Below are 72,089 nucleotides of genomic sequence, written 5' to 3' on the forward strand. Positions count from 1 at the left end.
TTTCCTATCTCACCAACAATATATGAATATTGTTGATCTATTTCCTTGTGGTGATTTTGTGTTGTCAGACTTTTTTTGATTTTGATGAGATATTCTGATGAGTTTATAGTGGTATAACTGTTATTTTAATGAACATTTATCAAATAATTAATGAGACTGAACAATTTCCATAGTTTTATGAGGCATTTGGATTTCATTTTGTTTTTCAAAGTGCCTGCTCATATCACTTTCCTATTGTGTTGCCTGTTCTTTTTATATGGATTAGTGTGTTTTATATGTAAGTGATGCATATGAAAATTTTGTCATTTATATATGTGTTAAAATATATGTTTCATCAGTCTGTGGCTTGTCTTTGTGTTCTCTAATAGTGTAGTCTAATAAACTGATGTTTTTAATGTAAACATAGTCCAATTTTTCAAGTTTTTCTTATGGTGAGAAAAAGAAAAGTTGTATTCTCCAAATTTAAGAAAGGAAGTCGAAAAAGTTTGGCCCTGAATTCAAGCCCTAAGCAAGTAAACACAGTGCCTGTTTAACCAGCACCAATCAGTCATTAACAATTCTGCTTCAATATGCTTACTTTTGAATGTTAGACAATCCCAAAAGGTCATACTTCCTCTGCTCTCTTACTTTTTTTGTAAAGTCAGCCAGTCCTTGAATGTTGTACTTCCCCAAAAAGTCTACAAGGATTAGCAGTTTGATTTGTTCTGCAAAGACAGTTTTGTTTTGTTTTGTTTTTTTTGCTTGGAAAGTAATAAATTCAGCTTGGTTTCAGATATACTTGAGAAGTAATCTCTTCCCTCAGCAATACTAGCACTGATTGAAACTTATTTAAGAAATCTGACAAGTACAAATGTTATTGTTCACTCATAATTTTGATAGGAGCAGAGGGGAAGAACAATTACACCTAGGACTCTTAGACCAGTGAGTGACACGAAAAAGGCATGCAAAAGAGAGCTTCCCATTTCTAATTGCACACCAACAGGTTCTTGTGTAAAATGAAGAGATAAGTGATATATAACTTGTTCTTCAAACTGGAACATCTTCAGACAGAGATGATACAACCTCAACTAATTATAGAATTTTATCTACAGATTCTTAACTGGCTTCCTGCTTAGTGCAACTAATTAAGTTATTTTCACTGGACTAGAGGCAAAACAGATGAATCTGTTCAGCCACTTCCCCTGGTCTCCATCTCAGTTCTTAATTACCCTTCTAAGCATCCCAGTTCTTAATTACCCTTTTATACATGTATCCATGTATAAAAGAACCTGACCACTTTCACCATGCCAGGTTTGTGAAGAAGTGTAAATCTCTAACAGGCCAGTAAAAGAAAGATTGACACTATTGGGAGACATAAAGAGCTCCTTACCTTGGAAAAATAGTGTTTTAACCTCTTTACTTTGTATAATTCAAGCTCAGATACTATGTTTCAGTCATAAGCCTTCACCCTGATTGATAAAGGATATTTGAAAGGTTTGAGAGGATGCTTGAAGGGGTTGAGGGGACACTTGAGCTTTCTTAGAGGATGTTGATGCAACCTCCCTAGTTCTATCCTGTAAAATTTGATTATACTTATTTTTGTATATTGTAAAATTTCTGCTTTTTTAAAAAATTTAATTGTTGCAAAGTGATGTAACAGACAATTTTTAACCAAGTTCCAGGCTTGTTTTGAAAGAAGCTCAGGTCCACAAAACGGAGTAAGTCATACTCTTCAATGCATAGAACTCTATTATCAGCGTTTCTTCTAATAAACACAAAATACTTTTTAGATTCTTTATTATTCTTTTCATTTGCTTCCAATAGGCACAGGTATCTATGTATTTAAATTATATCCTTCATATTACTGTCCAGAGTGGTGACCATGGAAGTGCATCATCACGATGTCCCTCCAGGAAATTCTATTGGAGAAAGCAAGGCTGATTGACACCCTCCTGCTGCCACCCTCTTAGCTCAGTCATAACCTTCACCACAAGCCAAATTTTTCCTTCCAGTGACAGAACAAAGAGGGCTATTAAACCTGGACCATTATCACCTGATGTGAGATTTCTGTAATGGCTACACGTTTGGCCTGGGGACTCCCCCATATGTTTGTGGTCCAAGAAGCTTCTCACACTATTTCTCATTCTCCTCACCTTTCACAGGAACAGTTTTGCATCAGTCTGACAACTCTCCCTGAAGACTCCTGCATATTCCTCTCTTAATTTTCACATATATTTTACCAATAAATACCTTGGCTTCTGCCTCTTAGAAGATCTGAACTGACACTTAACAGAGAGAGAGAGAGAGAGAGATGCCTGAAAAAATCAGATCCCTGATTGTGTTTCTTGTTAGTTTTATTTATTTATATAAATGATATATTGCTATAGATTACTTTTGGAATTATTTTATTTTATTGTTTTCCTCAACATTATGTTTACTAGGGAGATTTATCTCTTTTTATCTATTTATTTTTTCTAACATGGACTATTCTACCATAAGAATATATCACACATTGCTTTTCATTCCCCTTTTCGTGTAACCCTAAGCTGTTTCTGGTCTTTGTTACTATAAAACATGTCACTTTAAGGACTCTAGTTAGTTTCTTCCAGTGAACTGGTGGAAGAGTTTTTCTAGGGTATTTGAAATACTGGTTGTATAATTAATTGAACAAACATTTAATGGTTTGTAATTTCCATACATACTAAAAACAGCTTTCCCAAATTCCTGCATCAGTTAAAACTCCCACTAGTAGTGCAGAGTTCTCTTTGCCTACATCCTTATTATCATTTGCCATTGTTTCCTTTTGCAATTTTTGCCAGTCTGGTGAGAGATATATCAAATTTCATCTCTCTGGTTATTAGTGAAGCTGAGAATCTTTCTATACATATATTTGCCACTTGGGATATCTTTTCTATGAGTTACTTATTCATACCCTTTATCATTTATTTTCTACTGGATTTCCTATCCTTTTAACTTTATAATTTCAAATTTCAGTTTCTCCTTTCTTAAATAAGTCTTTCGAATATGTGTGTGTGTGCATGTGTCATTTGTGCTTATTTGTTGTAACACGTTTATTAAGGTATATTTGGCATACAATATATTGCACATAATTAAAATGTATAATTTGACAACAATAGACATACTTATACACCCAGGAAACTATCACCGTAATCAGTATAATAAATATATACAACTCCCCTAAATGATTCCTTGTGTCACTTTGCAATTCTTTTCTCCAACCTCTTCTTTCCATACTTTTTTCTTTCTGCAGTCATCAGTTGTCCAGCTTTCTGTAATGATAGGTTACTTTGCATGTTCTTGCCCTTATACTAATAAACAATACATCATGCACTTGATCATGTACTGTGTCTCATCATAATAATTTTAAGATTTATCCATGGTATAGTGCCTACTAATGGTTCATGCCTTCTTATTTTCAAGTAACATTTTATTCATTTGTATATATCAGAGTTTGTTTTTCCATTCACTTGTTAATGGACATTTGGGTTGTTACCAAATTTTTCCTATCTCAGATAAAGCTGCTCTAAACACTTCTGGAATACACTTTTATTTATCTTATATAAATACCAAAGAGTGAAATGGCTGTGTTGTGTGGTAAGTGTATGTCTAACTTCTTAAGAAACTGCTAAAGTGTTTTCCAAAGTGTTTGCACCATTTTACAGTTCCAGCACCAGTGTATAAAATTTGGTCACTGTGCTTATACCCCAAAACTTTGCATGATCAGCGTTTTAAATTTTAGCCTTTCTAATTGGTGTGTATCTCATTTTGATGCTAGTTTGCATTTTCCTAATGAACAATGATTTCAAGCATCTATTCATGTGCTTATTTGAAGCCTGTATATCTTCTTTGGTAAAGTTTATTTAAATTTTTTTAACCTATCAGTATTAGATTATTTGACATTATTATTGAGAATTTATTAAGTATTCTGATACAAGTCCTTTGTAAGATTTGTAAATATTTTTATCATTTCTTTATCTATCACTACCAGTTCACATTACAAATTTAGTTTATTCTCTCTTTTTTGATATTTTTCTTATAATTCCTTCCTGAGAGAAATACTACTTCTTTTAATGTTGTTAATTTTGTTGAGAATATAGAATAGTATGTTCATTGCATTTCTTAGAATCATATTTTATCTAGAGTAGATTCTCAAGGTCAATTTTTATTTCTTCATTTACTTTTTCAACTTTTTAAAAGTTTATCTCTACATAGATTTAATTGTTTTTTTTATTTTCAAACTTTTTTTAAAAAATTGGGGAATACCTACCAGTTTTACAATTTGCTTAAAAATAATTGGATGGGCATCCATGAGAACTACTTTGGCCAAGAGATTTAATTTTTTATACATAATCTCAGAGCATTTGATCAAAATGTATTCTTTGACCTGTGATATAGGCATATCAATCAATGAAACAGAATGGAGAGTTCAGCAGGAGACCCACAGTTATATGATTAATTGATTTCAATAAAAGTACCAAGGTGATTCAATAGAAAATAATTTTTCACCAAATTTTGTTAGAGTTGAGACAATAAAAAATTTAAAAATGGGAAAGATACTCATATAGGTAAAAAGACAGAACCTTGAGCTATCTTGCTTTGCTTACCACATACAAACATTATTGGTATTGGATTACAGAGCAAAATGTAAAACCTAAAAATACAAACATCTAGAAGAAAACATGTAGAGAATCTTTATAGATTTGGATCAGGCAAAGTGTTTTTTTTTTTAATTTGGCATAAAATAAATGTGAAATGTAAAATTTAAAAAGTGGTGTAGAGCTTTATCAAATTTTTAAAATGATATTCAAAAGAATCTGTTGAGAAAATAAAAGATAGAGAGGAAGATCAAGATGATGAAGTAAGAGGACATAGAACTCACATCCCTCCATGAACACGTCCAAAATACATCTATATGTAGAGAGATTCTCACTGAAAACTAAGTGGGGACAGGCAGAAAGACTCCTGTATAACCAAGTCTGTAAGAAAGATCCATAGGGAATCAGGTAGAAAGGTAAAATAAACAATTGGGTCTTGAACTATACCCCTTGGAGGGGACTCAGAGGAAAAGGGCTATTACACAAGTGGAGATCCTTCCTGGGGAGTGAGTGGTTTGAGCCACATAGTGGGATCCCCAGCCCTGGGGTCATACACAGGAAACATGAGGCACCTTGGCTGGTTGGAGGGCCAGAGGGGCTAACAGAAGCACTGTGGAAAGCCTGGACTCTGCTCATGAAGAGCACATGCATGCTTGCTTTTTCTCAAAGCAAGGCAGAGAGGGAGAATAAAAAACTGCTCCAGTGACTGGCTGGTTTCCCATGACCGCCCAGGTGCTAGCCCAAGCTTGAGCTGGGTGAAGGTTCCAGCCCTGCTTGCTTTGCAATGTAGCTCCACACTGGGGTAAGGGCTTGGCTGTGAGATAGAGGGGCAACTGAGGCCTGAAGTGGCATCTGAGCAGGGTGGGGGCAACCATTATTTGTGCTTACACAGGTAATGCATCAGAACCAATCTGGGTCTAGGACTCTGGTTAGACCACCACAGCCTGTTCCCAGAACCATGCTGAGTGCCCACATCAGACCCTCATGCTCCAGCACTGCTCCCTTCTGGGGCGAGGGTGCCAGTTACAACACTTGGAGACAGTGGACTGATCCTCAGGGCTTCTGCTCCAGCAGCCTGGGACATGACTGTGCCTCCAATAGGGTGGTAGTGGCCACAGAGTAGAGGGGAAGCCCCTGTTCACACCTGGCTCTGGCTCTAGGCCCTTCATTTTCAGCCACACCTTCTACCAGGGTAATAGCTGCCAGCACACCCTGAGGAAAGATATGACTTGTGTTCACAGCAAATTCTTCTCTCCCAACTAAGCCACTGGACATACACAGACTGTATAGGAATGTCCCCAGCCAAGGACATCCCTTCAAGACCGTAATAGGAAGCTGTTTTACCTAATTTCATAGAGACAGAAAAAGTTAAGCAAAATGAGAAGACATAGAATTTTGTGTCAACAGAAAGAGCAAGAGAAAATGCCTTAAAAAAAAAAGCTAATAATGCAGAAATAAACAATTTACCAGGTAAGTAATCCAAAGCATTAGTAATAAGAAAGGTAACTGAATTACAGATAAGAATAACTGAACACAGTGAGAATTTTAACTAAGTGTTAGTAAAAACAAACAAACAAAATAACCAGTCAGAACTGGAGAATACAATAATTTAAATGAAAAACACACTAGAAGGAATTAATAGCAGACTAGGTGATACAGAAGAATGCATAAATGATCTGGAAGGTAGAATAATGAAAATCACCCAATCAGATAAACAAACAAACAAAAAAAAACCAAATTAAAAAAAAAAGAGAACAGTTTAAGGGGTCTCTGGGACAAGTTCAAGCCTACTAATATTTGCATTATAGGGGACACAGAAGGAGAAGAGAAAGAGAAGGGGGGTATAAAATATATTTGATGATATTATGGATAGAAAGTTCCTAAACCTGAAGAAGGAGACAGATATCCAGGTACAGGAAGCACAGAGCATTCAAACAAACAAACAAACAAACAAGCAATGAACCCAAACTGACTCACACTAAGACATATCATTATTAAGATATCAAAAGTTACAAAGAGAATTCTAAAGGCAGCAAGAGAAAAATAGTCATATACAAGAAAACCCTCATTAGAATATCAGTAGATTTTTCAGCAGAAACACTGCAGGCCAGAGGGAATGGCATGATATATTCAAAGTGCTGAAAGGGAAAAAACTTTGATTTAGGATACTCTATGCAACAAGATTATCATTTAGAACTGAAGGGGATATAAATAACATATCAGACAAGAAAAACTAAAAGAGATCATCAATACTAAACCTACCCTTAAAGAAATGTTATAGATTCTTATCTAAGTGGAAAAGTAAAGGCTATAACAAGAGTAAGTATCTATAGGATAGGAAAAATTTCACTACTAAAGGCAAATATATAGAAAGTTGAGAATCAACCTCTTAAATGAGCTAGTATGAAGATTAAAGGACAAAATATTGTAAAATCAACTATAAATACAACAATCAGTAAAGGAATAAAATGAAGATGTAAAATACAACATCAAAACTAAGGGAGAGGGGTATAAAAATATAGACCTTTTAGAATGTGTCTGAACCTAAAAGACTACCTGTTTAAAATAAGTGTAGTTATAGATCAACAAGTATGAATCCCATGGTAACCAAAAATCAAAAACCTACAATAGATACTCAAAAACTTTAGAGAAAGGAACACAGGAATACCACTAAAGAAAATCATCAAACTACAAGGTAATAAAGAAAAAGAAGAAAACAACGTAGAAGAACTACAAAAACAACCAGAAAACAAGTAACAAAATGGTGATAAATTCATACCTATCAATAATTACTTTAAATGATAATGGAATAAATGCTCCAATCAAAAGACATGAGTGCCTGATTGGATTAAAACAATAAGACCCTTTAAAATGTTTTCTGCCAGAGATTCACTTCTGAGCTAAAGACACACACAGACTGAAAATGAGGGGATGGAAAAGGGTTTTATGCAAATAGAAATGACAAGAAAGTGGAGCTAGCTACACTTACATCAGACAAAATAGATTTTAAAAGAAAGGCTACACCAAAAAACAAAGAAAGGCATTTTATAGTGACAGTGATACAAGAAGAGGATATTACATTTGTAAACATATAAGCACCCAACACAGGAACACCTAAATATATAAAGGAAATATTAACAGATATGAAGGGAGAAATTGACAACAATACAATAATAGTAGGGACCTTTAACACCACATTTACATCCAAGGACAGATGGCAGATAATCAATAAGGCTACAGTGGTCTCAAGAAACACAGTAGACTGGCTGGACTTAATAGTTATCAACAGGACATTACAACTCCAAACAGCAGAATACACATTCTTTTCAAGTTCATGTGGAACATTCTCCAGGAGCAATCACAGCCTAAGCCACAAAACAAGGCTCAACAAACTTAAGAGGATAAAAATTATATCAAGCATTTTTTCCCCAACCACAACAGTATAAAGCTAGAAATCAATTACAGGAACAAATTTTGGAAAAGCACAAACGTGGAGAATAAACAACATGCTACTAAAAAAAAAAAAAGACTCATGAAAAAATCAGAGAGGAAATGAGAAAATACCTCAAGACAAAAGAAAATGGAAACACAATTTTCCAAAATATATGGAATGCAGCAAAAGCAGTTCTAAGAGGAAAATTATAGCTATACAGGCCAACCTCAAGAAACAAGAAAAATCTCAAAGAAACAATTTAAACATTCACCTAAAGGAATTAGAAAAAGAGGAAGAAACAAAGCCCAAATTCAGCAGAGGGAAAGAAATAGTAAAGATAATAAAAATAAAGTAAATTAAAAAATAGAGACCAAGGAAACTGTAGAAAGGATCAATAAAACTAAGAGCTGGTTTATTTGAAAAGATAAACAAAATTGATAAATTGATAAACATTCAGACAGGTCATTAAGAAGAAAATAGAGATGACTGTAATAAACAAAATATACAAATAATATATTTGTATATTAATATATTTGTATATAATAAACAAAAGAAAGAGGACAAATAACAGCTGATACCAGAGAGATACAAAAATATTGTAAGAGAATAACACAAACATTTATATGCCAACAAATTGGACAACCTAGAAGAAATGGACAAATTTCTAGGAATATACAACCTGCCAAGACTGAATCAGGAAGAAATAAATACACAATCTGAGTAGAGTGATCACTAATGGTGAAATTGAATTTATGTAAAACAAAAACAAAAACCTCCTATCAGACAAAAGCCCAGAACCAGACAACTTCATAGGAAAATTCTACCAAACATATAAAGAACAGCTATACCTTACTTTCTTACACTATTCCAAAAAATTGAAGAAGATGGAACACTCTCAACTCCATTCTATGAGGCCACAATTTCCCCCACACCAAAACTAAACAAGGCCACTACAAGAAAAGAAAATTACAGGCCCACATCTCTGACCAATACAGACACAAAAATCCTTAGCAAAATGTTAGCAAACTGAATTCAACAATATAAATAAAAGGATCATATACCATAATCAAGCAAGATCACTTCCAGAGATGCAAGGATGGTTTAGTATTTACAAATCAATGAATGTGATACTCCACATTAACAAAAGGAAGAAAAAAATCACATATATCAATAGATTTGGAAAAACTATTTGACAAAGTTCAACATACATTCATGATATGAATGTTCAACTCTCAAAAATGTTGGTGTTAAAGGAACATATCTCAACATAATAAAGGTCATTTGTGACTATACCACAGCTAAGATCATACTCAACAGTGGAAAGATGAAAGCCTTTCCTCTAAAACCAGCACAAGACAAGGATGCCCAATTTTGACACTTCTATTTAACATAGTATTGGAAGTCCTAGTCACAGCAATCAGAAAAGATAAAGAAACAACAGGCATCCAAATTGTAAGGAAAGCAATAATACTGTTACTATTTACACATGACATGATATTATATATGGAAAACCCTAAGTCTTCACAAAAAAACCATTAGAACTAATAAATGAATTCAGTAAAACTTCAGGATACAAGATTAAGGTAAGAAATCTTTTTCTTTTTTATACACTAACAAATACCTAGAAATAAACTTAACCAAGTAGATTAAAGACCTATACTCTGAGAACTATAAAACACTGAGGAAGAAATTTGAAAATGATACAATGAAATGGAAAATTATCCCATGTTCTTGGAATAGAAGAATTAATATTTTTTAAATGTCCATGTTACCCATAGCTATCTATAAATTTAATGCAGTCCCTGCCAAAATACCCATGATATTTTTCACAGAACTAGAAAAATTATCTGAACATTTATATGGGACCACAAAAGACTCTGAATTTCCCAAGGAATCTTGAGAGAAAAAACAAAGCTAGACATAGCACACTCCCTGACTTCACAATATTCTACGAAGCTACAGTAATCAAAACAGCATGGTACTGGCAAAAAAAAACAGACACATAGGTGAATGCAACAAAGTAGAGAGTCTAGAAATATGATCAAGAAGATCAATTAATCTTTGACAAAGGTGGCAAGAATGTACAATGGACAAAAGACAGTCTCTTCAATAAGTGGTGTTTGGAAACTGGACAGCTATAATACATGCAAAAGAATGAGATTAGAACAGTTTCTCACAATTACATAAAAGAGTAAACTCAAAATGGATTAAAGACCTAAATTTAAGACTTGAAACCATAAAACCCCTAGAAGAGAACATAGGCAGAACACTTTTTGACATAAATCATAGCCATTTTTTCCTTTTTACATTTGTCTCCTAAGACAAAATAAATAAAAGCAAAAATAAACAAATGCAACCTAGTTAAATTAAAAGCTTTGATACTAAAAGAAAAGGAAACCATTGACAAAAGCAAAGCAAGCTACTGAATGGGAGAAAATATTTGCCAATGATCTGATTGAAAATGGGTTAATATCCAAAAATACATAAACACCTCACACAACTCAATAACAACAACAACAGAAAAAACTGATTAAAAAATGAGAAGACCTGAATAGACATTTTTCCAAAGAAGACATACAGATGGCCAACAGGCAATGAAAAGATGCTTAACTTCACTAATAATCAGAGAAAATAAATCAAAACCCTGATGAGATATTACCTCACCTCTGTTGGATTGGATTTCATCAAAAAGACCACAAGTAACAAATGTTGACGAGGATGAAGTGAAAAGGGAATTTTTGTGCACTCTTGCTGGGAATGTAAATTGGTGCAACCACAATAAAAAACAGTATGGAAATTCCTTAAAATACTAAAAGTATAACTACCATATGATCCAGCAATTCCACTCCTGGGAATACATGTACAGAAAACAAAACCAACAATTTGAAAAGATACATGCATCCCGATGTTCATAGTGGCATTATTTACAATAGCCAAGATATGGAAGCAACCTAAGTGTTCATCAACAGATGAAAGGAAAAAGAAGATGTGACATATATACAATTAAATATTACTCAGCTATAAAAACGAATAAAATTCTTCCATTTTCAACAACATGATTGGATATAGAGAAAGTATTATGCTTAGTGAAATAAGTCAAGCAATGTATTCTATGATTTATGTGAGGAATCTAAAAATATAAATGGAATGAATGTAACAAAACAGAAACAGACTCACTAATATAGAAAACAAAATATTGCTTACCTGTGGGGAGAAGGAAGGGAGAGGTTCAAGATAGGGGTATGGAATTAAAAGATACAAACTACCATGTGTAAGGTAGGTAATCACAGGATAGATTTTACAGTGGAGGGAAAAATAGCAGTTATCTTATAATAATTTTAAATGGAGTATTTTTGGGAAAACTAATAAAGTAGTCTTTTTCAGGCTTCAGAGGCAGAAGCAGGCTTCTGAATGACCTGTGACCCTGCCTGGACTGCTCTCCTGCTTGCACACCTAACACTTGCTGCTAGCAAATCAAAGGCACTTACGATAAGAAAGGGAGTGAGTCTTGGAATTTCTTGAGCCCTGGGGACATGGCCAGTCCCTTGGGGTCTGGAAAATCTTGGGACCCACATGGTAAAATGAAAAGCATTGTTAGAGTGAATCCAGAGAGTTAGAGTAAATCCATTTTGCCAGCAAAATGATATCAGTTTGCAGCCTGGAATTATAAATGGAAGCCCCCAGAACTCCACTCGGAAGTCTCACCCATGCGCTGGATGCACTGCCTGGGACCATTCCCAAATGGGGTTCCAGAATGCTGTCACTCAGGACTTCCCAGCTGGTGTTTGGATCTGGAAGTAGCTGTCTGCCGAATTCTGTGATGTATACCCAGTTATGTTTCTCTAATATTCTTATTCCTTTCCTTCTAATGATTGTATATTAAAATTAAGTCAAATCACCTTTCATTAAAGAATTGATTAAAGCTGTTTGTTTGTGTGAGATGAGTGGTTAATTTGTCAGCAAATCTAATGAAACTTAAAACCAAAAGAAGGCTTTCAGCAAAACAAGTATAATCTATAAAAATGTTGAATCGCTATGTTATACACCTAAAACAAATATACTCTTGTAAATCAAGTATACTTTAATAAAAATAAAAGAAAAGAAAAGAAAAGAAAAAGATAAGGCACAAATGAGAGAGAAAATTTCCAAAACACATATTTGAAAAAGGACTTTTGTCCAGTATATATCAAGAACTCTTAAAATTCAATGAGAAGAAGAAAACCCAATAAAAAATTGGTTTAAAAAATGTGGGGCTGGCTGCAGGGAGCAAGGACGCAGATACCAAGCTTAGCAACAGGGCTCTCCCTGGTGATGGCACTGTAACAAGATGGTGGATGACAAAGAGGGAAGGCACAGCCGTGTGGCTGACAGGGTCTTGGTGTTCCAGCCAGGTGTCAGGCCTGTGTCTCAGAGGTGGGAGAGCACCTAAATAGACATTTAGACATTTAAATAGACATTTCTCCAAAGAAGATATAGAGATTGCCAACAAACAAATGAAAGAATGCTCATCACTAATCATTAGAGAAAAGCAAATCAAAACTGCAATGATGTATCACCTCACACCAGTCAGAATGGCCATCATCAAAAAATTTACAAACAATAAATGCTGGAAAGGGTGTGAAGAAAAGGGAACCCTCCTGCACTGTTGGTAGGAATGTAAATTGATACAGCCACTATGGAGAACAGTATGGAGGTTCCTTAAAAAACTAAAAAGAGAACTACCATACAACCCAGCAATCCCACTACTAACATATACACTGAGAAAACCATAATTCAAAAAGAGTCATGTACCACAATGTTCATTGCATCTCTATTTACAATAATCAGGACATGAAAGCCACCTGTGTCCATTGACAGATGAATGGATAAAGAAGATGTGGCACATATATACAATGGAATATTACTCAGCCATAAAAAGAAATGAAATTGAGTTATTTGTAGTGAGGTGGATGGATCTAGAGCCTGTCATACAGAGTGAAGTAAGTCAGAAAGAGAAAATCAAATACTGGATGCTAACACATGTATATGGAATGTAAAAAATAAAAATGTTAATGGAGAACCTAGGGGCAGGGCAGGAACAAAGACACAGACGTACAGAATGGACTTGAGGACACAGGGAGTGAAAGTGTTAAGCTGGGATGAAGTGAGAGAGTGGCATGGACTTATGTATACTACCATATATAAAATAGATAACTAGTGGGAAGCAGCCACATAGCACAGGGAGATCAGCTCCATGCTTTGTGACCACCTAGAGGTGTGGGTTAGGGAGGGTGAGAGGGAGACACAAGAGGGAGGAGATACGGGGATATATGTATATGTATAGCTGATTCACTTTGTTTTAAAGCAGAAACTACCACCCCATTGTAAAGTAATTGTACTCCAATAAAGATGTTAAAAAAAATGTGAACAAACACTTCACCAAGGAAAGAGAAATGGCAAATAAACACATGGAAATAATTTTCAGCCTCAGAAGTCATTAGGGATGAGCAAATTAAAATTGCAATGAGATTTCACTGCACATATACTGGAAAGGCTAGAATTTAAACAAAATTAAACAGGCTGTACAAAGTTTTGGGAAGGATGTGACACAACTGAACTCCCACACACTGCTGGGAGAATTCAAAATATATTTAATAATAAAAATGGAACAATTTTTTTTTTTTTTTTTTTTTTTAGTATGCAGGCCTCTCACTGCTTTGGCCTCTCCCGTTGCGGAGCACAGGCTCTGGACGCGCAGGCTCAGCAGCCATGGCTCAGGGGTCCAGCTGCTCCACAGCATGTGGGATCTTCTAAGACCGGGGCACGAACCCATGTCCCCTGCATCGGCAGGCGGACTCTCAACCACTGAGCCACCAGGGAAGCCCGGAACTAACTATTGATGTATACTCCAATATGAATTAAGTCCAAAAATGCTAAAGAAATGAGGCCAGAACCCAAAAAGCTACAGTGTTTCCATTAACATGTTAATTTGGAAAATGCAAGGTATAGGAACAGATATAAGATCATCAGTTGCCAGGGACTGGGTGTGGGGTGAAGGGGTCTGACTACAAAGGGGAATCAGGTAATTTTGGTGGGTATTAGAAATATTTTATATTTTAATTATGTTGGTTGTTATACAACTGATTGCATTTCTCAAACCACACACACACACACACACACACAATTTTCATAGATATAAATTAAATATCAGTAAGCCTGAATTGATAAAAATATATGTTGTGACAACTGCTTTAGTGGAATGTCCTTCTTCATCTCTTGATGTATCTTACTTCATAATCTTAAATTGTATTTTTATTTATTTATGTTTATTGGTCAGTCTCCCTACTAGAATTCATGCTTCTCCAGCTCACTCCTTGTTCAATATGATATTCCTGAGGTTTAGACTAGTACATGACATCCAGAACATGCTTCTGTGTTAAGTTTCTTGTTCAACAATGAATACTTTAAAGATACTTTACACTGTTCAGTTCTGTTTTCAATAGTTACAATAATAGTTTTTTTTTTTTTCTTCTAACATTGTTTCTACTCCAGAACTTAAAAAAAAAAAAATGTATAAAATGACTTAACTTTCCAGGGTGGAGTGGGGGGTGTTTCTTCTCCTGCCTAGTCCCTCCTGTCACACTGTATTGTGAAACGGGGTCCCTAAAGAAACTTACCTTCCTTTTCGATGGCCAAACTTATTCTAGATGCATGCCTCTCCAATAAGGGAACTCCTGGGACCTTATGCAGTTTCTTACTTTTGGAGAAATCAGCATTGTTTTAAAGACCTGAAAAGTGTGTTCTCAAGATTCGGTTTCTCATTTGAACAACGTGTCTAATATTACCTACTCTTCAGGTTTGTGGTAAGGATTAAAATTAAAAAAGGGTATATAATGTGCCAGGTCCAATGCTGGGTGAAAATTATTATTCAATACATATCTTTCTTCAAAAAATATTCAATATATATTTTCCACTTCTGGACTAAATAAATAATGCCATTAAATTTTATAAGAGGAAATCCAGTACTTTCTGTCCAGATTTCCAAACATATAGAAAAGACTTTTATTTCTTTTCCCATAACTTTAGTGAACACAAAGTTCAGTATTATCTTTATATCTTATGAAATCCAAGACAGATTTTCTGTACTGGTTAATTGGTATTTTTGTTTTTTACTGTATTATTGTTGGTGCTTTCCTACATATATATAGAAAATTCTATGTCCAGCTAACTGCCCCACCCCCTACTTCATTCTATATGCACCTCAAGGGCAAGAACTCTGCTTTATACTCCTTTGGATCTTGACCTTAATACACTGTATATTGTAGGTTTTCCAAAACATGTTGTCTTGTTGACTAAGCTGTGGGAAGCAGCTCAGTTATACATTCAGAAATTGATGATCAAAAAAAGATGAGTGTTAAATATCCCCATAAAACAAACAAACAAAAACAGCAACAAAAGACTCCCACTATATTTGAAGTTTTGTTCAAAATTTAGCTGGGTTAATTCATTTCTAAGATCATTTAGTAAGCATATCTAGGAAATTTCCCCAGTAGTCAATATAATGCGTAAGTCCGTTGACATTGTGAACAATTACTCGTGCAATAAAGAAAGGTCTACCAGTTGATCAAAGGGCATCTAGCTCATTTTTCTTTCTTGCCTAGTCTCATTATACTTTAAGCTCAGGGAATGAAGAATACTATTTTACAAAGAATGGAGCACTGTACATTCCCCTAAGCACTACTATTTAAAAGTCCAAAGATTTTTTAAAAATTTTTATTTCATATTAAAGTATAGTTGATTAACAATGTTGTGTTAGTTTCAGGTGTACAGCAAAGTGATTCAGTTATACATACACATATATCTCTTATTTTTCAAATTCTTTTCTCATTTATGTTATTACAGAATAATGAACAGGGTTCCCTGTGCTATTGCTATACAGTAGGTCCTTGCTGGTTATCTATTTTAAATATAGCAGTGTGTATGTGTCAACCCCAAATTCCCAATCTATCCTTCTCCCAAACCCTTCCCCTCTGTAACCATAAGCTTCTTCTCAAAGTCTGTGTGTCTGTTACCTAAATTCATTTGTATGTATTTTTTATTCCACATATAAATGATATCATATGATATTTTTCTTTCTCTGTCTGACTTACTTCACATAGTATAATAGTCTGCAGGGCTATCCAGGTTGCTGCAAATGGAATGATTTCATTCTTTTTAATGGCTAGTTAACATTCCATTGTATATATGTACCACATCTTCTTATCCATTCATCTGCCAATGGACATTTATGTTGTTTCAATGTCTTGGCTATTGTAAGAGTGCTGCAATGAACATGGGCATGCATGTATCATTTTGAACCACGTTGTTCCCAGGATATATGACCAGAAGTGGGATTGTTGAATCATATGGTAACTCTGTAATTAGATTTTTAAGGAACCTCCATACCGTGCTCCATAGTGGCTGTACCAATTTACATTCCCACCAACAGTGTAGGAGAGCTCCCTTTTCTCCACACCCTCTCAGCATTTATGGTTTATAGATTTTTGATGATGGTCATTCTGAGTGGTGTGAGGTGATATCTCATTGTAGTTTTGGTTTGTATTTCTCTAATAATTAGTGATGTTGAGAATCGTTTCATGTGCCTCTATCTGTTTGTCTCATCTTCTATTCCTTTCATCAGAGTTGTATAGTTTTTAGAGAACAGGTATTTAGTCTTCTTAGGTAGGTTTATTCCTAGGTATTTTATTATTTTGGATGTAATGGTAAATGGGCTTCTTTCTTTAATTTCTCTTTCTGATCTTTTGCTGCTAACAAATACAAGTGAAATAGATTTCTGTGTATTAATTTTGTATCCTGCAACTTTACTGAATTCATTGGTAAGCTCTAGTAGTTTTCTGGTCGTATCTTTAGTATTTTTTATGTATAGTATTATGTCATCTGCAAACAGTGACAGTTTTACTTCTTCCTTTCCAATTTGTATTATTTTATTTCTTTTTCTTCTCTGTTTGCTGTGGCTAAAGACTTCCAAAACTATGTTGAATAAAAGTGGAGTGAGTGAACATCCTTGTTTTGTTCCTGATCTTAGAGGAAATGTTTTTTATCTTTTCATTGTTGAGTATAATGTTAGCTACAGGTTTGTCATATATGGCCTTTATTATGTTGAGGTATGTTCCCTCTATGCCCACTTTCTGTAGAGTTTTTATCATAAGTGGGTGTTGACTTTTGTTAAAAGCTTTTTCTGTATCTATTCAGATGATCATATGGTTTTTATTCTTCAATCTGTTAATGTGGTATGCCACATTGATTGATCTGCATGTATTGAAAAGTCCTTGCATCCCTCAGATAAATCCAATTTGATCATGGTATATGATACTTTTAATGTATTTTTGGATTTGGTTTGCTAGTATTTTGTCGAGGATTTTTTGTGTCTATGTTAATCAGTGACATGGGCCTGTAATTTTCTTTTTTTGTGGTATCTTTGGTTTTGGTACCAGGGTGATGGTGCCCTCATTGAATGAGTTTGGGAGTTTCCTTCCTCTGCAGTTTTTGGAATAATTTCAGAAGTATAGGTGTTAATTCTTCTCTAAATGTTCGATAGAATTCACGTGTGAAACCATCTGGTCCTGATTTTTTTTGTTGTTGGTTTTAAACCACAGTTTCAATTTCAGTACTTGTTATTGGTCTGGTTATATATTCTATTTCTTCCTGGTTCAGTCTTGGGAGAGTGTACCTTTCTAAAAAATTTGTCCATTTCTTCCAAGTTATCCATTTTACTGGCATATGGTTGCTTGTTGTAATCTCTTATGATCCTTTGTATTTCTGTGGTGTCCATATTTTATTTCTAATTTTATTGATTTGCACCCTCTCCCTTTTTTTCTTGATGAGTCTTGCTAAAGGTTTATCCATTTTGTTTATCTTTTTAAAGAGCAAGCTTTTATTTTCATTGTACTTTTCTATTGTTTTCTTCTCTCTTTCATTTATTTCTCCTCTTATTTTATGATTTCTTTCCTTCTACTAACTTTGGGTTTTGTTTGTTCTTCTTTCTCTAGTTTTTTTTATGTATAAGCTAAGGTTGTTTATTTGAGATTTTTCTTGTTTCTTGAGGTATGATTGTAGTGCTATAAACTTTCCTTTTAGAACCGCTTTTGTTGCTTCCAATAGATTTTGGATCACTGCTTTCATTTTCATTTGTCTGTAGGTATTTTTTAATTTCCTCTTGATTTCTTCCATGATCCATTTTTTGTTTAGTAGCATATTGTTTAGCCTCCATGTATTTATGATTTTACAGTTTTTTTTCCTGTAGTTAATTTCCAATCTCACAGCATTGTGGTCAGAAAGGATGCTTGATATGATTTCAATCACCTTAAATTTATCAAGGCTCACTTTGTGGCCTAGCTTGTGGTCAATCTTGGAGAATGTTCCATGTGCACTTGAGATTAATGTGTATTCTGTTGCCTTTGGATGGAATGCTCTATAAATATCAATTAATTTTATCTGGTCTAATGTGTCATTAAATCCTGTGTTTCCTTATTAATTTTCTGTCTGGATGATCTGTCCATTGGCGTAAGTGAGGTATTAAAGTTCCCCACTACTATTGTGTTACTGCTGATTTCCCCTTTTATGGCTGTTAACATTTGCCTTATATATTGAGGTGTTCCTGTGTTGGGTGCATATATATTTACAATTGTTATATCTTATTCTTGGATTGTTCCCTTGATGATTATGTAGGGTCCATCTTTGTCTCTTATACGAGTCTTCATTTTAAAGGCTATTTTGTTTGATATGAGTATTGCTACTCCAGCTTCTTTTGACTTCCATTTGCACGGAATGCCTTTTCCATCCCCTCACTTTTAGTGTGTATGTGTCCCTAGATCTGAAGTGGGTGTCTTGTAGACAGCATATATACAAAACTTGTTTTTGTATCCAATAAGCGAGTCTGTGTCTTTTGGTTGGAGCATTTAATCCATTTACATTTAAGGTAATTATCCATGTGTATGTTCCTATTGCCATTTTCTTAATTGTTTGGGGTTTGTTTTTGTAGATATCTTTACTTCCTTTCTTCTTTTGTTCTCTTCTCTTGTGATTTGATGACTAACTTTAGGGTTGTGTTTGGATTCCTTTTTCTCTTTTGTGTGCTTATCTATTTTAGATTTTTGGTTTGAGATTATCATGAGGATTTGATGTAGAAGTCTATATATAAAAAAGATTGTTTAAGTTGCTGGTCTTTTCATTTTAAATGCATTTCCAATATCCTGCATTTGTGCTCTCCTTTTCTCACAATTGCTAGTTTTAATATCATATATGTGTGCAGATGTTTTCCTACCTTTACTTTATGCTTGCTTTTACCAGCTTTTCCATTCATAATTTTCTTATTTCTAGTAGTGGCCATTTTTTGTGCTTAGAGAAGTTCCTTTAGCATTTGTTGCAAAGCTGGTCTGGTGGTGCTAAAGATTTTTTTTAAGTAAAAGAAAAGAAATGCAAAGAAAGAAATTTTATCATTTTCCTTTTAAGTCTCCTCAAACTTATTTTTTAAGTTACCTTGAACCTGATTTTCAAGTACTAATTTCCTGAAGGCAGTGACAAAAAATTGAACTTTAAAAGTGCCACAAGTTGAACTTTAGTTTCAAAATAATATATATATTTTAAAATTTTAGGTTTTAAATGTATGGTCAGAAACTAATTATCTCTGAATCACTTCCATGAGTTCCCTTATGCTGGGAATAGCCTTCTTTGGCCATGTATACTTATCTTCTGACTTAAGGTAAGGATTAAGAGGTGAGGATATAACAAATCTTAGCCAAGGGACTGACAAGTAGCATTAAATAAATATCTATTCTACTCCTGAAACTGTTCCCCTGCTCTTCTGGATGTCCTTCCTCAAAGTCATATATAATCACTGGTCAAGTCATGTAATTAGGCAGTCTACATATATATTTACCCACTTGAAAGGATGGATATAAAAAAAGAAAAATATACAGACCACATATAACAATAGAACTCTGACCAATCACTCTGTACTAACCAATCCAAAAGCTAATTGGCAACTTCCTCAGCAACCAGCCCAGGAAGCCAAACTAAAACTTCTAGCAACCAGTCAAGAAGGGTCAGGATCTGTCAACTTCCCTACTGTTGTCCCTGTTTCCAATTCAGGACCAACAAGAGAAAGCCAAAATTCTTCAATACAATCACATAGGACCCCCATTCTTGTTAGTGTGCCTCCAGTCTCCCCATGCCAACAACTTGTAATTAGAACAAACCTGAAACCTTCATTTTTGCACTATAAGGCTTTCTTATTTGTTACCTATCTTGAGTGTCTGCCAAATGCAAGTGATAATGGTTGGCTCTCTTGCTATACCAAGCTCTAAATAAATAGCATCTCCTTTCATTTGAGTGATCTTCATTAATTTTCACACACTTTACATTTGAATTTATAATTTTAACTTTGAATATTTTGGTAACCTCTTACTGTTTTCAACTCCTTGTTTTAAACTCTCACAATGTCCTATATATTTACAGCTACATTATATAGTTTTAACAGTTTGATACTTTAACACTTATTCCAATTGTATCAGTCTCTATTCAAATATTTGCACATATTCCTCATTTCCTGAAAGACAAATACACAATATTTCATATGACCAAAGAATTCCATGATTTAGTGTCACTTTAGTGTCCTTTTCACCTTTCACATGTATTCTTTGCAATTAAACAACACTAAACTACTTAAAAATTCCATGTTTATACCAAGACAAACCAGCATCTCTATTTCTTTCCGTTTGCTAAAACTTTTGCTTCCGATGATTTTTCTTGATTGTTTTCACCAAACACTCTAACTTATTATTTCATTCTCAGGTCAATTATCACATTTGATAAGCTTTCTTAAATCCCATATATAGTTTAGCTAGAATCATTATAACAAATGCCATATAATGTTGTAGTGGCTACTTAGGTATTTGGTTCTTTTCTAGATTTCAAGATGATGAAAAAAGAGTTCCTTTTCTTTTTACTTTTATATTCCCAGGGTATGACACTTGGTAGGTGTTCCAAAAATGTTAGTTGAAATAATGCAGGTATTGATGGATGCTCAGGAACCTGCCCAATAGTCAACTGCTTTTTCATTATTTCCAAATGAGTTGAGATTTATTTTTCATATGGAGAACTCTATTATAAGTTGCTCCTTCTTAAGCATACAAAAATGAAAATGGATAAAAAAATGAAGACATAACATTCAAGTTTGTACACATTTTGACCACACCCAAATTGTTTAATATACTAAGAGACTACTTTTAAGTACCATGAAAAAGGCCAGGGAAGGTGAGTCATATTTTAAATCTTTTAACATACAACTTCCTGCAGATCCCAAATTAACATAAGGAGTGGTGTTTGCATAATTGTTTTTTGCAATTAACCTAACCATACTCCTTTGGTAAGATTTTTCATCATATGTAGATTTATTCCCAAACTGTTTTCACAGGGGAATGCCTTGTACTTCATTATGCTGAATTTAAAAGCAGTTAGCATGTTATGACAAAGTATTCCATAACTGTCTGAGCACAAGTGTCATTAAAATTTGCAAACTGAATGCTGAGTATTTACAGATATGGATAAAACATCTCTTCAAATTCCAGAAAGGCTTTGTTCCCTTAATAAAAAGACAAAATGTGTAAAATTTAAAAAATCTATGTGCATATGTTTGCTTTTTCAAAACACATATTGTCTTTTCACTCAAACAAAATTATGTAGAAAAGAAGTTGGGCCAGATTGAAGGCTTACTTGTTGAATTATAAATGCTTATAAAATATCCAGGGCAATCTATCTGGCAGGCAGAGAACTATTAAAATTTGAATCTTGAGAAAAATTTATTAAATAAAAACTTATATATGGGTCTGTTCAGGCAAAAAAGGGGAGCTTGAACTTTCAATGTTGTCACCTAAAGATAGTGTGCAAAGGAGAAGGTTGATGGACCAAATTAGGCAGCACCAACATTTGAGAACAGGCAGTGCCAGACAAGACTATAAAATAAAAAAAGTAAGAAATAAAGGTTTATGTTACATCTGCTAACCGTCTTGGCACAAAAGCCTGATGCATGAAATACTCAGTAAATTCAGCATAATGTGCATTAGTTATATAATAAGTAACACAATTTAGGGGTAAACAAAATAATATTAGATTAACAACTAATATGTTTAATTTCAAGAAATAATTAGTGTTTATTAGTCGTTTCCCTATTTGTTCACTCAAAACACATTTACTGAGTGGTGGACTTCTCAGACAAGATCCTTGCCTCATGAACCTTAAAGTTCATTATATTGACAATAAACAATGAAATAATGAAATGAGTAAATTTCAGATAATCATAGGTGCTGTGAAAACAAAACAACATTAAAACTCACTAGAGTAGAATGGTGTGAGGGGAGCAAGAGGTTGGTTAGTTGTTTTAGGTAACGTGTTTAGATAGGCCTTTCTGAGGAAATGATGTTTGGACTGAGATTTTTCATGACAAAGAATCTCCTTTGTACACATTTGGGAAAAAAATATCAGGGAGAAGGAATAATTAAGGCAAAAGTCTATTGAAGGATGAACTTAGCAATTTCAAAGACCAGAAAGACGGCTTATATGACTCAAGCCCAATTAAGAAGAGGAATATGATTTCCATGTGAGATCAGAGAGGTAACAAAGAGTCAGTTTGTACAGGAAATCACAAGCCATGGTACATATTTGGATTTAATTTAATTTCAACAGAACACTTTGGGAGAGGTTTAAGCAGAGAAGTAGAAAGATTTGATTAACCTTTTGTATTATATTTATTTTAATGATCAAACTGGCTAAAGCTAGATTGATAATGACAGTAGGGGAAGGTGAGTGCCTCCCTGAGACTTGTTATTCAGGGGATGTGCTGTCCAGAGGAGGGTTAATAGCAGTGGAAAATAAAATAGTTACATTTGCAATATGTGTGACATACTTGACTAATTGTTGGAGAAACAAAAATAAAACAGATACCCATATACTTGAAAAGTTTATAGGCCATCTAAAATAAAATAAGTAGTGTGACGACTGCTATAATTAAAGGAATGTAATGATATATTTAAATATTTGTGTTTGGAGGCTAGACTGTTAAAAGGCACAAATCCAAGTCCTGACATTTATTAAAAACAAGACCTCACTAAATAACTTATGCTACTCTGAGACAATTTTCTTATTTCTAAAAAAGATATACCATTTAATACTTTTAAGATGTCAATTCTTCTCATCTTGACATATAGGTAACAAAATACCAATCAAAATCACAAGCTATTTTGTAGATACTGACAAACTTATTCTGAATTTTATGTGAAAAGGCAAAAGACCTTGAGTAAACAACACAGCACTGAAGAAGAACAAAGTAAGCCTGCTCACACTACTGAATCAAGGTTTGAGATAGAGTTACAGTCATCAGGACATCGCAGTACTGGTAAAAGAATAGACACACAGATCAATGGAACAGAACAGAGAACCCGGTAATAGACACACAAATATAGTCAAGTTTGACAATGGAGCAAAGACATTTCAATGGAGAATGGATAATCAATTTGGTGCTAGAATGACTGGATGTCCATATGTAAAATCCATAGACAAATAAATAAACCTAGACATAAATCTTATACTTTTCACAAAAATTACTAAAATGGATAGTAAATTTAGATATCAAACACAAAATTATAAAATGTCTAGAAGATAACATGGAAGAAAATTATGTGACTTTGGAATTGGTAATGGGCTTTTTATATATAAAACACTAGTATCATGAATCATTAAAAATATTGGTAAGTTGGAATTTATTAAAATTAAAAACATCACTTCTTAAAAAGACACTATTAAGAGAATAAAAAGACAAACCACATACTAGGGGAAAATATGTGAAAAATATATTTAATAAATGACTTCTCTCCAAAATATACAAAGAACTAGTAAAACTGCACAATAAGGAAAAAAAGTTAAACTGGGCAAAAAAATGTGAACAAATATTTTACCAAAGAAGATACACTGCTTTCAAATAAGCATATAAAATATGATTAACATCACCTATTATTAGGGAATTTCAAATTAAAACACAAAGATAACACCACACACTTGTTAGAACAATAAAAATCCAAAAAGTTGATGACACCAATTGCAAAAAGATACAGGGATTTTCATTCATTGCTAGTGAGAATGCAAGATGCCACTTCTGCTTTGGAAGTTTTCATAACCTTGCCACATGATCCAGGCAATCATAAATCCTAGGTACTTACCCAGTTGATTTGAAAATCTATGTCTACACAAAAAGCTGCACATGAATGTTTATGGAGACTTTATTCATAATTGAAAAAAAGCAGTAGTAACCAAGATGACATATACTTAAATAGGTGAATGGATAAACAAACCAGAACATCCATATAACAAAATTCTATTCAGCAGAAAAATAAAGGAGTTATCAAGCCTTGAAAAGATAATGAAGAATCTTAAATGCATATTGCTAAATGAAATAAGTCAGTCTGTAAAAGCTGCATGCTATATACATGAGCCCAACTATATGACATTCTGGAAAATGCAGTTACAGTGATGCTATATTAGTTTCTTATGGCTGCCATAGCAAATACCGCAAACTTGGTGGCTTAACACAATAGAAATTTATTCTTTCATAGTTCCGGAGATTATAAGTCTAAAATAAAGATTTTGACAGGGTCACACTCCCTCCAAAGGTACTAGATAACAATCTGTTCCTTGCAACTTCCAGCATCTGGAAGCAACTGACTCCAGACATTCCCTGGCTGGTGGACATATCACTCCAATCTCTGCCTCAGCTGGTCACGTGGGTTTCTCCTCTTCACTGTGTGTCTTCCTGCTGTTTGTTTCTTATAAGGTCATTTGTCATTGAATTTAGTGTCCACCTGAGTCATTCAGGATTTTTAAATGTAAATCTTTAATGACATTTGCAAAGAGGCTTTTTGCAAATATGGAAGCATTCAATCCACTAGAGATAGTAATGTCAGTGGCTTAGGGAAGGGTGGAGGGTTGGATAGCTAAAACACAGATGATTTTTTAGGGTTGTAAAATGACTATATGATACTGAAGTGGTTGATATAAGACACTATGCTTTTGTTGAAAATCCATAAAACTTTATACCAAAAAGTGTGAACCTTAATATATGCAACTTAAAAATTATTTTGGAGGCCAGAGAATTTCTAGATGGAATGGAAAATGTGACAAATCAATTGAACTATATTACAAATTCAGGAAATAATTCATTAAAGGGGGTGGGAAAAATAATGCTGAGCTAAGTAACTTTGGAAATGAGTAGAGTCTATAAAACTAAAGGCATATGATTCTGTCCATAGCACTGCACTTTAGTTGATAAAGTTGTTCCCCATGAAGTTATGGGTTAACAATTCTGATAACACTATACATGTACACTGGAATTAAACAATTATGTAAAAATATTGTGGCTTGTGGGAGCCAAGCTTCTCATTTTTGGAGTGGGACATTGTACATGAGCAAGGGGAGGAGGTTAGACTGAGCCATGTGATAAAGATTAGAGTTGTAGATATCAGTCTGAAGTCATGTTAGCTTAATATAAGTACAGCTGGTTGCACATAGAAATATTTTTAGATATGACTATATATTAGTTAGTATATATACATATATTTCCTTGAAGTGTCAGCTAAGACACAGAAGCCATACACTCTAGTAGGAATAGGCATACCTGGTACTCAGATCTTGATTTTTCAATCTATTCTCCAATAAAATTAACCACACTTCATTGGAATAAATGTCCAATTCTTGAACTGGGGCAGAAAATATACAAGATGAGCCTGGAGCATCTAGTAGTGACCAAAAGTAAGGAAGTCTTTAACGAATGAACAAGCAAAAGCAAAACAAAATGATGAAACCAATAACAAAACAAAAAAACAACAAAAAAAACCACAATGAGGTGAATATGTCAAAGTGACCAGGAGTCAACTGAAAAAGCTCTCAATGGCCAAATCTGAGACCATGTGAATAATAAAATACATAAAGTTGTATTAGATTATAATCCAAAGTATAAAATGAATATCCTAGAGTCATCACTGACATAACTAAATGATTGAATAAATTAATATATGAGTGAGAATAGACAAATCTCTCATGTAGAAGAATTTTAAATTTATTTAGATACTCCACTGTCAAGAAGATTGGCCTTGGATCTCCACTCTTGATATGGATGGTACATAGTGACTTCCTTCCAAAGTACAACATGCTCTTTCCAAAAAGTACTGTATGGGAGAAAGAGTAACTTTATAGTGGAGAGCTCTGACAAACATCACCTCAGCCAGGTGATTAAGGTTAACATCAACAGTTATGAGCCATATTGATAGTATGTATCCTTGATATGATGTGATGAAAATGGCAGTTTAGCTCTGTAGTCTTTCTCCCCCAAACACATAACCCTAGCTTAATCATGAGAGAGACTTAAGAAGATCTCAATCAAAAGACGTTCTGCAAAATAAGTGACCAGTACTTTTCTCAACTGTCAAGATAATCAAAATCAAGGAAAGTCTGGAGAAATTGTCATAGATAAGAGTAGACAAAAAAATATGACAGTTCAATTTATTGTGATATCCTAGATGGGATCTTGGAACTGAAATAGTACATTAGATAAATACTAAGAAAATATGAATAAAGCATGGACTTTATCTAATGATAATGTATCAATATTAGTTCATTAATTGGAACAAATGCAAATACTAATGTAAGATCCTGATAATAGTGGAAACTGGATGTGGGGTATGTGGGACCTCTCTGTACTGTCTTCGCAATTTTTCTTTAAAGGTAAAATTGTTCTAAAACTTTAAAAAGTTTATTTAAAAATGTAGATTAACAGCATGGTGGAAAAAGATGTAAGAAACCTAAAACACTAACTGTGAAAGAATGTTAGCTCTTATATGGATGTATATATTATTTTTACTTTGAATAATTGAAACATCCTCCAGAATATTATAGCATTTAACATTACACAAGTGTCTGAACCTCCCACTTTGGCTGATATTATTTTTATCACTTCTTACTGTTGTCTTTTAATATCCAACTTATTTTTTCAGGGTCTAACTCAAACCTATAAAGGCTTTTACACTCACCTCCCACAAAAATGATGTCTTTCTTTTCTCTGAATTTATTAAGACAGCCAGTTTATAAGACCACATTGTATTCAGGATGTGCATTTTTCTGTCTCTGAGTTTCTGACACACTGTGAATTTCTTGGAGTCAGCATAACACAGTGATTAGAAAATGGATACTTAATCAAGAGAACTTGGAATTGAATCATTAGCTACTTCATTTTCCAGTTACATGAACTTGGGCATTATTTAACCCTTCTGTGTCTCAGGTTTCTTATCTATAAGATGGGTCTACCTATAATGATATTGTGAGGAATAAATGAGTTAATATGTATGAAAGTTAAGGAAAGTCCTGGTATATAGAATGAACTTCATAGAAAATTTCTATTATTATTATTAATGATATTATTGTTTATCTTACTGTTGTATTTGTCACTGTTATTGAAATCTGTGTCACTATCACCTGGCTTAAATAAGCAAAGTCTTATTAGATAGCCATTGTTTTTCTATTCAAGTTTAGTAAATGCCATGGAGTAAAATGCAACCAATTCATTGCTCTGCATAAAGCTATGATGTAACTTTACAAAATAAGTTTAAGGAATAGGAAACTCCAAATCTCATCTGTATAGCAAGTTTCTTCCCAATTCCACTAAAACTGAAAGATTGCAGTAAATAATTCCTCTTTGGGTATAGTTGATTGGAAAATGATAGAGCCCATTATGTAAACTAGAAATTTCTCCAGTGTTTAAAAAAAATATTGTTGGAAATTTGACAAATGTCTTTCACAAGAAGCAAAATCAGTTGTCTTTAGTAAGGCAAAATGTTAATTATCTAAGACACCCTATAAACTTTAATATATGAAACATGGGTATAGTATTTTGTATTTCAAACACATGATAAGTTATTTCTATCAGAATACCAGAAACACATTTAAATTTCTGTTCCCAGGGCCTAAGAAATTCGTAAATGTAAATAATATTTGTGAAACATTAAGAATCGGAAGTGTATAGAAGTGTTCATTTTTATTTTAAGTATATCAAGGAGATTACCATAATTTTACCATAATTATGTTTGCGTTTCCTAAAAATCCCAGAGATAGTGTCTCAAATGTATTTTCAAACTTAAAAATAAGTAATTTGTCTTATCTTTTAACTACCTACCTTAGAAAGACCAGCATGTATATGATAGCTAACATAAATAAACACACCATAGAAAGGACTATTATCCCAAACAAAATAAACCCCTATAACACAGCAAATCAGGTAACTGTACCAAATATCATTTTTATATGATTATATGTATATATATACACAAACACATTTTATATATGATATAGAAAATTAGACAAATAGACGGCAGTGATTGGCAGTGGATACAAAGGAGAAGAGAGTAGCTCTTAACTAGCATTGAGAGACTCTGTTTTTATGTTGTTATTTAGTGTAATCTCCCCTCTCTCATAAATACCAAGTTAGGACTACTCCTAATAGGCACACACACACACACAGAAAAACACACACATGCACACATAGACATATATATACAAAAAGATATATTTTTTTAATGACTGCTTCCCTCCCTAGAGCAAAAGAATACTTTCATATAAAATTAGTTTGCCATTTATTAACATGTCATCTTCAAGGTGTATCATAAAAATATGATTATCTCTACAGAAAAACTGGGAGAATTACTAGAACTATTGTATGTGACTACCTTTTGAAAATGAGTTTACAATTATTGTTATTGATTAATTTTTCTTAAAGATCAAGAGAAATTATTGGTTTTAAGCCTGGATATATTTCTTATGTTTTGATGATCATACTCACATTGAAAAAAAAGTTGAGTCCTCTCTCTGGGTATTTGAGCAAATATACATTCACTTTCACACACACACACACACACACACACACACACACACACACACACACAGAAGCAAAATTCATGTAAACATCCAGGGTGTCTATGGATCACCTAAAGATATATAGTCACACAAAGACCCTAAATAAGAACACCTGTTCTAAAATGTTTCAATCACATAAAACTTCTAGGACAGTGGAATATGGATGATAAGCAATATGGACAATGATTAGTGAAATACAAATGATAAGCTAGTGATCATCCAGGGTTCAAATATTCCCCATATTTAACTCGGCTTTAAACACTTCTGTTCAAAGGGCAATATTCAAATACAAAGTTTTATTTCAGGATCACAATTTGATTCAGAATTTTCAGCTTCCAAATTGACTAGCATTTTTGTGAATTTTGTTAAGAGTATTGTGCTCCTCTTGACTGCTACCATTGTTTGGGTACTAAAAAATCACACCCTCAGTTAACTTCAACATCTTCAGAAACACAAGCAATAGGCTTTTCACATATTCCCTGCCTTTTTGAAAATCAGTGTTTCAAGCAAGAATTATTTCTTGTGGCTGACTCTGACGGCTGCCCTTTTGTTTCATTATCAATTTCTTTTTTTTCCTCACTGAAGGTATAAGTTGTAGACTGAAGTTCCTCATGCTGACTCTTCCCATGTGTAACATGGAATTCAGCAGAAACCACTTAAAGATTTGTAAAGACTTTTAGTTCATTTTACCCTCTGATTAGATTTGTATGTATTCACATTCTGAATGTCCCAAATGTAATTAGCTTTTTCTGTTTACCAGTTATCTGGGAAGATTTGCCAAATGCATCTTGACAGTGTTCTGGCAGGAACTTGCAACAGTTACAAATTATTAGCAATAAGTTCATTTACACCATAGTGTAATTCTATGCTACATAGAATATGAACACTATTTATGTATGCTATACTAGAAACACTCTAAAGGATTTCTATCAAAGACAATTTGTCATCATTTGTTGAAATGAACAAGTCATTAAGAAGTACAACACATAAAAATCAACAAAAAATTATTTATTTCTAATTTTACCTTCATAGCTTTCAACTTAAGATATTTTCTATCAATGCAAAGCCAAGAATGAGTTAATCAGCTCTTAAAAATCTACATTAATGGTAATAATAAGTTATTCTGATATTTCAGAAACTATGTATACTGAGCTTTAAAAGGTGGTATAATGATATATAACATTTGAATTAAATAAAGAAAACCACATGTTAAACTCATGGTTATCCTCTTAATTTTGATATAGAAATTTCTGATAAACAATCAGTTTAAAGCTGAGCAGATTCTTCTAGCTAAGTTCTCTGGATATCATTCATTTTAGTAGAAAAAATAATTGTTTAGGTTTAAAATGTATTGTGTTCTTATAATAATTGAATACTAGATATTTATCTCTATGTCAACAAATCATAAGTTTAAACAGAATGAATGAGAGTCAAATTTGGTACTCATGTAAGGAGACATGATGAAAGGTTGAAATGCAAATGGCCAGTAAACTTATTAAAATATTCAAACTCATCAGGAGTCAATGTAACACAAGCTATTACAACAAAGAAATGCCCTTTTCACCTATAAAATTGGAAAATGAAAACAAATGACTAAATAAAATAGATTACTACTACCTACCTATATATATATATATTCATTTAATCCTTGCTCTGTCTTTCCCCAGGATTTGAGAAAACCTGAGGAAAAACAAACTTATTGAACAGTAACACACATATGCACCTTGACACACACATAAGCATACACACACACAAACACCAAGAAATAGATAAGTAAAATAAATTTACCAGCCAAACAGAGAAGCTATATTTTAAATACAGCTATTCTATATTTATAAAAATGTAAATATAATTTAATAGTGTCCCCTTTTATTCTAAAAATAGCTCCTGTTTCAGTGATTTATATGATCATCTCAAAAAGAGGCTTTAGCTAACTTTAATGTGGAAAAGTCTCACTGAGAGGCTAAGAAGTTAATAAGATAGAAAACAAACAAAAAAGTAGACAGCAAAGATTATGCAAAAGTTTTTTTACATTTAAGTCTTTAATCCATTTTGAGTTTACTTTTGTATATAGTATTAGGGATTGTTCTAATTTCATTCATTTACATATAGCTGTCTAGTTTTCCCAGAATCACTTATTGAAGTCAGTTTTTCCTCCATTGTATATTCTTGCCTGCTTTGTAATAGATTAGGTGATCATAGGTGCATGGATTTATCTCTGGACTTTCTATTCTTTTCCATTGATCTATCTTTCTATTTTTGTACCAATACTAAACTGTTTTGATTACTGTAGCTTTGTAGTGTAGTCTGAAGTCAGGAAGCCTGATTCATCCAGCTCTGTTTTTCATTCTCAAGATTGCTTTGGCTATTTGGGGTCTTTCATGTCTCCATACAAATTGTAAAATTTTTTGTTCTAATTCTGGGAAAAATGCCATTGGTATTTTGATAGGGATTGCAATGAATCTGTAGATTGCTTTGGATAGTAGAGTCATTTTGACAATATTCATTCTTCCAATCCAAGAACATGGTATATTTCTCCATCTGTCTGTGTCATCTTCAGTTACTTTCATCAGTACCCTATAGTTTTCTGAGTACAGGTCTTTTGCCTCATTAGGTAGGTTTATTCCTAGGTTTTTTTTTTTTTTTCTTTTTGTTGCAATGGTAAATGGGATTGTTTTCTTAGTTTCTCTTTCTGATCTTTCATTTTTGTGTATAGTAATGCAAGAGATTTCTGTGTATTAATTGTGTATCCTTCAACTTGAACAAATTCATTGATGAACTCTAGGAGTTTCCTGGTAGCATCTTTAGGATTTTCTATGTATAGTATTATGTCATCTTCAAACAGTGACAGTTTTACTTCTTTTCCAACCTGGATTCCTTTTATTTATTTTTCTTCTCTGATTTCCATGGCTAATACTTCCAAAACTATGTTGAATAAAACTGGTGAGAGTTGACATCCTTGTCTTGTTCCTGACCTTATAGGAAATATTTTCAGTTTTTCACCACTGAGTATGATGTTAGCTGTAGGTTTGTCATATATGGTCTTTATTATGATGAGGTATGTTCCCTCTATGCCCACTTTCTGGAGAGTTTTTATCATAAATCAGTGTTGAATTGTGTCAAAAGCTTTTTCTGCATCTATTGAGATGATCATATGGCTTTTATTCCTTAATTTGTATCACATTGATTGATCTGCCTATATTAAAAAATCATTGCATCCCTGGGATAAATCCCACTTGGTCATGGTGTTTGCTCCTTTTAATGTGTTGATGAATTTGATTTGCTAGTATTTATTTGAGGGTTTTTGCATCTATTTTCATCATTGATATTGGCCTGTAATTTTCTTTTTTGGGGGGATTTTTTTTTCTGGTTTGGTATCAGGGTGATGGTGGCCTCATAGAATGAGCTTGGGAGTGTTCCTTCCACTGTAAATATTTTGGAAGAGTTTCAGAAGGGCAGGTGGTAACACTTCTCTAAATGTTTGATAGAATTCGCCTGTGAAGCCCTCTGGTCTTGAACTTTTGTTTGTTGGAACATTTAAAATCACAGTTTCAATTCCAATACTTGTGATTGGTCTGTTCATATTTTCTATTTCTTTCTGCTTCAGTGTTGGGAGATTGTACCTTTCTAATAATATGTCCATTTCTTTTGGTTGTCCATTTTATTGGCATAGTAATTGTTTGTAGTAATCTTTTATGATCCTTTGTATTTCTATGGTGACCATTGTAACTGCTACTTTTTCATCTCTAATTTTATTGATTTGAGCCCTCTCCCTTTTTTCTTGATGAATCTTGCTAAAGGTTAAGAAATTTTGTTTATATTTTCAAAGAACCAGCTTTTAGTTTCATTGATCTTTGCTATTGTTTTCTTTGTTTCTATTTCATTTATTTCTGCTCTGATTTTATGATTTCTTTCCTTCTGCTAACTTTGGAGTTTGTTTGTTCTTCTTTCTCTAGTTGCTTTAAGTGTAAGGTTATGTTGTTTATTTGAGATTTTTCAGGTTTCCTGAGGTAAGATTGTGTTGTTATAAACTTTCCTCTTAGAACTGTTCTTGCTATATCCCATAGATTTTGGATTGTCATATTTTTGTTGTCATTTGTCTCTAGGTATTTTTTGATTTCCTCTTTGATTTCTTCAGTGATCCATTATTTGTATAGTAACATATTGTTTGGGCTCCAAGTGTTTGTATTATTTACAGTTCTTTTTCCTGTAATTTATTTCTAATCTCATAGCTTTGTGGTCAGAAAAGATGCTTGATATGATTTCAGTTTTCTTAAATTTACCAAGGCTTGATTTGTTACCCAAGATGTTATCTATCTTGGAGAATATTCCATGTGCACTTGAGAAGAAAGTGTATTCTGCTGCTTTCGGATGGAATGTCCTATAAATATCAATTAAGTCTATCTGGTCTAATGTGTCATTTAATGCTTGTGTTTCCTTATGAATTTTCTGCCTGGATGATCTGCCCATTGGTATAAGTGGGGTATTAATTCCCCCAATATCATTGTGTTACTGCCGATTTCCCCTTTTATGGCTGTTAACATTTGCCTTATATATTGGGGTGTTCCTATTTTGGGTGCATATATGTTTACAATTATTATATCTTCTTCTTGGATTGATCCTTTGATTATTATGTGTGTCCTTATTTGTCTCTTCTGACAGTCTTTATTTTAGATTCTATGTTTTTCTCATGTAAGTATTGTTACTCCAGCTTTCTTTTGATTTCCATTTACATGGAATATCTTTTTCCATCCTCTCACTTTCAGTCTGTGTGTCTCTAGGTCTGAAATGGATCTCTTGTAGATAGCATATATGGGTCTTGTTTTGGTATCCATTCAGCCAGTCTGGTCTTTTGGTTGGAGCATTTAATCCATTTACATTTAAGGTAATTATCCATATGTATGTTCCTATTTTCTTAATTGTTTTGGGTTTGTTTCTATAAACATTTTTTTGTTTTGTTTTCTTCCCCCTTTTTTTTCTATTCTCTTGCTGTTTGATTTCCATATTTAGTGTTATGTTTGGGTTGCTTTTTCTTTTTGTGTGTGTATCTATTATAGTTTTTTAATTTGCATTTCCCATGAGGTTTTGATATAACAGTCTATCTATATATAAGATTTTTTTAAGTTGTTGATTCCTTAATTTCAAATGTGATTCCTTTCTGACATTTGTGCTCTCCTCTTCTCATGGTTGCTTGTTTTGATATCATATTTGTGTATGGATAATTTCCTGCTTTTACCCTATGTTTCCCTTTACCAGTGAGATTTTCCATTTGTGATTTTCTTGTGACCTTTCTTTTTCCCTGTCTAGAGAAGTTCCTTTACTATTTGTTTTAAAACTGGTTTGGTGGTATTGAATTCCCTTAGCTTTTTCTTGTCTGTACAGTTTTTGATTTCTCTATTGAATCTGAGTGAGAGTCTTGCTGGGTAGAGTATTCTTCATTATAGATTTTTCTCTTTCATCACTTTAAATATATCCTGCCACTTCCTCAGAGCCCACAACTGCTAAAGCCAGACCTGTCTCAGCTGCAGTAGCACTTGTTACCTGTTCAGATATTACACAGGTGCTGAATTTAGGAAATTGTCAGTGGAGGTGTAACTCCGTGTTTTGCCCAGCCCCAAGGAGAGATTTTAGCTCTTCTTCCTTCGTCACACGGCCCCTGTATGTGGACCTCTGTGTGTGGGCCACCCACCAGCATCTGCTCCCGAGGCTGTCAGAGCACACGAGTCCATCAGGTGGGAGGAGGAAGAGACAGAGATCAGGCATGGGGCTGCCCAGGTGAGAGAGGGCCATGGTGGCTATTGGGATGCACAAGCCCATCACCAGGAGGGAGCTAAGGTGGTAATCAGGTGAGCAGTTCACCCAGGCAGGAGGGTGCTGAGGTGGTGATCTGGGTGAGTAGGTTGCCCAGGCAGAGAGGGCACAGAGGAGGTGATGGCCAGGGGGGCAAGAGCCACTCAAATGGGACCCCTCCCTGGTGCCCATGGATGCAGGGGATTGAGCATGAGGAGAGAGGCTGCAATGGCGGCCCCACCCTTTGCATGTCACTCAACAATGATGCTTTTCTTCTATGGTGGTCTGGGCTTTCTCCCTGAGCATTCCCGGTTGCAGAGCTCCTCACTCCCATCCACTCAGGCTGTCTCCTCACAGCCAACAGTAGTTCTCTCCTTGGGTCTTATTTCCAAACCCCAAGTTCCAGCATCCAACCTCTGTGCACACCAGTGGACAAGTCTCAGGCTGGGTCACACAGGGCTGTGGCACAGACCATCTGTGTAGGTCTCACTCTGTCCTGTCTACCACAGACCAGTTGCTGTGTTCTCCTCCAAGCCCCCAAAACTCCCCCTCTGTTCCAGCTGATCTCCCTGCTAGCAAGGGGGCTTCCCCAGATGAGGGAACCTGTCCTCACCTTCAGCCCCCCTGCAGGGGCATAGGTCCCATTCCATTTCCTCTCTTCTTCCTTTTCCCTTCTTCTTTCTTTCATCCTACTTGATTACATGGGGATCTTTCTTGTTCTTTTAGGTGTCTGAGGTCCTCTGCTAGTGTTCAGAAGGTGCTCTGTGAGAATTGCTCCATTTGTAGATGTATTCTTGATGCGTTTGTGGGGAGAGATGAACTCCGTATCCTCCTACTCCTCCTCCATCTTGACTGTCTCCTTCATTACTATTTTAAAAAGTGAAACAGTAATTAAAATCATTCTATAATGAAAACTCCAAGTCTATAAGATTTCATCATAGAACTCTAACAAATGAACAACAATTCAGTGGATAACAGAGCAGTTATACACATGCTCTTCTTCAGAAAAGTCTTTTTAAAAATTATTTTGAGGTACGATTGACACAAGAAAAGGCTGTACATACTTAATGTTTACATCTTGAAAATGAAAAAAAAAATTCTACTTTTAAAATAGATCAGGCAAGTGTAATGATATACCTCCTTTGAATTTCTTTTCTACTTAGGTTAATGAAAGTGGATTTGTATTTGCCCCTATGTTCCTGATTAAAATTGGCCTGTAAGTTTTCTATCAATATTTTTGTCAGGCATTGTTATATCAGGGAACTATATTTTCCAGGAACCAAGGGACCAAGTACAATATCCACAGCAGTTATCATCTACTGTCACTTGGACTTCTGCCATTGCAGGAGTACTGTATTGCAATTCTCTATAACCCTGGACACTTGCTACCATGTCAAGGATCTCTTCAATCTACAGTATCTTTGCAGTATTTAAATTCCTGTGGGACACCTTCTAGTTGGCCACAGTTTTGATATTTACAACAGCTGTACCTTGCAGAAGATATTAAAAAAAATAGATATGGACTACTGTGTCTTAACGTTCACCTATCATGGGATGCCACATAAATAAAAATGAACACATATCATTTTAGCTGTCTAACATCTATATGAATTCTTTCTTATACTTTAGATCTTCCCCACACCACACACAAATATTTCTGCTTTATATAATGCAACTATCCCTTTTATAACTCAAACTGCAATCACACTTTCCTCAAGGGAACAAACAAAAATTTCATTAGTTACTGCACTCAGTCTAGGTCCAGAATTTCTAGGTCATGTATATTGCACTATAAGTTCTGGTATTCTTATATTCTGAAGATTATAGAAATATTTTGTAGTTAATTATAAAATTAACGACCAAAATATATAAACTATTGAAGGAGAGGTAGTGAATACAAGCAACATTCATTAAAATATATAAAAATATGCATTACACATTCTACCTTCATTCTTAATAATGTGCTCTGAATTGAGCATCTGTTAGCATAGAGACCTTGAGATATGGTGAATCTTTAGAACTATAAGTGCAGAGTGGAGGTACACCCTGAACAAGCTGAAGAGCCTTTGCTGGCATGGGGCTCCACAATGAACTGATTACTTTGGGAAGTGAGTCAGGAAATGAGTTGGAGCATTCTCCTATACTGTGATATATATTCCCTCCAAAATCAATCAGCAGGCCTCTTTCTTAGTGATTGAGAGCACTAGGCTGTAGCATCTTGACTTACCCCTATAGAAGGAAGAACCTGGCATGTTTCAGATTATTGGCCATTCAGAAATTTCCCTGACATAATCCAGTTCTTAAAACATAACATATAGTGTATTATTTTGTTGACCAGTTAAATGTTTAAATTCCCTGAGATCTTAATTGTATTAAAGAATTTGGTTTGTCACATGTGGTTTCACACTTTGTGTACTGCACTAGGGCACTGATCTAAGGGAGTAAAGGTAAACTGCAATTGAGTCTGCACTCAGCTCACTCAGCTCTGTGCTCTGGAATTGGGCTACATTTGCCTGTAAGAAGGCACACAATATATGTCTTTTATGAAATTTGTTCCTCTTCCTCTCATGGAGCACACTTTTCTTCCCAGGGTGAAAATTGTTCTAATTTGTCCACGTATAGAGGTGTTTTTTTCCCCTCTAATTGAAAAAAAAAAAGGTACTTTAAAGGGTGGTCGTAGCCCAATAGAGAGGGTGGGTAATCCTAAAGCAAGTGGTAATATTTTATTGTTGGGTTTGTGAGGTAAAAGGAATCTTATTGTACTGTTTTGTCTTATTGTAATAGAGAAAAAGTATTTGTCAGGTCAATAGCTGTTTGCCAATTGAACTGATTTGTTCCTATTACAAGATCATACCTAGAAGAAAAGCTGCACTGGAGTGATGATATGATTAAACTTAAGATATTCCACTGTATTCCTCCAAAAGCCATTTATCTTTTGCATCAGCCAAGATAGAGTCTTAAATGTGAGTACAATAAGAGTCACCATTCCTAACCCTAAAGTTTTGATGTTGACTCTAGTATCTACAATTCCCTCAGGATCTGGTTTTGTTTTTAATTGTCTTTTTCATCCATAACAGGCCTTGCTTGGTGTGTCAGTGAGCCATTGTGGTAGTTCTGCCAGACCCAAACCATACATGTTTTGACTACACATACTATTTTAACAATCCTATCATGAGGAAAATTCAGATCTTCCTTCATTATCTGACACTTTGATGGACTGATGGACCTGTGATGTTCTGGTTCCCTAATAATTGGTATTAGCCAAAGGTGGTGTCTAATAGTTTTTCCTTCCCATAGGCACAGTTACCCAGCTGAGTTGCTGAAGGTCTCCTTCAGGATAGTTAAGAGGAAGTCACTGTATACAACTGTCATGCTATTGCATTCTTCCTTCTGAAGGAGATCTGGATTTTTCTTCATTTGCAGGGCATTGTTTGTGACCTGATTAGATAAACTCAGGAAACTCTAAGCAAGAATTAACATGAAGATCACTATTTGTAGATATGCCATTGTTAAAACAGTTAGAGCCAAACTAAGGAAAATATCCTGAAAGTAACCAGCATAAAATTCTATATTATATAAAGAGCAACTATGCTTCAAATTACTGTTGATTTTCATCAGAAAGAAAAATGTAAAAGACAGTAAAACAGCATCTTTAGAGTACTGAATAAAACCTAACTAAATAAAACTATCATTCTAGAATTCTATATTCAGCCAAAGTAAACCAGAAGACTAAAGGCAAAAGAAGATATCGAAGATATAAGAAAACTTAGAGAATTCTTTTGACATCAAATACACAATGCAAATAAATAAATACTTACATACATAAAACAAAAGGAATTCTCCAAGCATCACAAGTTGGAAATCTGTGTCTTTAAAAAAGAACAAAGTCCATGGGAAATGTTAAACATTTGGATAAATATAAATTCTCCTTATTTCCTCTTTCTTTGAAATTTATGTATCTTTCTGAAGCAAAAATATGTAACATTTTCTTTTATAGTTTATAAGGTATATACATGTAATATTTATAATGATAGCATAATGCAAAAGATAACAAACTATAGCCCATGGGCAACGTCTAGCCTACCGTCTCTATATTTGTAAACTTCAAGCTGAGAATGATTTTCTACATTAAAAAAATATTATTAAAACAAAACAAAACAAAAACAAAGCAGAATACACAACAGCAACTGTTTGTATCCTGCAAAGTCTAGAATATTTACTATCTGGTCCATTACATAAAAAGTTTTCTACCTCTAGCATAAAATGTGTGTGTGGTGGTGGGGGGAGAGAGGGGGGATTTATTAGATCTATATGTTGGTGAGATTTCAACATTTTAATGATGTGTATAATATTAACTCTAGTTTGTAAATCTAAACATGTTTATTGTAATCTCTAGAGCAAACACATAAAATATATGTGGGATAAAAAACACATGAGCTAAAGAAACAATAACTAATTTAATATAGGAGAAAGGATTTTCTTGATATACCTTTGGATGTTCAAGGAGCATATATGTCAATTTTGTAATGAACTAGCATATGAGTGTGAAATAAATGGAATAAAGAGAGAAACGGATGATTTTTAAATATATATATGTATGTAATGTAGGTAATTTAAAATAGAATTCCAAAAAAATATTTAAATAATTGAAAAAAAGCAGAGAAAGAGAAACTAAAAGGGACTGGCAAATAAAAACTAAACAGTAAAATGGTAGATCTAAATCTGACCATATAAATAATTACTTTATATATTAATGGGAAGTCTTCAGAATCTTGGCAATGGTTCTTAGATATAACATTAATACCACAAGCAACATTTGAAAAATAGATAAATTGAACTTCACCATAATTAAGATTATTGTCCTACAAATTATACCATTAAGAAAGTGAAAAATAATCCAAAGAAAGAAGAAAATATTTGCAAATCATGAATTTCATACAGCATTTGTATGTAGAAAATAAACAACTATTATTACTTAATAATAAAAAAGACAAGTAATGAAATTCAAAAAACAGGGAAAGAACCAAGACCCAGAAATCTACACAGCATGGAAAAATCAACAAACAAACAAAGAAAAAAAAACCCAGAAAACAGCAGAACAACAACAAAGAATAAAGAAAATAGAATTAGAAAAATTTTAAATATATTAGAAAAAATAAAAATGAAACAACAAAAAGAACCACAACAGTCAAAAATAAAGAAAAAAAAATAAAATAAAAGGTTAAAAAAATTTTAAATAAAAATTTCCCTGATGCCTCATCTATCAGTGTCCTTGTCCCCATGGTGAGCTACAGCCTACCCCCATGTCCGCAGTAGGCCTCCAAGACCTCTAGGTAGGTCTCTGGACCTGCCGTGTCAGCCCTACCTCTGCATGTTTTCCTCTCACCAGTGTCTGTTCCTGTAGCTGGCCTGGAGCACATGTGCCTGTGCAGGCCAGCTAGGATGCAGGCCTCCACAGGTATGCCAGCAGGGACTGGTACAGCTGGAGGAGGGCTTGGAGGGGGTGGGGCTCAGTCCTGGGGACTTATGTGGCCAGAGGGGGCCCCAGGGTTTGGGTTTCAGGCCCAGGACCCAAACAGACATACTAGGGCCCAAGCAGGAGGGGGAGATGCTGGCTACTTCCCCCTCTGATTCCCTGATCCCTCAAAGGTCCCTCTCCATCTCCACTGATCCCCTCGCTGTGAGTGGACCCCTTCAAGCATGGGAACCTCTCTCCTCCCCCAGCCCCCATAAGGGGCACTGTCCTGTCCCCCTTCCACTTTTCTTCCCTCCCTGATGAACAGCACAATAGTTGAAATGAAAAATACACTAGAAGGAATCAAGAGCAGAATAACTGAGACAGAAAAACGAATAAGTGAGCTGGAAGATAGAATGGTGGAAATAACTGTTGAGGAGCAGAGTAAAAAAAAAGAATGAAAAGAAATGAGGACAGTCTCAGAGACATCTGGGACAATGTTAAATGCACAAACATTCAAATTATAGGGGTCCCAGAAGAAGAAGAGAAAGAGAAAGGGTCTGAGAAAATATTTGAAGACGTTATAGTAAAAAAATTCCCTAATATGGGAAAGGAAATAGCCACCCAAGTCCAAGAAGTGCAGAGAGTCCCACACAGGATAAGCCCAAGGAGAAACACGCCAAGACACATATTAATCAAACTAACAAAAATTAAATACAAAGAAAAAAGTATTAAAATCAGCAAGGGAAAAGCAAAAAGTAACATACAAGGGAATCCCCATAAGGTTATCAGCTGATTTTTCAGCAGAAACTCTGCAGGCCAGAAGGAAGTGTTAGGATATACTTAAAGAGTTGAAAGGGGAAAACCTACAACCAAGATTACTCTGCCCAGGAAGGATCTCATTCAGATTCGATGGAGAAATCAAAAGCTTCACAGATAAGCAAAAGCTAAGAGAATTCAGCACCACCAAACCAGCTTTACAACAAATGCTAAAGGAATTTCTTTAGCTGGGATACACAGAAGAAAAAGACCTACAAAAACAAACCCAAACAAATAAGAGAATGGTAATAGAAACATACATATTGATAATTAGCTTCAATGTAAATGGATTATATGCTCCAAAAAAAAAGACATAGACTGCCTGAATAGATACAAAAACAAGACATGTACATATGCAGTCTATAAGAGAACAACTTCAGACCTACGGACACATACAGACTGAAAGTGAAGGGATGGAAAAAGATATTCCATGCAAATGGAAACCAAAAGAAAGCTGAAGGGCTTCCCTGGTGGCGCAGTGGTTGAGAGCCTGCCTGCCGATGCAGGGGACATGAGTTCATGCCCAGGTCCGGGAAGATCCCACATGCTATGGAGTGGCTAGGCCCGTGAGCCATGGCCACTGAGCCTGAGCGTCAGGGACCTGTGCTCCACAATGGGAGAGGCCACAGCAGTGAGAGACCCATGTACCACAAAAAAAAAAAAAAAAAAAAAGACTGAAGTAGCAATACTCATACCTGATAAACAAGACTTTAAAATAAAGACTGTTACAAGAGACAAGGAAGGACACTACATAATGATCAAGGGATCAATTCAAGAAGCCATAACAATTGTAAATACTTATGCATCCAACATAGGAGCACCTCAATACATAAGGCAAATGCTAACAACCATAAAAGGGAAATTTAGCGGAAACTAACACAGCATTTTGAAGGAACTATAACTCAATGGGGAGAAAAAAAAACAGGGAAGGAGTATGAATAGATGTTTCTTCAAAGAAGGTGTACATGTGGCTAATAAGCATATAAAACAGTGCTGAATATTATCAATCACTAGGAAAATACAAATCAAAACTATAATATGATGCCATTTCACACCTGCTAGGATGACTATAAAAAAAAGACAAAATGACACATATTGGCAAAGATACAGAGAAATTGGAACTCTCACACGTTGCTTATAAGATGTAAGAAAAAAATCAGTTGCATTTTTAGTACTAGTAGAAAACACAAATAAAATGGAATAAATAATTTTATTCAGAGTAGCATTATAAGACAAAATACTTAGGAATACATTTTTTTTAAAAGATGAAGAAAATCTCTAAAATGACCATAAAACATAGCTGAGATCATTTAACAAGATGTAAATAAGTGAAGAGGTATACCATTTTCATTAATGGAAAATTCAATGTTATTAATATGTGTATTCCACCCAATTTGATCTACAGATTCAATGTCATCCTAAAGTCCCAAAAGACTTCTCTGTAAACTTAGTAGGCTGGTTAAAATATATATTGAGTTGCAAAGAAACTAGAATATGCAAAGAAATCTTAAAAGAAGAAGAAAGTTTAAAAGCCTTACATTACTTGACTTCAGAATTAACAATAAAGCTACCATAATCAAGACTGTACAATAAAACAATAAGTATCAGAGACAGAGACAGAGATCAATGCAACAAAATTTAAAATCTAGTAATAGACACATTGGTATATAGTCATTTAATTTTCAACAAAAGCACCAAAGCAACCCAGTGGGTTGAATTTTTTTTTTCAGGAAATGCTGCCAGAAAAATTAAATATTCATAACAGAGAAAATGGAAAGACTAAAACCATAAAGCACTGTAGAAGAAATGCAGAAGTACGTAGCTGTGACTTGAAATTAGCTAAATGTCTCTTATATAAGCCACGGAAATAAATAACTATAACTACAATAAAAATAAATTAAAAAATGACCTAATAAAAAGAAGCAAGATTTAATAGACATTTTTAAAAGCTGTTCCATGTTGTAAGTCATCAGGCAAATGGAAAATAAATTTATCACCCACCAAATCGGTTAAAACAAAAATGATTGGTGATAACAAGTGTACTTGAGGGTGTGGAGAAACTTTAATTCCTGTATATTGTTGGTGGAAATGTAAAATAATACAACCACCTTGGAAGCATTATGGCAGTGTCTTAGTTTTTTATGAAATTAAACATACACTTAGCATATGTCACAGAAATTAAACTTCTAGGTATACACTCATGAAAAATGAAAAGAAATATTAACAGAAAAACTTTTACACAAATGTTCATGACAATTTCATTCATAATATTCTCAGAAAGAAGTTTCCATCAACAATATAATGTTTTTTAAGATATGTTTTTTAAATTCAATACTACTCAGTTACAAAAAGAAATAAACTACTTGTTTCATACACAAAAAGAATCAGTATCAAAAGCATCTGTAGTATTAAAAATCACAAGAGGGCTTCCCTGGTGGCACAATGGTTGAGAGTCTGCCTGCTGATGCAGGGGACACGGGTTCGTGCCCCGGTCTGGGAAGATCCCACATGCCGTGGAGCGGCTGGGCCCATGAGCCATGGCCGCTGAGCCTGCGCGTCCCTAGCCTGTGCTCCGCAACGAGAGAGGCCACAAGAGCGAGAGGCCCACGCAGCGCAAAAAAAAAAAAAAAAAAAAAAAAAATGCACAAGAGAACGTGCTATATAATTCAACTTAAATGAAGTTCTTTACTAGGCAAAATTGATTAACAGTGGGGAAGAATTAAAAGATTGTTGGTGGGTGTAGGGTTTATCTGGAAAAATGCACAAGGAAAGTTTCTGGAGTCATTATAATATTGTATATCTTGATATTCATCTGTGTTTCCCAGATGTAAGCATTTGTTAAAACACAGCAAATGTACACTTAATATTTATGTATTCGTTGTATGTAAATTTTGCATCAAAAGAAGAGAGTCTGAAAATAACTATTGAAGTTTAGCTAAGAGAGTACATATTACAATATTTAGGTGGAAGTATACTGATGCCTACAAATTACTTTGAAACATATCAAAAACTACAATGTAATGTTGGATGGATAGGGTGTTGTTGCATGGATGGAAACATATATGATAAAGCCAGTACAGTAAAATATTAATGGTAGATACTAGATGATACATATATTGGTCTTCACTATGAAATACTTTCAGTTTGGTATATATTTGAAAAATCTCATAATAAAATTTTGGGGAAATTATTTTAAAGATGGATAGGTATTACACATATGAGCCTGATGGGATAAATTCTAGATAAAGACATTAGCATATGGAAAAGATAGAGGCCTAGTAAATAAATTGATGAGTCATAATTAAATAATCTAGAGCTTGAGTCTCAAGAATAGAAATTTGTTTCTTTATATATAAATGGAGATGTTAAAACTAAGTTCTCTGAGTTATTTTAAGGATTGAAAACATAATAAACATGAGAGTATTTGATGTATAACATAACCATCGATAATTGTTAGCTTAACCACAATAACCACAATAATTGTTAGCTTTGTCTTAAGACGAAGAATAAACAGCAAGAAATCCAAGTGATTTCTTTTAGCTATATTACATGGAACCAAGAGGAAAATGTGGAAGTAATTAATGCTTGGGAAATACGTTAGGACAATTTGGTAACCAGAATTCTAACATGGCCCCCAAAATTCCTCTTCCTGGTGTACATGCCCTACATAGTGCCCTCCCTTTTGGTGTGGGGAGAAACTGTGAACATGATAGGATATTACTCCATGATTAGGTTACTTTATAGAGAAAAAGTTAAAGGATTTCACAGATAGCAATAAGGTTTCAAATCAATTGACTATAAGTTAATGAAAGAGGAGATTATACTGAGTGAGCCTGACTTAATCAGCTGAAAACCTTTAAAAGGGGAAATGGGCCCTTACTGAATAGAGAGTCTCTTCCTGACTTCAAAGAAGTAAGCTGCCAAGTTGTGAGAGGTTCACATGCCTAGGACCTGAGGATGGCCCTTAGGAGCTGAGAGTGACCCCTTGCTGACAGCCAGCAAGAAAACAGGGACTTTAGTACCACAGTCACAAGGAACTGAATTCTCCCAACAATCTGAGGGAGGCTGGAAGTTAATTTTTCTCAAGTCAAGCCTCTTGCAGGACCTCAGCCCCATTCATTGTCTTGGTTGCAGGCTTGTGAGACCCCACTAAACTGTGCCTGGACTTTTGACCCATGAAAAGTGTACCAAAATTAAGCATGTGCTGTTTTCAGTAGCTGAGTTTGTGGCAATTGCTGCAAAGCACTCAAAAACTAATAAAAGTAGGGTCATGATCTTGAATGCCACACTAAATATCCTGAACATTTATTGTTAATTGAAAAAGAGAGGAAAACCATGACACCCTTTAGGTAAGGAGTAGCATGATCTGAGGGAAGTTAAAAAGACTAAGTATAGGTTTGCCCATAGTGTAACTTATAAACCCTTATATCTCACTTTCTTAACAAAACAAAGGTTTAGTTTTCACTTTGTAACAGTCTGCAACTTATTTCCACTGTCACCAAGGAGTGTTGGGTCTGTGCATTCTGCAGCTCTGGCAATTTAGAGTTCTTTGCCACCCTCAATGCAAACAAGAGACAGAACACAGAAAATTCATATCCTAGTTCTTTACTGTGTCGGAAAAGAAGGAATGCACATCACTTCCACTCAAACCCATTGGGCACAATGAGTCACGTGTTCTCAATGTAACTTCAAGGGTGCCTGGGAAATGTACAGGAGCCCATGGAATATTTGGTGATCCCAAATTCTTTCTGCCCAGAGAGGAGAATTTCAAGAAGTAAGAAGTCAGTGTCAATTCAGAAAAGTAAAACTGATGATGACTGAAAATTAGCTATTAGGTTATATCAGGAGCCTGCAAATATAGCTCACATGGCAAATCCAGTCCACTCCCTGTATTTATGAATAAAGTTTTATAGGAATACAGCTTGTCCATTTTTTATGTATTGTCTGCAGCTGCTTTTGTGCTACAATGGCAGAGTTTAGTTGTGTCAGAGACTGTTTAGCCAGTCAAGACTAACATATTTACTGTGTGACCCTTTTCGGAAATAGTTTGCCAAACCCAGGATTACAGGATTAGAAAGTTAATTATGATTTTTAAGCTGTGAAGAGAACCAAGAGGGAAGGAATGATAGGTAGATGACACAGAAAATTAATAAAGTAGATATAACTACTTCTAGAAGTTTGCTGGAGAAGAAAATAGGAAGACATGTTTTCTGTTGTCGTTTTAACATCTTTATTGGAGTATAATTGCTTTACAATGGTGTGTTAGTTTCTGCTTTATAATGAAGTGAATCAGCTATACATATACATATATCCCCATATTTTTCCCTCCTGCATGTCCCTCCCACCCTCCCTATCCCACCCTTCTAGGTGGTCACAAAACACCGAGCTGATCTCCCTGTGCTATGCAGCGGCTATGCTAACACATATATATGGAATCTAAAAAAAAAAAAAAAAAAAAGGTTCTGAAGAACCTAGGGGCAGGACGGGAATAAAGACGCAGACATAGAGAATGGACTTGAGTTCATGGGAAGTAGGAAGGGTAAGCTGGGACGAAGTGAGAGAGTGGCATGGACATATATACACTACCAAATGTAAAATAGAAAGACATGTTTTAAAACTTTGTTACTTAGTTACTTATTCACTTGTTTCTTTTGTTCTATTTTTCCAAATTATCATTTTGTGAAACCTGAGGATGTTGTAAACCATGGTGAAACTGACAATGGAGGTATATCATGAGATAATTGAAGATGTGGGGCTCTGAAATAGTTAGAATGGGATGATATTACAAACATCAGTGGAAGACCCAGTCTTGCTAAGGATGATAGCATTAAAATTCCCCTGAGACACGTTTTGAAAAGAGAAGAGATCTCTATGTAGCATTTTAATAAATGCTTTCTTTTTTTTTTTTTCCTGACTACGAATTTAGTTCAGTATGTAGACAGTTGAATACAATGGAAATTTAGAAAAAAAAGTAAATAAATGTCTTCCATAATGAAACATGAATAACTGTTTATAAAAAGCAAGCATCGGGGCTTCCCTGGTGGCACAGTGGTTGAGAGTCCACCTGCCAATGCAGGGGATATGGGTTCATGCACCGGTCCGGGAAGATCCCACATGCCGCGGAGCGGCTGGGCCCGTGAGCCATGGCCACTGAGCCTGCGCGTCTGGAGCCCAAAAAAAAAAAAAAAAAAAAAAGCAAGCATCAGTTCTTCTGTATTTTTCTGGCCTACATAATTTATGTATATTTTATACAGATAATATTTTATGCTATATACTGTCCTTTACTTGCTTTCTTTGCCATGGATTGTCAATTATGTATAGAGCTCTCTCTTTTTTAATAGATCCATACAGAAGATTCCTTATATAGATAGATACCCCAGGTTTTATCTTAAGAATTCATATACATTCATGCACATTTAAGTTATTTCTAATGTTAGTTATTATTAGGATACTACAATTAGTGTATTTACCTATAAGTATGTCTTACTTTTATTAATGTTCCATAGAATAAATACTAAAGGTGGAATTAATAGTAATTTTAAACTGAAAAGGAAATGTTGAGGGACTGGACATTAAATAAGACACAAGCAGATTTTTCAGCTGTATATAAAATAGAAAGGCTGTAGTCAAGGCTTGAAGAGACTGGAGAAGCTCTAGAACAAGTAATGCCATATGACGCTAATCTTGTAGCATTTTTTTTTCAAATTATAATACTATTTTATCCTTTTACCCCTGTATTCTTACACAGCTTCTGGATGTTCTATGGCTAACCATAAAGTACATTTTTCATTGTTATGAAAATGTGATAGCTGACAGCAGAGCTAACCTTGCCAAATCCCAACTAGGCTTCTCTTTTCTTTCATCTGGATGCTGTGTTAAGTTAATATAATAAAACAGCTCTTTCAAAAGAAGGATAGCACACCACAAATATGAAAGTGACCTCACTGACCTCATTGACCTCAATGTCAAGAAATATCAACTATTCAAAAGTCTGTAGTTGGAATATTGGGAATAATGGATCAGATATTTTTGCAGTGTTCTCTAGTTAACCTGCATTATTGATTCATCTATCTATTATGACCAAATTTACTGATTTGCCTTGCCAGTCTTTACAAAACAGACTTCCAATACTCAAATTGTTCTCTTAGTAGAAAATGGTTAAATGTTTTAAGTTAGGCTAATAGATAGATACTTTTAATAGTTCTTTGCTTGTACATACATTCAGTGAATGTGCTTTGAGAGCTTACCTTGTGTCAGGACTAAGCTAGAATGCTTAGAATACAAACATGGGCAAGACATAGCATATGATTTCATGAAACTTTCAGCCTACTGAAGGAAAAAGACAAGCAGTTAAAATATTTTCTTATCATATAGAAGTCAGGATGTCATTGGGTTTACTGAATATTAAAATAAGTCATATGCAATGAGAAGTTTGAACAAAGTGAAAGAAAGCATGGATTACTGGTAGTACTGAAAGTTATTTCAGAAGAACTGGATATTAGAAATTGGAGGGAATACTGCAAAGGGGAGATGAGCTATATAGAACAAAGGATCATGACAAAAAACTACAGAATATTCCACCTTATTTCTTCATGCTGATAATGTGCATATATCTGATTTTTATATTTGGAGAAATTAAAGGATTTATTCAAATTTTAAACAAAATATATTGAATTTGAAATTAACAAAGCATTTATCCAAATTTTCCAGTAATAATGAAAATTAGTATGAACAGTTTTACTTACATTTGGCATTTATATGTAAATGCATAGATATAATTTAGTTTTCTTTCAGAGTCCTATGGTGTCAAAATACAGACAAGTATAAAATGAATTACAAATTACCTGTTTTTTCTAATATCTTTGTATAGAGAAGAAGCTCCTTGCTATTTTCAGAGAACATGAAATTCAAAATAAATTAGGTACAGCTCATTGCCATTTCCAAACCTATTGTACCAGTAACATTAATTAGCATAAAAAATTTGTTGATTCTTATTGTTAACTCTAAGTACTCAATTTTCCCTGTTTATACCTTTTGGAGTTTTTGGGTGAAGGAATGAGTGAAAACTGTTAAAAACAAAAGACTTAGCAGCTGTATATTTTAAATATTGCAGAGTTTTGCCTAAGGCTTGACTATTGTGTAAACAGAAACAATGTATATAAAGATTGCTAGTTCATTATGTAATAATGATAATCTGCTTTACCACCGCATTTCCCACCGCAATACAATTACATTTAGACCACTAGTTAATCATATTTATCTATCTATTGTTAAACTGGGCATGGCACTGTCAGTGCTGTAGAATCTTATAGCTTGATTATAACTTGCTATTGGAGTTTTGGAATTGCAACACAGGTTGAAAACAATATTTTCTGTGAAGTAATGAGGTACTCAGATCATTTGCTCTCCTTATCTCTATTGAACAGGTGCAAAATGGAAAAAGGATAATTATTTTAAATTTTTTTGTGCATGTATTAAAATTATATTCTACAAGTAACAAAGTAACAACATGAAAAACTAAAAAAGCTGTTAAGAGGCCTAATACACAGCAAAATTAAAAACTTACTCTTTGATGTGTGCACACAAACTATTAAGATTTTTTCCACTAGATTTTTCATGTAACATATTTTTTTGATTATTAGGAAAATACATATATTTATTCAACATGTATTTGCAATTGACCAAAAATTTATTGTGTGGTTACATGGAAAACACTATACTAGACCCTGGGGATGCAAAAATAAATAAATTTTTGAGGATATTAAAATTTGGTCTGTGCAGACTGCACCCTGCTTCTTTTCCTCATCATTTTTACAAGCTTTATATATGTATTTGTTTGCTAATTTGTATTCTTCTCCCTTGCAGGCATTCTTTTCTTTTTATTTTTTTGGCTAAAAACAACAGAAACTTATTGTTCCATAGTAGAGATTACCGATTAATCTTCTAGAGATTAAAAGTTCAAAATCAAGGTGTTAGTAGGACCAAACTCCTTCTGAAAACTCTAGGAGAAGGTTCTTCCTTATCTCTTCCACTTCTGGTAGTCCCAGGTGTTGCTTGGCTTGCGGCTGCATCACTCAAATCTCTGCCTCCATCTTCTCCCTTTGTGTCTGTGTCTCTATAAAAATGTCCCTCTTACAATGAAGACACCAGTCATATTAAATTTAGGTCCACCATAATCCAATATGACCACATCTTAACTACATCTACAAAGGCCCTATTTCCAAATAAGATCATATTCTGAGGTTCTGGTTGTGCGTTTCTTGGAGGACTATTCTGCCTAACACACATGCCATAGAAGAAGTGGTAGGTATAGGCAATATGACGTATTGGAAGCCACTCAATTACAGTAAACTTGAGGGACTCAGAGAGATGACTCTTACTAAAGATAATTCTCTTTTATTCAGTATGAATAAAGGGTCAGATGTGACATGTGCTTAAGGTGCTTAACCTTTTGAGAGGGTTAGTGCATTCTCACTACAAATATAGTTTGGAAAAATGTTCTCTATTAATGCAGACTGTATTCTGTCAATCAAAACATACCTAATACTGAGTAGGTACTCAAAAATATTTGAGAAGAAACGAAGGAAGGACAAAAGGAAGAAAAAAATAGAAGAACATGTTCAATAGAATTTTGTTAGAATTTTCATAGAGATATTTTCTGAAATCCAAAGGAATACATAGGAACAACATCTAGCTCAGTCTGAGAAAGGTGAAGAATGTTTCCCTGGGGAGAAAAAGTGCTGAAACTTTATATATATGAACATATCTCTTATAGCCTTGATATTGCACAGTTTGGCTAAATATAACTTTCTACATTGGAGATAATTCTTCTTCACATTTAAGAACATTTTGTTTGATTTTTTCCCTAACTTCTCATCTTGTTTTTAACAACCTCAACCTCCAATATTATTCTGGAATTTTGCTTAGTGGCTATATATATATATATATATATATATATATATTTTTTTTTTTTTTTTTCTGAAAATATGTAGATCTTCACTGCCAGAAAATTTGGGGATGATCTATTGTTTTCCATTTTCTGGGGAACATAATGGTTATTTCAATCTGTAAATTTATACCTTCCAATGACAGGAAATATTCTTAAGTTATTTATGTGATAATCTCCTCCATTTCGTTATACTGAGGGGTTGATAGCACAGAATCTTGAGTCACAATTCCTGGTTGCAGATCCAAGTTCTATCCACACTAGCTGTATGACTAGAACCAAATGGCTTAACCTTTCATACTTAGGATTTTTCAACTGCTAAGTGTAGACAATATGAATAGTGTCTCCTCATAGAATTGTTTCAGATTTGAATTAATTGCTTTTTGTAAAAAATTGAGAATATTGTCTGCCATTTAGTGATTGTTATACAAAAGTCTGCTATTGTTATTATCTTTAAGAATGATTTCTAGAGTTTTTCCTATTTTCTCTCCTCTGTTTTCCATATCTGTTTCTTATTGCTATACATTCTGAGAGATCTCCTCAACTCTATCTTCTAGACACTTAATTGAGCTTTTCATTTGTAATGTCATATTTCAATCTTGAGCTCTATTTTCTTTTCATCATGTTTATCTTATACTCTGTACAATCTTACAGATGCAATGTCTTCTCTTAAATCTCTGAGAGATGGGAGATTATTTGGTTATACTTGCACACAATTTAAAGCAGTTCAAAGCTTATTAGGGAAGAGTTGCCTCCTATACACACCTTCTTTTCTCACATTCTTGTACAGTGCTTTTTGCTGTTTCTCTTTGCATTTACCTATTCATCTCTAAATAATGTTGGTACTGTTCTTCTTTTATTTCTGTTTTAGAAATTACCTGCTCACTTCCTACATAAGTGTATAAAAATCTCTTCCTCCAAGTGGGCCAGCACCAGCCCCAATTACCCCAGACCACACAGTCAATTTATGGGAGGCCTCCCGCCTCCCCCCTCCCCCCTCCAGAAAGTCCACAGTCACCACAAAAGGCAGGTCCTTGCATCCAACCAGGCAGGGAGGCCAGCCCTGCATACAAGTGCACCCACAGTAGTAGGCCAAACACAACAGAAGTACCAACATAGGGGGCACCCCTAGAGAATATATCTTTGATGACTAGTGAGGAGTGTGCTTCTTGGCCACATAAGAAGTCTCTTACATAAGACTAGTTCCCCAAGATCAGGAAATGTAACTGACCTACCTAACACAAAAAGAAATAAACATAGAGAATTGGGCAAAATAAAGTGACAGAGGAACACTTTCTAAAGAAGGAACAGAATATAACCTCAGAAAAACAACTCAGTGAAGTGGAGATAAATGATCTACCTGAGATAATTCAAAGTAATGACCATTAAGATGATCAACAAACACAGGAGAAAAATGGATGAACACAGTTAGAATTTCAATAAAGAGTTAGAAAATATAAAGAAGAACCAGCAGTGCTGAAGAATACAATAACTCAAATAAAAAGTACACTAGCAGGATTCAATAGTAGGTAAGACAATAAAAATGAAAGGATCATGGATCTGGAAGACAGAATAGTGGAAATCATCAAGCTGAACAGAAAAGAGAAAAAAAAAGAATTTAAAAAAATGAGGGTAGTTTAAGAGCCATATGGGACTATGTCAAGCATACTAATATTTGTGTAATAAGGGTCAAAGAAGTATAAGAAAGAGAAAAATGGACAGAGAACTGATTTAAATAAATAATAGCTGAAAAATTCCCTAACCTGGCAAATGAAACAGATGTCATAGTCTCAAACAAGACAAACCCAAAGAGATCCACATCAAGACACATTATGATTATGATTAAAATGGCAAGAAATAAGATTAAGAGAGAATCTTTAAATAGCATAAGTGCTACAGTAAGTCCCCTACATATGAATGTGTTCTGTTCTGAGAGAGTGTTCATAAGTCCCATTTGTTCATAAGTCCAAAAAAGTTAGCCTAGGTACCCAACTAACATAATCGGCTATACAGTCCTGTACTGCAATAGGTTTATAATACTTTTCACAAAAATAATACATAAAAAACAAACAAACACAAAAGTAAAGAAAACATTTTTAATCTTACAGTACAGTACCTTGAACTGTACCATACAGTACCGTACAAGAGCTGGTATACAGGGGCTGGCATCGAGTGAACAGGCAAGAAAAATTACTGGCTGGAGGAGGGAAAGGAGGTGGTGGATATTAGAGGTGAAGGGTTGTCAGCAATAGGAGAGAGAGGGAAATCGCAGTTTCACTCATGCCTGACATTGATGGAATGCCTGTTTGCATCTTTGAAAGTTTGCAACTTGAAGGTTTGTATGTAGGGTACATACAAAGAAACTCTCATAAGATGGATTACTTTTCAGTGGAAACTTTGAAGCACAGAAGGGAATGGCACAATATATTCAAAGTTATGAAAGGAAAAACCTACTACCAAGAATAATCTACCTGACAAGGTTATCACTCAGATTTGAATGGGAGAGAAATAATTTTATAGACAAGCAAAAACCAAAAGAGTTCAGTACCACTAGACCTGCTTGTCAAGAAAAGTTAAAGGGATTTTTCTAAGTGGAAAAGAAAAGACCACAGCTAGAAATATGAAAATTATGAAAGGAAAAATCTCACAGTAAAGGCAATTGTACAGTAAATATAGTACATTTATCACATTTAAAGCTAGTATGAAGGTTAAAAGCCAGAAGAAATAAATTCATCTATATCCAGAATAAGTAGTTCAGGGATACACAAAACAAAAAGATGTAAAATATGACATTAAAACATTAAATGTGAGAGAAGAGTAAAAACGTAGGCTGGTTAGAATGTGTTCCAACTTTGAAATAATCAACTTAAAATAATCATATATGTAATCATTATATATATAATATATAATCATATATTATATAATCATATATAAATATATATTTTATGAACCTCATGGCAACCACATACCAAAAATCTATAATAGATACACACAAAAGAGGACAGGCAATGAATCACAAAGGAAGAGAGCAAAAGAAGTGGCACTAAAGATAGTCATCAAATCACAAGAGAAGAGAGCAAAAAAAAGAAGGAATGAAAAAAACTACAAAAACAACCAGAACAGAATGAGCAAAATAACAGTAAGTGCACACCTATAAATAATTATAGGGCTTCTCTGGTGGTGCAGTGGTTAAGAATCCACCTGCCAATACAGGGGACATGGGTTTGAGCCCTGGTCTGGGCTGACCCCACATGCCATGGAACAACTAAGCCCATGCACCACAACTACTAAACCTGTGCTCTAGATCCTGCGAGCCACAACTACTGAAGCCTGCATGCCTATAGCCCATGTTCATCAACAAGAGAAGCCACCACAATGAGAAGCCTGCTCACTGCAATGAAGAGTAGCCCCTGCTTGCCACAACTAGGGACAGCCTGCACACTGCTATGAAGACCCAACACAGCCAAAAATAAATAAATAAAAAAGGTTTTTTTTTAATTGCTTTAAAATAATTATATTAAATGTTAATAGACTATATGCTCCAATTATATACATAGAGTGGCTGAATGGTTAAAATAAAAAGCAATACCTATATATATGTTGCCTATAAGAGATTCACTTCAGATCTAAAGACACACACACAGTGAAAGTGAGGGGATGGAGAAAGATATTCTATGCAAATGGAAATAAAAGGAAAGCTGGGATTGCAATACTTATACTAGACAAAATAGACTTTAGAACAAAGACTGGACTAAGAGACAGAAAATGACATTAAATAATGGTAAAGGATCAATCCATCAAGAAGATATATGCACCCAACATAGGAGCCCCTAAATACATAAAGCAAATATTAACAAACACAAAAGAAGAAACTGAAAATAACACAGTAACAGTAGGGGATTTTTACATCTCACTCACATCAGTGGAGAGATCAGTCAGACAGAAAAGCAGTAAAGAAATACTGGCCTTAACCAACACATTAGATTAGTTGGTATTAATGGATAGATAGATGTTTCCAATGCAAATCACCAGAATACACAGTATTTTCAAGGCACATGAAATATTCTCCAGCATAGATCACATGCTAAGCCATAAAACAAATCTCAGTAAATTTAATAAAATTGAAATGATATTAATCATCCTTTCTGACCACAAAGGTATGGGACTAGAAATCAACTGTAAGAACAAAACTGAACAACAGACAAACAAAAACAAAAACCACAAACACATAGAGATGAACCAACATACTACCTAAAAACCAATGGGTCACTGAAGAAATAAAAGAGGAAATTAAAACATACCTGGAAACAAATGAAAATGGAAAAACATGATCTAAAATCTATGGGATGCAGCAAACTTCTAAGAAGAAAGTTCATAGCAACTAAGCCTACCTTAGGAAACAAGGAAAAAAATCTCAAGTAATCTCAACTTATGCCTAAAGGAACTAGAAACAGAACATTCAAAACCCAAAGTTAGCAGTAGGAATGATAATAAATATCAGAGTAGAAAACCATGAAATAGAGACAAAAATAAATAAATAAATAAACCAAATGAAACCAAAACAAACAAACAAAAACAATAGAAAAGTTCAATGAAACTAAGAGATGGTTCTTTGAAAAGATAAACAAAATTGATAAAACATTAGAGAGACTCATTAAGAAAAAAAACAAAAAAGAGGGTCCATCCAATAAAGATGTTAAAACAAAAAAAGAGGGCCCAAATAAATAAAATCAGAAATGAAAGAGTAGAAATTACAACAGACCCCACAGAAATACAAAGAATCATAAGAGATTACTGCAATTTTATGCCAATAAAATATAAGACTCCTTGAGTAAACGAATAAATTCCTAGAAAGGTAAAATTTCCCAAGACTGAATCAAGAGAAATAGAAAATATGAACAGACTGATTATCAGTAGTGAAATTAAGTCAGTAATTTAAACAAACAAACAAGCAACAAGAACAACAAAAAACTCTCAATGAACAAAAGTCCAGGACCAGATGGCTTCACAGGTGAATTCTAACAAACATTTAAATAAAAGATAGCACCTCTCCTTCTCAAACTATTCCAAAAAATTGCAGAGGAAGTAATACAGCCAAACTCATTCTAGGAGTCCAACATCACCCTGATACCAGAACCAAACAAAGACATTACAGAAAAAGAAAATTATAGGCTAGAATCACTGGTGAACATAGATGTCATAATCCTCAACTAAATATTAAGAAATCAATTCAACAACACATTAAAAGAATCATATGCCATGATCATGTTTGATTTATCCCAGACATGCAAAAATGCTTCAATATTCACAAATCAATGTGATATACTACATTAACACACTGAAGAATAAAAATCATATTATCATCTCAATAGATGCAGAAAAAGCTTTTGAAAAAATACAACATCCTTTAATGATAAATACCCTTGACAAAATGGGTGTAGAAGGAACATGCCTCAACAAAATAAAGGTCCATAGCAAATGACAAACCCATAGCCAATATCATATCTAGTGTTGAAAAGCTGAAACATTTTTCTTTAAGATCAGGTACAAGACAAGGATGCCCACTTTCACTAATTTTATCCAACATAGTATTGGAAGCCTTAGCCACAGCAATCAGACAAAGAAAATAAAAGGAATAAAAAGAATCCTAATTGAAAAGGAAGAAGTAAACTGTTACTGCTGACAAATGACATAATAATATATATGGAAAATCCTAATGACGCCATGAAAAATTACTAGAACTGATAAATACATTCAGTAAAGTTTCAGGCTACAAAATTAATATACAGAAATATGTTGCATTTCCATCACTAATAACAAACTCTCAGAAAGAAAACTTAACAAAACAATTTCATTATAATTGCATTAAAAACAATAAATACCAAGGAATAAATCTAACCAAAGAGGTAAAAGTCTTACACTTTGAAAACTATAAGACATTGGTGAAAGAAACTGAAGATGACACAAGCAAATGGAAAGATATACCGTGCTCATGGATTGGAAAAATTAACATTGTTAAAATGACCGTACTCCCCAAGGCAATTTACAGATCTAATGCAATCCCTGTCAAAATACCAAAAGCATTTTTCACAGTGCTAGAACAAATAATTCTAAAATTCATATGGAAACAAAAAAATAGCCAAAGATATCTTGAGGAAGAAGAACAAAACTGGAGGTATCACACTCCCTAATTTAAAATTACACTACCAAGCTACAGTAATCAAAACAGTATGGTAAGGGCACCAAAAACAGACACATAAACAAATGGAACAGAATAGAGAGCCCAGAAATAAACCCAAACTTATATGGTTAACTAATGTATGGCAAAGGAGGGAAGAATATGTAATATTCTCTTCAATAAATCATGTTAGGAAAACTGGACAGCTCCATGCAAAAGAATCAATGTGGACTTCTTTCTCCCACCATATACAAAAATAAACTCAAAATGTATTAAAGACTTAAATGTAAGAATTGAAGACATAAAACTTATAGAAAAAAACATAGGCAGTATGCTCTTTGACATTGGACTTAGCAACAATTTTTGGATCTGCCTCCTAAGGCAAGCAAAACAAAATAAAAAAATAAACAAATGAACTATAACAAACTAAAAAGCTTTTGCACAGGTAAGGAAACTATCAACAAAATGAAAAAGGCAGCCTACTGAATGAGAGAAACATTTGCAAATGATATATCTAATCAGGGGTTAATATCTAAAATATATATGGAATTCTTCCAATTCAACATCAAAAAACCTGATTTAAAAAAATGAACAGAGGACCTGAAAAAAACATTTTTCCAAAGAATACATACAGATGGCTAGCAGACAAAAGAAAAGATGTTTAACATTACTAATCATCAGGTTAATGCAAATTAAAGCTATAATAAGATATCACTTTACACCTCTCAGAATGGTATAATAAAAAGAGCAACAAATAACAAGTGTTGGTGAGGAGAAAATGAAACACTCAGGCACTGTTCATGGGAATGTAAATTGGTGCAGCCATTGTTGGAAGCAGTATGGTGGCTGCTCAAAAAATTACAAATAGAACTGGCACAGAATCTAGGAATTTTACTTCTGGGTTTTACCTGAAATAAACAAAAACATTAATCTGAAAATACATATGCACACCAATGATCATTGCAACATTATTTACAATAGCCAAGATATGGAATGGATATAGATATTTGAAAATGAATGGATAAGGAAGATGTGGTACATATATACAAATATGAAATCTTTTCATTTGCTACAACATGGATGGATCTAGAGTCTATTATGGAAAGTAAAATAAGTCAGACAATGGCTTATACAAAGACAAGTACCTTATGTTCTCTCTTATATGTAAAACCTAAAAAAAATGAACAAACAAAAAATGAAGCCATCTGAGATACAGAGAACAAATAGAACAAATGGGTGATTGTTGAGGAGAAGAGGGTGGGAGGATGAAAGGTATTAAAAGGTACAAACCTCTAGTTAGAAAATAAATAAGTCAAGGTGATATACTTAATATACAACATAAACAATATGGTCACAAATATTGTAATAACTTCATGTGGGGACAGTTGATTATTAGTGATCATTGTTATGATCATTTAATAATGTATGCAAATGTCAAGTCACTATGTTGTATACCTGAAACAAATATTGCACAGCAACTATATTACAATAAAAAACAATTTCCTCTTCCATCCCTTATTAGACACACACATACACACAGAAGTCCAGTAACTCCTCTTCAATATAGTTATAATTTTGATTATATTGATATTCAGTTCATATATTGATATGGCTATTAAAATGCTATTTATATGTGAGCCATACAGTACTCTATAATTGTTTTTGTTTTCAAGCACACATATTTATTCTCTCTATTTTCTACACTTAATTATGTTATCATTTGTGTTTGCTTGCTTGGTTAAACCGTTGATTTATTAAAAACATATTTATGGGGCTTCCCTGGTGGCGCAGTGGTTGAGAGTCCGCCTGCCAATGCAGGGGACACGGGTTTGTGCCCCAGTCTGGGAAGATCCCACATGCCGTGGAGCAGCTGGGCCCGTGAGCCATGGCTGCTGAGCCTGCGTGTCCAGAGCCTGTGCTCTGCAGTGGGAGAGACCACAGCAGTGAGAGGCCCGTGTAACGCAAAAAAAAAAAAAAAAAAAAAAAAAAAAAAAATTATGAATCACCCCAAATTTCAATCACCAATTACACAAATCACCTTTCCAATCTTTCCAGCATATCATACCTATCATCAATTTGATCTTGTAGACACCTTTCCTGAATTTCATGAACAATTCCACTCTGGAGGTGTTACTCCCAAGACCTGGGGCACAGCTATTATATTGTGATCTTCCTTCACAACTATCATAGTGATTCTGTTCATCTTGTGACAGATTTCTAGTTCTCAGATATGATTGGTTTCCGGTAATTTTAAAATTAAGACCAACATAATAAATATATACAAATATTGTTTCCTAGTGAAACCAAATCAATTTTTAGTGATGTCCTCTATGTCCAAGCCCTATTCAGGCCCTCAACATTTTAGTGGCCCAGTCTTAAACAAGCAGCCACATGTCCTTGGAAGTCAGAGAAAGATTACAACATTAAAGGGCCAAGACAAACAAATAAACAGTTATAAAAATACTAGGCAGAGGTGAAAATTTCAGAATAATGCTTAAAACTGAAAAAATCAAGACATACTAATGGATCCAGTTTTTATGAAGACTTAAACTTACAGTATTTAAGAGGCTTTCTTTAAGAGAAAAACCAAAATGAGTTAAAAATTAGGTAAAAAAGGGGATATTTACTTAGAATAAAAAAGGAAGAGGACTTGCAAGGAATCCAGGCAAATGAGGAGAACAGAAACTTCATTATTTTTAAAAATAAATTAGCATCTAATGAACATATTATCTAGAAATATAGTAGTAAATAACAAAATAAACATTTGAAGGGTCAAAGTGTTTTCTTCTTTTAATAAGAAATAGGAATGTTTGCTTTATGTAATAAGTTTTGAGTATTTATATTTTTAAATAATCTATATATTTAATTTATAAAATTATCTGAAGAAACTTCCATAAAATACATTTATGCACACAATAGATATGATTAATGTAATTAATCAAAGTGGTTAAGTCTAAGGAGACTGAGTGAGTGTGGACTGAGAAAAGCAGTGAGCATAAACATTTTACAATAGAACCATGGTGTTATAGTATTTTGTTTTGGTTTTAACCTTAATCTTTATTGACTAATGATGCTTTTAAATTCTTATCCAGGAGCTGAAGTTAGAGTTTTACCCAGGCATCGGAAAGCAGGGTGTATCCATATTAAAATCAGTATAATGCATTTCCCCTGCTACTTTTATAAAAGGAGCCAAGTAGTCCTTTTCCATGAAAGGGATCAAAAATGCAAACACTTAAAAGAAGTTAATTTGAATGATAGTACTCCATTTGTTGAAAAGTGAAAATATCTCCAAGTTATTCCATTAGTGACTTGATGGTTTGTTTTTACTCTACAAATACAAACCTTAAAACACTTACTTATTTATTAACAGCCACATTAAAAGTTAAATGTTCACTTAAATGTACCTTCACTGTTAACATATGTAACCTAGAGAGGTTCAAACTTTAAAATTTTATAATTAGTTTATTTTTCTGCACATTACTTATTTTTATTTAATGTTGCAAGGTATTCCATCATGTGAATGTATTGAATATATATTTAAGCAGTTACATATTGTTAGATACTTAGGGTATTACTGATGTTATCTTGGTACAAGTTATACCAAAAAAATTACCTTGTACAAATGTCATTTCACACATGTACAAGTACTTCTATATTCAAACATGAAGATCATCTAGGTCAAAGGGAATGTATGTCAATAATTTAGATGAGTATTGCCAAATTGCCACCTTCTCACACTTACAAATAATGTTTTTTTAACATCTTTATTGGAGTATAATTACTTTACAATGGTGTGTTAGTTTCTGCTTTATAACAAAGTGAAACAGCTATACATATACATTTACCCCATAGCTCTACCCTCTTGTGTCTCCCTCCCTCCCACCCTCCCTATCCCACTCCACTAGGTGGTCACAAAGCACCAAACTGAACTCCCTGTGCTATGAGGCTGCCTCCCACTAGCTATCAATTTCCATTAGGCAGTGTATATATGTCCACATATGCCATTCTCTCTTTGTCCCAGCTTAACCTTCCACCTCCCCATGTCCTTAAGTACAGTCTCTAGTAGGTCTGTCCCTTTCTTCCCATCCTGCCCCTGGTTCTTCATGACCATTTTTTTTTTCTTTTTAGATTCCTTATATATGTGTTAGCATAAGACATTTGTTTTTCTCTTTCTGACTTACTTCACTCAGTATGACAGACTCTAGGTCCATCCACCTCACTACAAAAAAACTCAATTTCATTTCTTTTTATGGCTGAGTAATATTCCATTGTATATATGTGCCACATCTTCTTTATCCATTCATCTATCAATGGACACTTAGGTTGCTTCCATGTTCTGGCTATTGTAAATACAGCTGCAGTGAACATTGTGGTACATGATTCTTTTTGAATTATGGTTTTCTCAGGGTATATGCCCAGTAGTGGTATTGCTGGGTCATATGCTGGTTCTATTTTTAGATTTTAAGGAACCTCCATATTGTTCTCCATAGTAGCTCTATCAATTTACATTCCCACCAACAGTGCAAGAGGGTTCTCTTTTCTCCACATCCTGTCCAGCATTTATTGTTTGTAGATTTTTTAATCATGGCCATTCTGACTGGTGTGAGGTGATACCTCATTGTAAATGATTAATGATGTTGAGCATTCTTTCATGTGTTTGTTGGCAATCTGTATATCTTCTTTGGAGAAATGTCTATTTACGTCTTCTGCCCATTTTTGGATTTTTTTTTTTTTTTGATATTGAGCTGCATGAGCTGCTTATAAGTTTTGGAGATTAATACTTTGTCAGTTGCTTCATTTGCAAATATTTTCACCCATTCTGAGGGTTGGCTTTTCACCTTTTTTATGGTTTCCTTACCTGTGAAAAAGATTTTAAGTTTCATTAACTCCCATTTGTTTGTTTTTATTTTCATTTCTCTAAGAGGTGGATCAAAAAGAATCTTGCTGTGATTTATGTCATAGAGTGCTCTGCCTATCTTTTCCTCTAAGAGTTTGATAGGGTCAGCCTTACATTTAGGTCTTTAATCCATTTTGAGTTTACTTATGTGTATGGTGTTAGGGAATGTTCTAAACTCATTCTTTTACATGTAGCTGTCCAGTTTTCCCAGCACCATTTATTGAAGTGGCTGTCTTTTCTGCATTGTATATTCTTGCCTTCTTTATCAAAAATAAGGTGACTGAAGGGGCATGGGTTTACCTCTGGGCTTTCAATCCTGTTCAATTGATCTATATTTCTGTTTTTGTGCAGTACCATACTGTATTGATTACTGTAGCTTTGTAGCATAGTCTGAAGACTGGGAGCCTGATTCCTCCAGCTGTGTTTTTCTTTCTCAAGATTGTTTTGGCTCCTCGGGGTCTTTTGTGTTTCCATACAAATTGTGAATTTTTTTGTTCTAGTTCTGTGAAAAATGCCAGTGGTAGTTTGATAGGGATTGCACTGAATCTGTAGATTGCTTTGGGTAGTAGAGTCATTTTCACAATATTGATTCTTCCAATCCCAGTCATGGTATATCTCTCCATCTATTTTTATCATCTTTGATTTCTTTCACCAGTATCTTATAGTTTTCTGCATACAGGTCTTTTGTCTCCTTAGGTAGGTTTATTCCTAGATATTTTATTCTTTTTGTTGTAATGGTAAATGGGAGTGTTTCCTTAACATCACTTTCCGATTTTTCATCATTAGCGTATTGGAATGCTAGAGATTTCTGTGTGTTAATTTTGTATCCTCTACTTTACCAAATTCATTGATTAGCTCTAGGAGTTTTCTGGTAGCATATTTAGGATTCTCTATGTAGAGAATCATGTTATATGCAAAGAGTGACAGCTTTGCTATTTATTTTCTGATTTAGATTCCTTTTGTTTCTTTTTCTTCTCTGATGGCTGTGGCTAAAACTTCCAAAACAATGTTGAATAATAGTGGTGAGTAGGCAACCTTGTCTTGTTCCTGATCTTAGTGGAAATGGTTTCAGTTTTTCACCATTGAGGACGACATTGGCTGTGGGCTTGTCATATATGGCCTTGATTATGTTGAGGTAAATTCCCTCTATGCCTACTTTCTGCAGAGTTTTTTTCATAAATCGTTGTTTAAGTTTATTCAAAGCTTTTTCTGCATCTATTGAGATTATCATATGGTTTTTCTCCTTCAATTTGTTTATATGGTTTATCACATTGTTTGATTTTGGTATATTGGAGAATCCTTGCATTACTGAGATAAACCCCACTTGATCATGCTATATGATCCTTTAATGTGCTGTTGGATTCTGTTTGCTAGTATTTTTTTGAGAATTTTTCATCTATGTTCATCAGTGCTACTGGCCTGTAGTTTTCTTTCTTTGTGAAATCTTTGTCTGGTTATGGTATCAGAGTGATGGTGGCCTTGTAGAATGAGTTTGGAGGGTTCCTCCCTCTGTTATATTTCAGAAGAGTTTGAGAAGTATGGGTGTTAGCTCTTCTCAAAATGTTTGATAGAATTCGCTTGTGAAGCCATCTGTTCCTGAGCTTTTGTTTGTTGGAACATTTTGGTGTTTTTTTTTTTTTTTTTTTTTCCTGTACGTGGGCCTCTCACTGTTGTGGCCTCTCCCGTTGTGGAGCACAGGCTCCGGACACGCAGGCTCAGCGGCCATGGCTCATGGGCCCAGCCACTCCGTGGCATGTGGGATCTTCCCGGACCAGGGCACGAACCTGTGTCCCCTGTATCAGCAGGCGGACTCTTAACCACTGCGCCACCAGGGAAGCCCTGTTGGAACATTTTTAATCACAATTTTAATTTCAGAGTTTGTGATTGGTCTGTTAATATTTTCTATTTCTTCCTGGTTCAGACTCGGAAGGTTGTGCTTTTCTAAGAATTTGTCCATTTCTTCCAGGCTGTCCATTTTATTGGCATAGAGCTGCTTGTAGTAATCTCTCATGATCACTTGTATTTCTGCAGTGTCAGTTGTTACTTCTCCTTTTTCATTTCTAATTCTATTGATTTGAGTCTTCTCCCTTTTTTCTTGGTGAGCCTAGCTATTGATTTATCAATTTTGTTTATCTTCTCAAAGAACCAGCTTTTAGTTTTATTGATTTTTGCTATTGTTTCCTTCATTTCTTTTTCATTTATTTCTGATCTGATCTTTATGATTTCTTTCCTTCTGCTAACTCTGGGGTTTTTTTGTTCTTCTTTCTCTAATTGCTTTAGGTGTAAAGTTAGTTTGTGTTTTTGAGATGTTTCTTGTTTCTTCAGGTAGGGTTGTATTGCTATAAACTTCCCTCTTAGAACTGCTTCTGCTGCATCCCATATGTCTTGGGTCGTCGTATTTTCATTGTCATTTGTTTCTAGGTATTTTTTGATTTCCTCTATGATTTCTTCAGTGATATCTTGGTTATTAAGTAGTGTATTGTTTAGCTTCCATGTGTTTGTATTTTTTACCTATATTTTTTTCCTGTAGTTGATATCTAGTCTCATAGTGTTGTGGTTGGAAAAGATACTTGATACAATTTCCATTTTCATAAATATATCAATGCTTGATTTGTAACCCAAGATATGTTCTATCCTGGAGAATATTCCATGAGCACTTGAGAAGAAAGTGTGTTCTGTTGTTTTTGGATGGAATGTCCTATAAATATTAATTCAGTCTATCTTGTTTAATGTATCTTTTAAAGGTTGTGTTTCCTTATTTATTTTCATTTTGGATGATCTGTCCATTGGTGAAATTGGGGTGTTAAAGTCCCGTAGTATGATTGTGTTACTGCTGATTTCCCCTTTTATGGCTGTTAGTATTTGCCTTATGTATTGAGGTGCTCCTATGTTGGGTGCATAAATATTTACAATTGTTATATCTTCTTCTTGGATTGATCCCTTGATCATTATGTAGTGCCCTTCTTTGTCTCTTGTAATAGTCTTTGTTTTAAAGTCTGTATTTTCTGACATGAAAATTGCTACTCCAGCTTTCTTTCTATTTCCGTTTGCATGGAATATCTTTTTCCATCCCTTCACTTTCACTCTGTATGTGTCCCTCGGTCTGAAGTTGGTGTCTTGTAGACAGCATATATATGGGTCTCGTTTTTGTATCCATTCATCCAGTGTATGCCTTTTGCTTGGAGCATTTAATCCATTTACATTTAAGGTAATTATTGATATGTATGTTCCTATTACCATTTTCTTAATTGTTTTGAGTTTGTTATTGTAGGTCTTTTCCTTCTCTTGTGTTTCCTGCCTAGAGAAGTTCCTTTAGCATTTTTTCTAAAGCTAGTTTAGTGTTGCTGAATTCTCTTAGCTTTTGCTTGTCTCTAAATGTTTCAATTTCTCCATTGAATCTGAATGAGATCCTTGCTGGGTAGAATAATCTTGGTTGTAGTTTTTTCTCTTTCATCACTTTAAATATGTCCTGCCACTCCCTTCTGACTTGCAGAGTTTCTGTTGAAAGATCAGCTGTTAACCTTATGGGGATTCCCTTGTATGTTATTTGTTGTTTTTCTCTTGCTGCTTTTCATATTTTTTCTTTGTATTTTATTTTTGTTAGTTTGTTTAATTTGTGTCTTGGCCTGTTTCTCTTTGGATTTATCCTGTATTGGACTGTCTGCACTTCCTGGACTTGATTATTTCCTTTCCCACATTAGGGAAATTTTCCACTGTAATCTCCTCAAATATTTTCTCAGTCCCTTTCTTTTTCTCTTCTTCTTCTGGTTCCCCTATAATTCGAATATTGGTGCATTTAATATTGTTCCAGAAGTCTCTGAGATTATCCTCAATTATTTTCATTCTTTTTACTTTATTCTGTTCTGCAGTAGTTATTTCCACTGTTTTATCTTCCAGATCACTTATCCATTCTTCTGCCTCAGTTATTCTGCTATGAATCCTTCTAGAGAATTTTTAATTTCATTTATTGTGCTGTTCATCATTATTTATTTGCTCTTTAGTCCTTCTAGGTCCTTGTTAAACATTTCTTATATTTTCTCCATTCTATTGCCAAGATTTTAGATCATCTTTGCTATCTTTATTCTGAATTATTTTTCAGGTAGACTGCCTATTTCCTCTTCATTTGTTTGGTCTGGTGGGTTTTTACCTTGCTCCTTCATCTCCTGTATGTTTCTCTGTCTTCCTCTTTTCCTTAATTTACTATGTTTGGGGTCTCCTTTGCACAGCCTGCAAGTTCGTAGTTCCTATTGTTTTTGGTGTCTGTCCACAGTAGCTAAGCTTAGTTCAGTGGGTTGTGTAGGCTTCCCGGTGGAGGGGACTACTGCCTGTTTTCTGTTGGATGTGGCTGGATCTTGTCTTTCTGATGGGCAGGTCCACGTCTGGTTTTGTGTTTGCGGTGTCTGTGGCCTTATTATGATTTTAGGCAGCCTGTCTGCTAAACGGTGGGATTGTGTTCCTGTCTTGCTAGTTGTTTGGCCTATGACGTCCAGTACTGTGGCTTGGTAGTCGTTTAGTGGAGCTGGGTCTTGGTGTTGAGTTGGAGATCCCTGGGAGATTTTTGCTCTTTGATATTGGTCTCTGGTCAACCAATGTCCTGAGCTCGGCTCTCCCAACTAAGAGGCACAGGCCTGATGCCAGGCCAGAGCACCAAGACCCTGTCATCCACACAGCTTGGAATAAAGGGAGCAAATAGGAAAGAAAGAAAGAAAGGAAGGAAGGAAGGAAGGAAGGAAGGAAAGAAAGAAAGAAAGAAAGAAAGAAAGAAAGAAAGAAAGAAAGAAAGAAAGAAAGAAAGAAAGAAAGAAAGAAAGAAAACATAAAATAAAATTATTAAAATAAAAAATAATTATTAAAAATTAAAAAAAAATTAAAGAAATAAGAAAGAAAGAAGAGAGACACCAAACCAAAAAACAAATCCACCAATGATAACAAGTGCTAAAAACTATCCAACAACAACAAAAAACTGGACAGACAGAACCCTAGGAGAAATGGTAAAAGCAATGCTATACAGACAAAATCACACAGAGATGTATAAACATACACACTCACAAAAAGTGAAAAAAGGGAAAAAATATATATATATAGTAGCCCCCAAAGGCCACTGCCTCAATTTGGGATGATTCATTGTCTCTTCAGGTATTCCACAGATGCAGGGTACATCAAGTTGATTGTGGAGATTTAATCCACTTCTCCTGATGCTGCTGGAGAGATTTCCCTTTCTCGTCTTTGTTCCCACTGCTACTGGGTTTCAGCTTTGGATTTGGCCCTGACTCTGCATATAGGTTGCCTGAGGGCATCTGTTCCCACCCAGACAGGATGAGGTTAAAGAAGCAGCTGATTTGGGGGGCTCTGGCTCACTCAGACCAGTGGAGGGAGAGTTCAGATTGCGGGGTGAGCCTGTGGTGGCAGAGGCTGTCGTGACATTGCAAAAGCCTGAGGTGCACCTTGTGTTCTGGGAAAGTTGTCCCTGTAACACGAGACCCTAGCAGTGGCAGGCTGCACAGGCTCCTGGGAGGGGAGGTGTAGACAGTGACCTGTGATTGAACACAGGCTTCCTGATAGCTGCAACAGCAACCTTAGCATCTCATACCTGTCTCTGGGATCTCAGCTGATAGCTGTGGCTCACGCCCATCTCTGGAGCTTGTTTAGGTGGTGCTTTTAATCCCCTCTCCTCACTCACTGTGAAACAAAGAGGCAAGAGAAAGTCTCTTGCCTCTTCGGCAGCTCCAGACCTTTTCCTGGACACACTCCCGACTAGCGTGACGCACTAGCCCCCTTCAGACTGTGTTCACGTAGCCAACCCCAGTTCTCTCCCTAGGATCCGACTTCTGAAGCTGGAGCCTCAGCTCCCAGCCCTGCCCACCCCGGCGGGTGAGCAGACAAGCCTCTCGGGCTGGTGAGTGCTTGCCGGCACTGATCCTCTTTGTGGGAATCTCTCTGCTTTGCCCTCTGCACCCTTGTTGTGGCGCTCTCCTCTGTGTCTCCGAAGCTTCCCCCCTCCGTTAGCCACAGTCTCCACCCACAAAGGGGCTTCCTAGTGTGTGGAAACTTTTCCTCCTTCACAGCTCCCTCTCACTGGTGCATGTCCCGTCCCTATTCTTTTGTCTCTTTTATTTCTTTTTTGTTTTGCCCTACCCAGGTACATGGGGAGTTTCTTGCCTTTTGGGAGGTCTGAGTTCTTCTTCTAGCGTTCAGTAGGTGTTATGTAGGAGTTGTTCCACATGTAGGTGTATTTCTGGTGTGTCTGTGGGGAGGAAGTTGATCTACATGTCTTACTCTTCCACCATCTTGAAGCTCCTCTAAAATTAGTTTTAAAGACATAATTATAGGCTCTAATCCTAGTAATATCTTTCAAGGAATTTAGTAATGATTTTTATAAATTAGCAATAATTAAAGACATAAATGCATGTTCTAATTTGAAACATAAAAAGAGAAAGAAATTTTCAGTAAAGTATAAATGTTACATATTTCTAGATGCACTTTAGAATGTCCCTCAGTCAACTCTAATGGAAAAGCAAAACAAAACAAAAGAAAAAAGCACAAGTGTGTGGTTTTCCAATTATTATTATACAAATATCCTAGCATATTTTACTGATTATTATATTTTTATTGATTATTTTTATACTTTAAAAATGGCTTTATTTGTTATATGCTAAGGAATATACTGTTGTCAGACAATAGTTATCTTATACCATAGTTTATATTAGAGTTTACCTTTGGTGTTATAAATTATGTGGGTTTTAAAAAATGTATAATGACATGTATTTACCTCTGTAGTATCATACATCAGGGTTTCAAGTTTTATCCATAGAATTACCTCTTTTAGGGCACTACATGAGTGGGCTGATCGCAAATAAGATCCCCTGAATGAAGACCCCCTGCCAAACTAGACTTCTAATTACTGCTTCTGTTACTGAGCAATGGGCTTGCTGCCCAACAAGCATAGAAGTCAATACTATGGGATCAATTTTTGATGAAATAAAAGCTTTATTGCAACGCCAACCTGCAAAGAGAAAAGAGCACACTCAAATCTGTCTCCCTGGTCTGGGGTTCAGTCAAATTTTTATGGATTAAGGGAAGAGGGTTTGTATAGGGGGCACTGGTGAGTTGAGTTTTCTCCCTTCTTGACCCTGACTCTTCTTGACTGCAGGGCTTTGGAACTTGGCCATTTATGGTAAGATGTGGTAAAGGGGTGTCAGCACTGGATCTTCCTGGGCAAAGGACCCTTAACTTCTGAAAGGGATCCAGCATTCAGTTTCTGGTTGTGTCTTGGTTCTTTTGTTCTGAGGAGGGAAGAAATTTTATTCTGTATATTGTTTGAGGTCAAAATCTTCTCCTCTGTGCATAAACTGTGGTTTATTCTATTTTCACTGAAAAACAACTCAGTATCTTGTTAGAAACAGGAAAAGGCCAGTTTGGTTCTGGTTCTGCAGTTACAAATGTCCCCTTTATGTTGTTGACTCCTCAATCTTGAGGGATAAGGAGTGACAGCTGCTCTGGCTACTTCCTGTTGGTAAGGATTATAGGCCTAAAAAGGACTTGAGAATACATTACAAACAGCAAGTGCAGAGTTTGATAAGACAGAATATAAATCCTAGCAAGCACAAAACAATAATACCCAGTTTAAGCAATCTCTCAAATATAGACCTTATTTCCCACGGGTCTAATGGAAAGATATTTTCTAAAAGATAGAATCCAGGTTCTTGTAATGACACAAGTTTCCTGATACCTAATTTTTTCTAGATGGTTTTCTATTTCAGAGGGTGGATTAATATAAACACAACATGATGAGTTAACTACTGCACAAACAACTGCTTATTCAGGTAGTTTGTAACCAAGAAAATTCTCCTGTCTAATAGTTCCCTAAGAAATATAATGTCTTCTCCTGGGTGCTGATGGCATAGGTTTCTCCTCTGTTTGAGCAGTTTTAAGGCGAGTTTGAGGACAGCAGTCCTTTATATAGAACAGTCCAGTGCAGAGGCCTTTCTGAAATGGGCACTAAATCTGAGTCAATTTCCTTCCGTTTCACTGTGCATGATGTAGTTCAAAATACCTGATAAGTGTCCTTCCATCTAGCTTTGAAAGAGTCCTTTGAATGATGTGTTTTCCAATGTGCATAATCTTCTTATTGCAGGTCACAAGGCATCTGATTTTCATCCAAAGATATGTTACTGCGGTAAGCTTTGGAAACAATCCTAGCATGTCTTCTTAATAATCAATTACACTCCATAATAACACAACATAGCAACAAGGAGACATTCTGGAAGGGAGTCTTAGGCAGTAAATACAAAAGCTCAAAGACAATTAACAGCACCAGAACTTAATATCGATGAAAAATATATTACTAAAACAGATTTTTTCTCTCTAAAAGTATTTTCTTTCATTTCTACCAAATATAGCCAAATTAAGACTAATTTGTTTGCAAAATAAATCTAGTTTCAGTTATCTTGACCCGACTATTTACATACATGTAATTGATCATATAGGCTCTTTTAAACTTGGCTTTGCTGGAACATTCCATAAGGAATCTGAGATTGAACTTTTAAAAGCCCTATCAAAGCCAGGGAAGCCACACCAAGGGCTTTCTATAAGATTACCCAGAAACAAATGACAATGGAGACACGATGACCCAAAACCTATGGGATGCAACAAAAGCAGTTCTAAGAGGGAAGTTTATAGCAATACAATCCTACCTTAAGACACAGGAAACATCTCAAATAAACAACCTAACCTTGTACCTAAGGCAAAAAGAGAAAGAAGAACAAAATAACCCCAAAGTTAGCAACAGGAAAGAAATCATAAAGATCAGATCAGAAATAAATGAAAAAGAAATGAAGGAAATGATAGCAAAGATCAATAAAATTAAAAGCTGATTCTTTGAGAAGGTAAACAAAATTGATAAAGCATTAGTCAGAATCATCAATTAAAACAGGGAGAAGACTTAAATCAATAGAATTAGAAATGAAAAAGGAGAAGTAACAACTGACACTGCAGAAATACAAACGATCATGAGAGATTACTACAAGCAACTCTATGCCAATAAAATTGACAACCTGGAAGAAATGGGCAAATACTTAGAAATGCACAACTGCTGAGACTGACCAAGGAAGAAATAGAAAATATGAACAGACCAATCACAGGCACTGCAATAGAAACTGTGATTTAAAATTTTCCAACAAACAAAAGCCCAGGATCAGATGGCTTCACAGGCGAATTCTATCAAACATTTAGAGAAGAGCTAACACCTATCCTTCTCAAACTCTTCCAAAATATAGCAGAGGGAAGAACACTCCCAAACTCATTCTACGAGGCCACCATCATCCTGATACCAAAACCAGACAAGGATGTCACAAAAAAAGAAAACTACAGGCCAATATCACTGATGGATATAGATGCAAAAATCCTCAACAAAATACTAGCAAACAGAATCCAACAGCACATTAAAAGGATCATACACTATGATCAAGTGGAGTTTATTCCAGAAATGCAAGGATTCTTCAATATACACAAATCAATCAACGTGATACACCATATTAACAAATTGAAGAAGAAAAACTATATGATTATCTCAATAGATGCAGAGAAAGCTTTCGACAAAATTCAACACCCATTTATGATAAAAACACTGCAGAAAGTAGGCATAGAGGGAACTTTCATCAACTTAATAAACACCATATATGACAGAACCCACAGCCAACATCACCTTCAATGGTGAAAAACTGAAACCATTTCCACTAAGATCATGAAACAAGACAAGGTTGCCCACTCTCACCACTCTTATTCAACATAATTTTGGAAGTTTTAGCCCCAGCAATCAGAGAAGAAAAAGAAATGAAAGGAATCCAAATCGGAAAAGAAGAAGTAAAGCTGTCACTGTTTGCAGATGACATGGTACTCTACGTAGAGAATTCTAAAGATGCTACCAGAAAACTACTAGAGCTAATCAATGAATTTGGTAAAGTAGCAGGATAGAAAATTAATGCACAGA

The sequence above is a fragment of the Pseudorca crassidens genome, chromosome 19, assembly GCF_039906515.1.
Source record: "Pseudorca crassidens isolate mPseCra1 chromosome 19, mPseCra1.hap1, whole genome shotgun sequence".
Taxonomy (NCBI): domain Eukaryota; kingdom Metazoa; phylum Chordata; class Mammalia; order Artiodactyla; family Delphinidae; genus Pseudorca; species Pseudorca crassidens.